The sequence below is a fragment of the Phacochoerus africanus genome, chromosome 9 (genome assembly GCF_016906955.1).
Source record: "Phacochoerus africanus isolate WHEZ1 chromosome 9, ROS_Pafr_v1, whole genome shotgun sequence".
NCBI lineage: Eukaryota > Metazoa > Chordata > Mammalia > Artiodactyla > Suidae > Phacochoerus > Phacochoerus africanus.
This window is the reverse complement of record NC_062552.1, coordinates 2221577-2291968: the sequence shown is the minus strand read 5'-3', so window position 1 is coordinate 2291968 and position 70392 is coordinate 2221577. Positions and strand designations below refer to the sequence as shown.

Below are 70392 nucleotides of genomic sequence, written 5' to 3'. Positions count from 1 at the left end.
GGGGTCAGGTGTGGACTTCACTGAGGGACAGGCCACAGCGCAGGACCAGTCCTTCCTGCAGAGCATCCTCCACCTGCCCCGACCATGGAGCCACCAAGGGGTGTCTGGAAACCCCACCCAGGCTACACCAGACCAGGCAGGTCAGGGTTCCCAGGGCTGGGACGTCCCCAGGGATTCCCGGGCGTGGCTGAGGGGGAGGCCAGGTCAGCCTTGCTTCCCGCTGCCCCCTGGGTGGTTGTGTGTAGGCCAGCAGCCCTGGATCCCCGATGGGAAAGTTCAGCCCCGACGTCTCAGTAGGAGCCTGTACTGCAGCCTGGCCCTGGGTGACTCCTTGGACCTTAAAGTCCTGAAGCCCAGCCTGGAGTTCCTGTTGTGGCTCCGAATTAACAAATCCGACTAGTAGTCATTAGGATTCGAGTTCAATCCCTGGCCCTGCTCAGTGGGTTAAGGATCCGGTGTTGCTGTGAGCTGTAGTGTAGGTCGCAGACATGGTTTGGATCTGGCGCTGCTGCGGCTGTGGTGTAGGCTTGGCAGCTGTAGCTCCAGTTCAACCCCTAGCCTGGGAACCTCCGTATGACTTGGGTGCGGCCCTAAAAAGGAAAAAAAAAAAAAAAAAAAAGAGCCGGCTGTACCCTCTCCGCACGCTGCTACTGGTGTGTGTTTCTCTGTGTCCCCATATTCTTTCGAAGCCCCCTTCTGTTCTATCATCGGCAGTGTAGCCATTCACGCTGTGTCCAGGACGTTGCAGAGACAGGGTTGCAGTCATTTCAGGAGGTTTTGAGTAATAAAGGTGAGGCTCTGAGGGAAGGCTCGTCCAAATGCCTCCCTGTGACACGGGTGACTTCTCTCGGCAAGCATTTAAGGAGCATCAGTGCGTTACCCCGGTTTCACGGGAGCCGGTGTTATTCCAAGGGAAGCAATGAATCACGCAAGCCGTGTGGTACCTTTTCTTTGCATCGGCTGCCTGCACTGCGGGTTTCGTTGGCGGCACAGGTATTCACAGAGGTAAGTGATCAATAGGCTCATTTGGACGAGCTGTTTCTCGTTGCCTCTGACAGCCCGCTTCGCCCCTTCCCTGAAGGAAAGCTGACCTGCCTTGAGCCCCGTCCATCGCTGTGATAAAGAGCTAGGCGTCTCATGCTGGGGAGATGCTACCAGTTGAAATGTGTCCCCTAAGATAGGCTGAAGTCTGGCCACATGGCAGGTTTGTTTTATTTCATTTGGGGGAATGTTTGTTTTAAACCGGACAACGTGCCTCTGTGGGGGTGTCATCCTGTGTGTGGTGGGATGCCTGGCACCAGCTCCGGCCTCTGCCCACGGGGTGCCTGGAGTACCACCCCAGTCCTGACATCCAAAGCGCCTCCAGATCTTCCCACTGAGGGGAACCAAGGATGTGTGCTGTCGGGCGGGAGGCTGACTGACGCGTGTGTATGTTTTGAGTTGTGGACTCTGAGTCGGAATTGTGAAATGTTGGCTTAACTGGGACAAAGAAAGCAGTCCTCGTGGGCTGAATCGTGTCCCCCAAAGGTGGGTGGAAGTCCTAATCTGGGTGCCTGTGAGCGTGAACTGACCTGGAAACAGGGGCTGCAGGTGTAGCCGTGATGAGGGCCCCTGAAGGGGCCCCCGTCCAGGGTGACGCAGGTCCTGACCAATGCGCAAGCGTAACCTCGCTCCTCTGTTGCTCACCCCGGGGGTGAGCCCCCAGGATTCACAGGCGTGGCGAGCAGTTCTGCAGGCGGGTTCCACGCCCTGGTGCTGAGCTGTGGTGAGAACGTGGCCATGAATCCTTCCCTGCCGCCCGAGGATGTGGTTAGAGCAGATGCCTGTAAAGAAAGAAACGTGTACATGCGTGTAAGGAGCTCTGCCTTTGTGATGAACAGAGACAGGTGTCCGGGTGTGAGTGTGAGCAGGTGAGCGGGGACAGGTGTCCGGGTGTGAGTGTGAGCAGGTGAGCGGGGACAGGTGTCCGGGTGTGAGTGTGAGGCTGCCATCCTGCCTCGTTAGCTGGGAGCCCTTGCGTGGGTTTCTCTAGCTGCATGAGAGCCACTCTTTGGGCTGAGCCTGGGCACCCAGGTCCCCTCCTTCGGAAACTACCTTTGGGAGTAGTTTAGGGAACTTTCTAGAAGTCTGGTGGTTTTACCCATGTGACATTCCACAGCTGGCCTGTCTCCTCATTTGTGACTTGAGGCTCCTCAGACATGACCTCTACCTGCCGGCGGAGATGACTTGGCATCCGTGGATGTGATCAAAAGAAGCCGCTCCTAGGTGAGTGCCATGGGGCTGAACGTGTTCCTGGCCTTTCGCCAAGTGCACCACTTAGTGAACAGTTTGTGGCAACATTGGAGCCTCAGCCCGCTGAGCAAGGGCAGGGATCAAACCTGCATCCTCACGGACACTAGGTCAGGTTCTTAACCCACTGAGCTACGGTGGGAACGCCTCCTTTTTTTTTTTTTAAAGTATAGTTGATTCACAATATTGTGCCAATGTCTGCCGTACAGAGTGGGTGACCCAGTCAGACGTAGATATACGTTCCCTTCCCTTTTTTCTTTTCTGTCTTTTTGTCTTTTCTAGGGCCTCACCCATGCCATATAGAGGTTCCCAGGCTAGGGGTCAAATTGGTGTAGCTGCCGGCCTACACCACAGCCACAGCAATTCGGGATCCGAGCCGCGTCTGTGACCTGCACCACAGCTCACGGCAACGCCGGATCCTTAACCCACAGAGCGAGGCCAGGGATGGAAGCTACAACCTCATGGTTTCTTGTCGGATTCGTTAACCACTGAGCCACAGTGGGAACGTGTACTATCTTCCAGCATGGTCTGTCCCAAGAGACTGGACAGAGCTCCCTGTGCCGCACAGCGGGACCTCACTGCTCACCCATTCTGAATGCCATCGTTTGGTAGCTGGCAGGCTTCTTAAAGCCAGGAGCCCCCGCACTTGGCCGCAGCGGGTCACTGTGCACGTGTCTTCTCTGCTCTGGTCCTTCTGCTCCTCACCGCCCTCCACACGCCGTGTTCACGCCCCCTCGTGTCCTCACGGCGCGTGGCGGGCTTTGGCGTTCTCAGGTCTCGCATGTCCGTGATGGGTCAGGATGCCAGGCGTCTGAGTCCAGGGTGGGCCTCTGCCCTGCATGTCGCAAGACAGCCTTGCTCACTGTGCGCTTCCTGGCAGAGGCGGCCCCTGTGAACGCTCACCTCTGCTGTGGCCTCACCAAGCGTTGCTGCAGGACTTCTCAGAGCCTTTGGAAACTGTGTGATCAGTAAGGATACAGGGCCCAGCCTCTCCCAAAGGTACTCGACCCCACACGCTGCCCTGTTTCAAAACCTTCGTTTTGAAGTGACTCCAATCTCTCAGGAAGTTGCAGAACCCGTCCACAGAGGTCCCGGGTTTGCTCCCTGTGTTTACTTTGTGGTCGCAGCCATTTGCAGGCTCGGATTCTTTGAGAAACTGCCTCGGACAGCTAGGCCCTGGTTTTTACCCACGGTCTCCTGCTTCTGCCAAGACAAAGAGGCTCAACGCCCGCACGAAAACGGAGGGGCCCTCACATTTAGCCAAGGACATCCATTCGTTTGCGAACAGCACGCACAACTGCTGAGTGCAGGCGCGGCTCCTGTGTGCCGAGGGCCAGACCCCTCGCGTGCATGTGTCAATTTTTAGCAGCAGTTCCAGGCAAATTAAATTAAATTAAATTAAATTAAAACCCAGCTGTCACAGATGTCCTGGCCCCGCCCTGCCTTTGAGTGGCTCTCCTTCCTCGGCCCCTGCAGCCCCGGCCCACTTCTCCCATCACGTGAGACATGGGCCCTGGGCCCCGGGCCGCCGCCGGCCGCACCTCTGCATGAGACGGGTCTGCTGTCTCGTGGGAGCTCCTGCCTCTGCCTGGAGAAACCGCGGTTGGGCTGCAGGCCTCGGCTGGAGGTTCTCGCCCACGAAGGCTGGTGCTCCGCTAAAACCATCCCCTTCCCTCCCCTGCTTTCAGGGCCACATGGCATCGGTCAGAATTTTTCTGCCTGGGCCAGAAACCCAGCTGAGACTGACTTCTGCAAAAGGGGGTCATTTACCGACCAAACTCGGGGAAAGACGGAGATGCCAGGAAGCAGAGCCTGGGCTGAGGGCAAAGCCATCCTGGCCTCGTTCCGAGCATCATCAGCCGGTGTTCCAAAGCCCGTCCGTGGGAGAGCCCACGGTGGCCACGATCCGACCACAGCCCACGGCCACCCCCGGGAGGAAGGGCTCTGTCCCCCCACCGCAGCACAGCAAGTCCGGGAAGGACGCTGGGGCCCTTGCGGGGCCGGGGGCCGCCGAGACGGGGCTGGGCCGGGATGTCTGTAGGCAGCTTCCCCTCGGAGCACAGGGTCAGGCTAGTGGGACACGAGCTGGGCCAGTGATGGAGGACGGAGCACGAGCTGCCACTTGCAGGACGGTCCCACTTCTACCAAGAGTGGAGCACCGCTGACACCCTGGACACACACGGACCTGCTGTGCCTGCCTTCTGGATGGACAGCTCAGTGGCGGAAAACGTAGTATCTTCCTGACCTTTCTGCCTCCGGAGAGCAGCGTGGGGGCCCAGGAATGTTTGCTGAGTCGAATAGTCATAACTAAGGTTATTTTTCAGGGATGAACTTAACGTAGCAGGATTCATGAAGTTGGTGAGATTTCGGATCTTTGCATATTTTCATTGAACTCTGGTAGTGGTGGGGGAGGGGTGTCAAGGAGGAGGCTGAGATTTCCTCAAGGTCACCTTTCCTCCATCGCAGACCTGTTTATCTGCCCTCACCTGTCATTAATTCTCCAATGGAGATTAAAAAAAATAATAAGAATAAAGCAAAGATTTACTGTCAAGTTGCTACCTTGTTAACTTGTTCTCTATTAAAGATGAAATTATCCAATAGGGCTTCCTTTTGGATTGGCGCAGTTATGATGAAGAGTCAGAAAAACACTTTCATGGATTTGAACTTGCCAAGTTCAGTATCGCTGTATTTTATGTACGTGGCTGACCCCCTTTGAGTCCTACGGGCAGCATTAGATAAAATAGTTAATATTCCAATAACTCGAAAAAGAGGTGTTCATTTTAGACACAGTGTCCCAGGCTTTCTGGAATAAAAGGTCCCTCGCATTCATATAGCGGTGCTTTGGAAAAACCTAGAGTTTGCCTCCTGCAGAGCTAGGCCTGGAGTGTGCACAGGGCCCCGGGGTGGAAAATGGTCTGCAGACCCCACCCCCTCAACTGCACTGGGCAGTGTTCTCACCTTCACTTCCAACGTCAGCGCCTTGGTCTAGGCCTGCACTGTCTCTCCCCGGACCAGGATGGGCACGCCTTTTACGCAAAGAGCCAGACAGTAAAGGCATCAGGCTTTTGGGCGTCCAGTTCTGGCCCAGCTGCTCGGCTCTGCCGTGACGGAAGTGGCCACGGACTGGCAGCGAGTGGATGTGACAGGATTCCAGTGCCCCCCAGGCTGCGGGCTGCATGGGCTATCCCCTGGGAAGTGTCCTTGGCCACCCCATCCAGGTCAGTGGCCTGTGTGCTTGGCTCCTCTCTGTCCCCAGGTTCTTACATGCTGTGTAACATCTAAGAGACGCGTCACGGAGGTAGTTGGAAGGCCGCTGAGGGCCCAGCCCACATGCCCACCAGGCCGCCAGCCTATTACTGAGCTGTCAGGTATTATTTCAACTTCATTAACTTAAAGGATTTGGAGCTCTTTTTAGATTTACTAAGAATTAAAAACGCACCCCCCTTCCAACAACACAATCTCCGCATTTGATTATTGTTTTATGAACAGTTGTTGCAGACACATGGAACCTGGCATCTCTGATTGGAAACCCTTGAAAACACATTCCTCTGGGTGGTAAAGTCCGAGCAAGGCCTAGACGAGAGGTGTTTTGTGTTTTGTTTAAACAAGAGGACCTCGGACACAGGCGAATATGATGCAACGGTCTGCTCGCTGGTAGCAAGAATATCGTTACCGCGAAACTCGGTGTCGGGTCCGACATGCTTTGCATATCTTTGGGGTTAATCATTCCTGAGGTGAATTCCACACTTGTTCCTCTGCATCGCAGCAAAAAGGCTTTGCTTTTTGTTCTGAGGGACAGGAGGTGCCATGGCTCTGCCAGCCTCCTCCTGCCTGGACATAACTCCATGCCCGGTGGGGACGTCCCTGGGGGCGGCACGAAGCTCATGTGTCCTGTGCTCGGGGCACAGCCACCCCCAGAATGAACCCCCATGTCAGAGTGAGATTCGGGTCAATTACCCACCAGCCCCACTGGCAGCCTCCTCTAAGTCACTGCGCTTTCGAGAAACGGTTGGAGGATCCCAGAGTCAGACTCCCTCCCAGACCAAGCAGCTGTGGGGCTGACGGCCTGTGCTCGGCCCAGGGGCCAGGGAGGTGCGACAGCCACTGCCCGCGTGTTCCCCCCTGTGCCGGGGTGGGGCGGGGAGCACCCACAGCGGGGACACAGACAAACACGACCAATGAGGTCCAGGGCACTGCCAGGTCCCTCGTCACGTCTTCCCACCCTCACACTGGCCTGTGTGAAACGAGAGCCGACTGACCCATCCAGTGCGTTATTTCTTTTTTGTTTTTCTCTTTAGGGCAGCACCTGCGGCATGTGGAGGTTCCCAGGCTAGGGGTCGAATTGGAGCTACAGCTGCTGGCCTACACCACAGCCACAGCAACACCAGATCCGAGCCGCGTCTGTGATCTGTGCCTCGGCTTGTGGCAACACCAGATCCTTAACCCAGGGATGGAACCTGCATCCTCATGGACACTATGTCCGGTTCTTAACCCACTGGGCCACAGCGGGAACGGCCCCAGTGCATTATTTCTAATGATTTGGTTCCTGCCTGCAAGGGGTCTGTCTGGCAGGTGAAACACATTCATGCGAAAAGATGACTCATACAGCCGACCTCTCAGGAGTGACCTCTGTGCGTTGCTTGACCGCCCTGTGCCTCGGTGTTCTCATCTGTAGCATGGGGATTAACACTACCTTGCAGAAGAGATAGGAAGTCAAATTACTGTCTGAAAAGCATCTTGCATGTACCAAGTCTGACCACAAGTGCTTAAAAAATGGCTATTATTATTATTGTTATTGTTTAACTAAGAAAGAAACAGGTTGGAGATGAGCGTGGCAGGAGATTAGGATTTGAAATAAGCGAGGCTGTGGTGGTGGCTGCTGTCTAGAGACTGCTAAGTAGGCACAGGATCAGCGTCGGGCACTGGTGGAGGCCCACGTGGCATTAGAACCAGGAAAGGGAAGGTTCCGGGCTCTCGTGCCAGCTCTGCACTTGGCTTCAGGCTTCTCTCAGAGCGTCATCTATCAAAGACCAGGACAGGAGCAGGTGTCACCCACGCCCTCTCAGCTGGCTCCACACCACAGCCTCAGGATCCCCCACAGCAACACGCGGAGCTCACGATGAAGCCTCATTCACAGAAGCAGGAAGGACTCACGCGAGTGTTGGAAGCCGTGCTGAACTGGCGTCTCCACTGTGGTAACTGGGTCAGCCTGGACTCTCTGAGTGGCCACAGAGGAGAGGAGAGCTGAGCTGGTGCTTCCTTGAGGGAGATATAAAGTATTATGTCATGCGTGTATTTGAAGGAATATTATTATTATTATTATTATTATTGTCTTTTTAGGGCCACACCCACAACATATGGAAGTTCCCAGGCTAGGGGTTGACTGGGAGCTGTGGCAGCTGGCCTACATCACAGCCACAGCAATGCAGGATCCGAGCTGTGTCTTTGACCTACACCAAACTCATGGCAACGCTGGATCCTTAACCCACTGAGCGAGGCCAGGGATCGAACCCACATCCTCATGGATACTAGTCAGGTTTGTTAAGTGCTGAGCCACAGTGGGAACTCTGAGAAGGATTATTTTAATGATTTAATTGAATTTTATCCCTCTCTCACCATGGAAATGCAAACGTATAAAAGGAAAACCTTTGGATTTTGTGCACACCAGGACCTAACAGGGGTGAGTGGGCAGTTTTCTATCAAAAGGTTTCTGCAGACAGTTTCACCCGTAGCTACCACTGGATGTGGGTCATTGCATTGGTCAGCCTTCTTAGGTGTAAGCAACAGAAACCAAGTTTGCTATTGGAAGCAAAATGGAGTTGATTAAAAAGGTATTGGGACGAGTTCCCTGGTGGCCTAGTGGTTAAAGAGCTAGAAGTGCTACTGCTGTGGCTCAGAGCACTGCTGTGGCGCAGGTTGGATGCCAGGCCTGGAAACCTCTGTATGCCACAGGCGTGCCCCCCACCCCCCGCCAAAGGGTATTGAGATGCTCAAAAAACTCTCTAAGAAGGGATGAAGATCCAGGCTCGGAAGCTATGCAGCCAGGAACAGCCTTCTCCACCCACATCAAGAAGTGCTGCGGGGAGTTCCCGTCGTGGCGCAGTGGTTAGCGAATCCGACTAGGAACCATGAGGTTGCGGGTTCGATCCCTGCCCTTGCTCAGTGGGTTAACGATCCGGCGTTGCCGTGAGCTGTGGTGTAGGTTGTAGACGCGGCTCGGATCCCGCGTTGCTGTGGCTCTGGCGTAGGCTGGTGGCTCCAGCTCCGATTCGACCCCTAGCCTGGGAACCTCCATATGCCGAGGGAGCGGCCCAAGAAATAGCAACAACAACAAAAATTACAAAAAAAAAAAAAAGTGCTGCTGCTGGGATCATGTGCAGGGGAGATAGATTAGGAATTCGGGATTAACATTTATACACTACTGAATATAAAATAGATAAACAACAAGGCCCTACTGCCTAGCGCAGGGAACTCTATATCGTATAATAACCTATAAAGGAAAAGAATCTGAAAAAAATGTGTGTGTGTGTGTGTGTGTATCTGAGTCACTTGGCTGTACACTTGAAACTAACACGACATTGTCAGTCAACTCTACCTTAATCTAAAAATGCCACTGCTGCTGCTCCAGAAGCACCTGATGTGGGCATCATCACTGCCGCCTGCGGATGCCAGGCAGAGCCCCTGCTTCCACCGTGGCGTGGATTCTGCACCATCTCGACTTCTTCACACCAGGGGCTTCTGACTCAAGGCTCGGCCTAGTTGACGGTTGGTGGAGCTCAGGGGATATGTCCATTCCCATCAACCCAGGACGCTGGCAAGGGGCGCCAGCGGCCTGGTCAGCGTCTGTACCGGGAGGCGTGCTCTGCCGTTTAAGGCAGGAGCTGCCGCGAACACGAGTTTCTTGTGAAATGTTTATTTCACCCGGAAGGGCTGCTCTGGGTGCATTTGCTTTTATCTCGGATGCTCCGTCCAGATTTCCAGTGATATTTTGTTCAAATCCCTGTAGCCACTCATTTGGCCTTTCTTGGAGCAGAACTAATTATAAGTACAAGCAGAAGAGGAATATCATTAGGAGGCATGCGCCGCGGCCGCAGCCATCACCACAGCAATGATACGTCACGCAGGGTAGACGGTACAGCTTACAAAGCACCGTGCTCTCTGTGTGACGGCTTTAACGTTCACGCGTCGCAAGCCTCGTGCGTGAGCCTGTAATAACAGTCACTAACTTAGTTCGCATGACCTGCTAATCACTGAGGCCTGCCTGGGCCCATTTGCTTGTCCAAGCCCTGCCACCTTTACCACGAAGGAGGTCCCGGTGTTTTTTCTCTTTGTCAGATGAGGACATGGACTAAAGAATTTAAGTCACATCCCCAAGGCACGCAGCTCATAAATGGTAGACCCTGGGTTCAAATATGTGTCCATCTCAGTCTAAAGTCTAAGAATTTGCTTCCCTTCTCATTCCCCTTATTGTCTAATTTGGGGGCAACTGAAGTCTAATTGCAATTGGGGGCAGTTCATTCAAGGCCACCCCACTTCTAACTCCGTTTCCCCAGGGACTGAGGACAGGTGGCAGCTGCTACGAGAAAGTGGGGTGACAACTTTGAGAGAGTTAGAGAGTGGGGTTCCACTACTTAATTGCCTGACTCCCCGACGTCACCACCTTATCCAGGTCCTGCACAGAATTCCACGTGGCCCAGCTGGAAGGCAGACACATGGGTTGGCAGCTTGGTCAATTCCTTAACCTCCCTGAGCCGCAGGCTCTCTTTATAGAGCAGTTAGAGTAAATGAGCTCTTTCCTGAACTATCTTCGTAGTGCCTGACACTCAAATATGCTGCAGCCCTTCCCGCCTCCACACACCTGTTCTCTTTTCCCTTGTATCCAGAAGGCTGCCCTTCCTCCGTCCTCATGGAATGCTTCAGGAGATGGTGTGCCCGGGTCATGGGTTTGCCCACTGAGGTTGACCAGACGTCCTGGCATTTTTCCTGTTTTGTGCCAGATGCATTCATGGAGCTTTGAACCTCATAAAACCAAGACATCTGGGGAGGGAGTGCGATGGACGAGGAGTTTGGGGTAGTGGATGAAAACGATTCCATGTAGGATGGACAAACAGTGAGGTCCTGCTGTTTAGCACAGGGAACTATATCCAGTCTCCTGGTAGAAAATAATATTTAAAAAAAAGGAGTTCCCGTGGTGGCTCAGCAGGTTAAGAACCCGGCTAGTATCCATGAGGAAACAGGTTCCATCCCTGGCCTTGCTCAGCGGGTTAAAGGATCCCGCGTTGCTACAAGCTGTGGTGTGGGTCATGGATGCGGCTTGGATCTAGCATGGCTGTGGTTGTGGTGTAAGCTGGCAGCTATGGCTCCAATTGCACCCCTAGCTTGGGAACCTCCATATGCCATGAATGAGGCCCTAAAAAAATAAACAAAAAGAATGTGTGTGTGTGGAGAGAGAGTCATATACATATAGATAAATGACTGAGTCTCTTTATTGTAACAGCAAATGGCACAACATTGTAACTCAACTATAATTTTAATTAAAAAAAATGAAACAAAGACGTCTCATATTAGATGTCCATGTCTTCCCATCGCACAGGAAATATCAAGTCTGAGCTAACAATTTCCCTCATGTCTGGAAGCAGAGACACCTTTTTTTTTTTTTTTTTGGTCTTTTTAGGGCTGCGACTGCGGCATATGGAGGTTCCCAGGCTAGGGGTCTAATTGGAGCTGTAGCCACTGGCCTACACCGCAGCCACAGCGACACCGGATCCTGAACCCACTGAGTGGGCCCAGGGATCGAACCTGCAGCCTCATGGTTCCTCGTTGGATTCATTTCCACTGAGCCACGACGGGAACTCCAGAGCCAGCTTCTTAAATATCAGAGAATCTCAAAACCAGACTTTGCCGGTGGATCAAGACCAGCGGTGAACGGGTTTATCCATCTCCTCTCCTGAAAGTGGATCCTGAAACGCTCTAGTGACAGCTGCAGGTTAGTCCGGCCCTGTGCCAGGTTGCTGCTGGGGGCCAAGGTCATTCACTTCTGGAACTAGGTTCCTCCAGGGCTGGGACCTTTGCATCTGGTACCCAGGGGGGTCCAGTAATTGTTGGTGGCTGGCTGGCTGGCTGGTCCCAGCTGCCTCAAAGTGGAGCTACGTAGAAAGGACACTTCCAGTTCTCGTGACACCGGGGGACAAAGCAAGGTGCCGCTTCCTCCGGGCTTTTGGCAGAAACTTCCCCTCTTGAGTGATTTAAGTTCATGTGTAAAACAGAAAACGGAAGAAAGGAAGCGAGCTTCGGGGATGACCTCAGCTCAGCCGGGGAGGGACCATCCCCAGGCTCGCGGGCCGGCTGTGGCCACCGTGACAGCAAGGCCACTTCGCCTGTCTGAGGGAGTCCCCCTCACGCCCACAGTCGTCTGTCCTGGGCTTGAGAAGGAAGTGGCACCAGAAGTCAAGAAATCTATTTTAAGTTTTTTCTTTTTTGACTGTACAGGATGAGTAAGTGTGAAAAAAATTTCCCTCGATGCTGGCACAGCCTTGGGCAGCTAGTTACAGCTTCATTTCAAAATGCTGTGGACTCTGTCGAAAGCTGCTAAGAGGCTTTATGGTCATGGTTTCTGGGGCAGACGGGAGCAGCCACTTACAAAGGACCAGCTGTCTGTCCAGTGTGTGCTCTTCCCTCGCCACTGCTCAGGAAGCTGGGTTTTATCTTCATGCTGGAGGAAGGTCTGTAAGCCTCAGGTTTAAAATATTAGCTTTAGGAGTTCCCGTCCTGGGGCAGAGGAAATGAATCTGACTCGTATCCATGAAGATGCAGGTTTGATCCTTGGCCTCGCTCAGTGTGTCAGGGATCCAGTGTTGCCGTGAGCTGTGGTGGCTCAGGTGGCACACAGGGCTCAGATCAGGTGTTGCTGTGGCTGTGCTGTAGGCCGGCAGCCGCAGTTCCAATTCGACGCCTAGCCTGGGAACCTCCATTTGTTGTGGGTGTGCCCCTAAAAAGCAAATACAATACAATAAAATAAATTAAATATTAGGTTTAAAAAAGAAATACTCAGGTAGTCCCCGTCATGTCTAAGGGCTTACATACGCTGAGCCCCCGCTGAGGTTCTTTATGAGGCCACAGCCCCAGACAAAATTTCATATGAAGAGATAAGATGGGACTATTCAGAAAAGAAAAAAAAAACCAAAGAAACTTCTGTAATCTAGTGTAATTTTGGAATAATACTTTCCCGTCGGGAAAACCTAGACTGCAGAGCATCTCTGAGGGCGTGGACCTTCTCCACGCTGATTGGCCGGGAGAGGAGAGAAGCACCCAATGGTCTTGGGGACCGGGGAAGGTGGCAGGAGCCATTGGAAAGTCCTACTTGGGGGAGACTCCTGAGAAAACTCAGAAGAGGGAACCGTGAGCCTGTTCAGAGATGGTTGGCAAAGCTCTGATTCGGGAGATTTAGCAATGATTTGGCTCTGGGCACACGGAGGTGCGGGAGTGGGCATGAAGTCACCGTCACGGGCTGGACCCGGTGCGGTGAGGGTCTCCGGACCCTCCTGATGGCAGAGGCGGCGGGCAGGAGCCCCTCGCCCAGCCACCTCGAGAAGCGATGTCGAGATGGGCCGGTGCGTGGCCCCATCCTCTTAGGAGGAGCAGCAAACACTGCAAGGAGGAGCGTGGATTCCAGGGCCAGGCTGCTGGAGCGGCATCCTGACTGGGCCACCGCCACCTGGGGGGTGAAGCCTTCCACCCAACCCGTGTGATTTGGGGGTGACACTGCACAGGGCCCTGTACAGCTCAGCACACAGCTGTTCACAGCTCGCCTCAGACCCTGGCAAGAGGCGCCTGCCTGGCCCCAGCTTTGTGGCCCTGGTCTAGCCCCACACCCGATGGGGCAAGCGTGTGAGCCCTGGAGCCCACGTCCTTCCCCTGGACCACGCAGGCCACGCGGAGCCCCAATTTCCCTCTGAGCTACCTGTTCCCACCTTCAGGGCCTGCCTGTCACCCCAGAGCGCCACTCCCAGGCCCCAGGGGTAAAGCCGGCAGCTGGTGTCGGGTGTGGCCGGGGATGGGAGGCCTCTCGGGTGCTGGGGGAGAAGAGGGAGCAGGTCGCAGGCTGAGAGCAGCCTTGTCCTCACGTTACTGACCTCGAAGAGCCAGAAATCCTACATTTGACCCTGGTCTTCAGGTCTTTATGAAGGTATATGCGCAAAGGCGGGACAACTTCTGACATTTGGGGCTGCGGTGCGGCGGCCTCTGCTCGAGCCTGGCTGGGGCCCCACAGGCATCCGGGCAGGACGATTCCCACAGTCTTCTGGGTTTCCATCACCAGCCGCTGTGCCAGAGGCCCTGACGCTCCCTGCTGGACACGAGAGTCCGTCACGACCCAGGACACATGGTTAGGGCTTCATTCTCACACGCTGCTTGGCGGGAAGTTTGAGCCAAACCTTGGAGGGACGACAGCAGGAACAGGCCACTGTCCTCGGAGGGGCCAATGCAGCCATCGGAGAGCGGCCATCTCACCCCCAGAAGCAGGAGTTGGTGGACCCCTCGCTCCTTCACAAGGCTCAGGTCCCCCTTGTCCCAGCTTCGCGCTCTCTGTCTTTGACTCAGCAGTTCCCCGTCTGGAAACCCAGGTGAAGGAAACACGCAGAGGAGTTCCCACCGTGGCCCAGTGGGGTAAGAATCCAACTGCAGCAACTCGGGTCGCTGCAGAGGTGTGGGCTCGATCTCCAGCCAGGTGCAGTGGGTTAAAGGAGCCAGTGCTGCACCTGTGGCGTAGGGCACAGGTGTGGCTCAGATTCGATTCCTGGCCCGGGAACTTCCATATGCCGAGGGTGAGGCCATTAAAGGAAACAAATGAGCAGGAGGAGACCGTGAGCCACAGGCCCAGGGGAGCAAGGACCCCTGCTTTCTCGCCGTGTGTTCTGAGCCCCAGCCCCACGCCTGGCAGGTGTGCAGCCTGCAGCTGTTGAACCTGAGAAGGAATATGGCCAAGGATCTGTGAACAAAGCTGCACACTAAGGCATTATTTGTAACAGGGAAAATGTGGGACACCATCTAAAGCCTAAAATTAGAAAAATGATTAAATCAAATATTGGACTCTAATTAAAAGACGTCTTAAATTCCAGTGGGATGGGAAAATCCTCACAATAGAGTTTTAAGTGAAAAAGCAAGATTTAAAATTGTTATTATTATTATTTTGTCTTTTTGCCTTTTCTAGGGCTGCACCCGCGGCATATGGAGGTTCCCAGGCTAGGGGTTGAATCGGAGCTGCAGTCACCGGCCTACACCAGAGCCGCACTGGTTTCCCAGCATCTTTGGGAGGAAGGCGTGGTCTTTTTTTTTTTTAAATAGGAGTTTCCTGGTGGCCTAGCAGTTAAGGATCTGGTGTGGTCACTGCTGCAGCATGCGTTTGATCCCTGGCTCGGGAACTTCTGCATTCTGCAGGTAGAGCCAAAAAAAACCTATTTTTTAAAATAGAAAACCCCATAAACACAGTTAAAAGTGAAAAAGATACCAAAGAAAAATTTTGCCATATCCGTGTGTCGTAAAACTCCTGTCATTAATTTATAAAGAGCTCTCACATGTCAAAGAGCAAAAGATGAACATTCTCACGGAAAAGTGGATAAAGGAGTTCCCGTGGTGGCTCAGCGGTAACGAACCCAACTAGTATCCTTGAGGATGTGGGTTTGATCCCTGGCCTCACTCAGTGGGTTAAGGATGCCACATTGCTGTGAGCTGCACATAGGTTGCAGATGTGGCTCGGATCTGGCATGGCTGTGGCTGTGGTGTAGGCTGGCAGCTGCAGGTCCGATGGGACCCCTAGCCTGGGAACTTCCATATGCTCAGGTGCGGCCCTAAAAAGACAAAAAAAAAAGGGGGGAGGTGAATCGTATTGTGGCAGAGATTAGCTTTCCACCCCCGTCCACCCCTAGCCCACACCCGCAGACCTGGCGTCCTGGCGTCATGCTGGCTGCCTGCCCAGCCGCACTGGTTTCCCAGCATCCTTGGGAGGAAGGCATGGTCTTTGGACCAAGATGTCTCCAGAGGAGAGTGACGGCAGCAGTATGGACCGAGTGTACACTGGCCCCCAAACCCTCGGGGTTGTTTCTGAAACAGTAGCATCCCATTTCCAAACTTAACATATATTGAGCTGTTAACATGAGCTCAGCACATTACATTACATGGCATCTCATTTCGCCCCACCAAGAACCCCATGGGACAGCTGTTATCATTCTCCCCGCTTTAGAGATGAGGGAACCGAAGCTGGAGTCGCAGTGGCATGGGCGCCATGTACGTGTAGAAACAGCTGGAGAGTTTACACTCAGATGTTGTAGTGGTTATTTCTGGTGTCCAGGTACCATGTGTCTGTATGCTTTCTCAACAAACATGCATTATTTGTATAATTTTTATTTATTTATTTGAAAATTTTTTTGTGTGTGTTTTTAGGGCCACACCTGTGGCATATGGAAGTTCCCAGGCTAGGGGTCGAATCAGAGCTGCAGCTGCCAGCCTACACCACAGCCACAGCAACGCCAGATCTGAGCCGCATTTACAGCCTACACCACAGCCCATTTACAACCTACACCACAGCGCATAGCAACTCCAGATCCTTAACCCATGAAGGGAGGCCAGGGACTGAACCTGCATCCTCATGGATATGAGTCAGATTTCATTCTCACTGAGCCATGACGGGAACCCCATTTTTTAAATAATAGAAAACTTTTTTTTGTTTTTTAGGGCTGCACCTGCGGCATGTGGACGTTCCCAGGCTAGGGGTTGAATCGGAGCTATAGCTGCCAGCCTACAACACAGCCACAGCAATGCGGGATCCAAACCACTTCTGCGACCTATACCATAGCTCATGGCAACACTGGCAACCCACTAAGCGAGGCCAGAGATCAAACCTGCATCCTCATGGATACTAGCTGGATTGGTTTCTGCTGCGCCACGACGGGGCCTCTGGTAGACAACTTTTAAATGGCAGTAATTCAGCTGGAACATTGTGGACAACAGATTGTACAGATTAAGACATTAGCCAAAGAACTTTCAGGGGAGCAGAAATTATCCTTCCCTTTTTTTTTTTTAAAAGTGCCTGCTATATGCACAAAAACTGAATTTCATGACCCAAATTGTAAACTAGATCTGAAAGCTTCAAAAGGAGGTCAGAAGGTCTAATAATTATTACTGGGACTTTAAAATGCACGCTGACCCGCATGTTCATTGCAGCTCTATTCACAATCGCCAAGACATGGAAACAACCCAAATGTCCATTGGCAGACGACTGGATTAGGAAGGTATGGTTTATGTACACCATGGAATACTACTCAGCCATAGAAAAGAACAACATAATGCCATTTGCAGCACTATGGATGGAACTAGAGACTCTCATACTGAGAGAAATAAGTCAGAAAGAGAAAGACAAAACCATATGATATCACTTATAACTGGAATCTAAGATACAGCACAAATGAATGTTTCCACAGGAAAGAAAATCATAGACTTGGAGAATAGACTTGTGGCTCTCCGGGGGGAGAGGGAAGGGAGCGTGGGGTTAATGGATGCAAACTATTGCTCTTGGAATGGCTTTGCAGTGAGATCTTGCTGTGTAGCATTGAGAACTATGTCTAGATACTTATATCGCAACATGACAATGGGAGGAATAAGTATGAATACATGTACGTGTGACTTGGTCCCCATGCTGTACAGTGGGAAAAAAATAAGTAAATGAAAAGAAAAAAGAAAAAGAAAATGCATGCTGCCCCTCCTGTGAGAGCCCCCCGAATCACCATCATCTTATAAGGATCTTGACCCACCAGCCTGGGTCCTCAAAGACCCAGATAAGCCAGCATTAATCGATAATAGATAAGCCGGCATTAATTAGCATGCTCCAAATCAGGGGATGGCATGTTTCTTTTTCTGTGGAGAGCCAGATAGTAAATATTTTAGGCTTTGGGGTCATACAGTCTGTTATAACTACCCAGCTGGGCTTGGCTGTGCCCCAGTGAAACTATTTATAAAAATAGGCATCTGGCCCAGGAGGTGCAGCTGGCTGAGCCCTGTTTCTGACTCCGGCTGCTCCAAGGTCCCCAGACCCGCAGCATTGCATCACTTGAGAGCAGGGAGAAGGGCAGCAGCACAGGCCCCTCACAGCCCTGCTGTTCAGAATCTGCATTTTAGCGGATGCCCTGTCGATGTGTATTTTCATTCAAGTCTGAGAAGCTGAGTCTCAAGCATGGGTGCTCGTGGGGAGTTTCTGTAAAAAGCACCGATGCCCAGAGACTCTGATTTCTCTGGCAGGCAGTGGAGTCCGGGCACAGGGATCCTTAAAAGCTCCCAGGTGACACTAATGAACGGCCACCGTTGCAAACCTATAGACCTTGTCACCTGAGCATCTCTGATCCTGACTCAACACCAAAGGACACTGCCCATGAGAAAGACAGTATGTCTGGCAGCCTGGGCTCAGTTCTGGAGAGCGAAATGCCCCTTTGTGTCCACCTTGGCAGGGAGCAGGCCTGCCCCCTAACCCTGAGGGTGATCCTGTGAGGGCCCCCACCCAAAAGTGGAGCTGCCACTGCTGGATCTCACAGCTCCAGCCACGGAGGACGAGGGCCCTGGGAACTGGGCCAGCCCCACCCCGTGAGAGTCCAGGCACTGTGATTCAGCTGCAGGAGAAAATGTCACTGATTCCGAAAGGATGGCGGAAGGCGGGAAGGATCACGTGATCAGAAAGCCTACCCTTAACATGTCAGAGCACATGGTTAGAAGAGCAAACACAAAGTTGCTGAGTACCAGATGGAATCCTTCGGCAGTTTCTGGGGGGGGGGACACATGACAGCGTGCACTGCATCATTCAGATCTGCCACCCCCCCCCAAAGGTGAGGCATCAGGGATTTACAGCTTATTGGGAAATAGGAAGCTGCTTGTGCAGATGCTCTGCCTGCACGGAGGACAGCAGCGCTACGGCTGTGACACTCACACCTGCTCCATGCGTCTGAGTCCCTGGGAAGCTTAGGGGGCTGGACTCAGGACCCCCTGCTGCTCCCCTCAGACCCACCATCCACACCTGCTCCCTAAGGAAGACCAGGAAAGGTGCAGACAGGAGGCAGTCTGCATGGGGCAGGGTCTGCCGAGGAGGGCTGGGATGCCAGGTGGCCGGAGGGTTCCCACCTGGTCGTTTCTGGCAGGGCAGCCGTGATCACGCCCTCAAAGGCCTTCAGGCTCCACCGTGGGGGTGGCAGGCAGCTGTGCACCTCAGGAGAGCCCTTCTCTGAGACTGCAAGGCACGCAAGGGGAACACGCAGGACCGTGGAGAAAGTTCCCTTGCAGGTAAGAGTAAGCAGAAGATGAGAAAATCATCACAGCAGAACCCACAGGCCCCAGCCTCTCAGGGCCCTTTCACCACGACTCAGGGGAGCCCTGGGCCTGCAGGGGACTTTCAGAGGCTCAGAGGCTCCTGCAGGAGTGAGGCCGCCCTGGCAGCGACAGACAGGGGCATGGCCACCTGGCAGGAGGATGCCCGTGGCTCTGTGACAGTGTGGTGGTCACACATGGCTTTGGACACTTTCTGCCAGACATCGCCCCTGGACGGACGCTCTGATGGGTCATCTGGAACCAGAGTAACCAAACGTGGGAGGGAGCTGGGCGCTGGCCCAGGGCAGGCCTGTCAGGCCCCTCAGTGGGCCCTGCAGAGAAGCCGGCCCAGCGCCCGGTAACAGCCAAGGGTACTAGCCGAGGGGCGGGCCTTCCAGCAGCACAGATGGGCCGCACACCCCACGTTTTAGGAGGGAGAGCGTGGCTGTTAACCTTCCAGCGCAGACACCCCAGGACGTGCAGGATGGGGGGCAGAGAATGTTCGAGGGGGTTTACAGATTAATCAGGACACAGAGCAGCGCCGTTCGTCAGATGCTGCGGTGCTGCCTTTCATGACAACTTTTACAGAGCAGAGGCACCTGGGGGCTGGGAACCGCTGCTGAGAGGGGGACATTGTGCCAGGATCCTGCCACGCCCACAGGGGGACACCTTCCTGGGCCTTGACTGGTGCCTGAAGCTCAGCTCCTTCAGCAGGATGGGACTGCTGGGGTCTGGAGGTGGGGGATGTGGGGCCAGTACACACACTCACACACACTCACCTGCATGCACACTCACCTGCACACACCTGCGCGCACACACTCACCTGCGTGCATACACTCACCTGTGCACACTCATCTGTGCACACACTCATCCGCACACACTCACCTGTACACATACACACTAGCGCACACTCACCCGCACACACACTCACCTGCACACACACTCACCTGTACACATACTCACTTGTACACACACACACACACTGAGGCCATGAGAGGTTCACGGCTGGGTGTTGTGCAGAAATAATAAATTAATGTGAATTTGGCTTCGAAGGTAGAGGCGGCGTCAGCTCTGACAAAGGGACCGGCGGGCCGCATTCCTGGGGAAGAAGGGCCTCGAGGGGCGGAGCTTAGCGCGGCGGGCGGCCGTCGGGCAGCACTGAGCATGCGTGGTTACAGGCCCGGCGGCCTCAGCTCTGCCTGTTTTCTGAGCAGAACTTTGAGCTGCTGCATGAAATGACCTGTGGGTGGAGGGGAAAGAAGCAAAGGCCCACAGCCGCTCTCCTGACCGGCTTCCCTGGTGGGAGCGTCCTGGGGACGCCTGGAGGTTGGGAAGCTTTCTTCCCGCTTGGCTGGCAGTTGTCCCCTACTGATCCCTTTACCTGGAGGAGGAGGGAGCTGGCAGAGAGGCGACGTGCTGGAAAGGCGAGAAGCTGCCCGCCTGCCTGCCTGTCCCTGGCTCTGGGCAGCCCCCCAGCCTACCTCCTGCTCCCCCCGCCCCCGTTCTGCTCCATCCTTCCTACCGCCTAGACTGCCTGGTGTCTCCAGCGCCCATCACCCTTGGGCATCCCCAGGCCTGAGCTCAGGGCTCCCCCGTCCCCCCTCCCGCCCACCTCCATCTGAGGGCCTCAGCCCTGCTCCCCTCTCCCCAGACCTTTCCTCCTGTTTCCATAGGAATTTTCTGACCCAAAGGCTGCCTGCTGTCCCCGCCCCCTCCCCGGTTGCAGGCTGCCCCCTGGGAGGCCTACAAAGGGCCATTGGTTACATCAACGAAGATTTTGGAATACTGACTGTGTCTTTCTTTTTTTCTCTTTTCTTTTTCTTTTTTAGGGCTGCACCCATGGCATATGGAGGTTCCCAGGCTAGCGGTCGAATCGGATCTGTTGCCCCTGACCTACACCACAGCCACAGCAACACAGGATCCGGGCTGCGCCTGCGACCTACACCATAGCTCATGGCAACCCACTGAGGGAAGCCGGGGATTGAACCGGAAGCCTCATGGTTCCTAGTGGGATTCACTGCCACTGCGCCATGGCAGGAACTCCCTTTTTTCGCTTTGTAAACGTTTTGGTGAAGTATAGCTGATTTACGATGGTGCGATAATTTCTGCTGTATAACAAAGTGCTCCCATTATACAGGTGCACGCATTCATTCTTTTTCAGTGATTTAAATACAAGTTTGTGAAGAAAATAACATTCATTTCTCACACAAAGCTTCAAAAATTTTACCAGTTACTTTCAATGAATTGAAATTCTTAAGAATATCAGTCTCTGGTCTCTCCAAAGCATTGTCTAAAAGAGAAAATACAGTAACTATTTCATCCAATTTTGCATTTATTGAAAGGTAAATTTTAGCAAAAGTAATGCTCTCGCTCCCTTATTTTTTAAAAAGTTTTTATTAATGTGTAGTTGATTTACAATGTTGTGAAAGTAATTTTACCTATTTTTATTTCGATTTTTTAAATTTAAATTTAAATTTTTGGCTATACCTGCAGCACGTGGAAGTTCCCAGGCCAGAGATCAAACTTGTGCCACATCAGGATCCTCAACCCACTGAGCCACCAGGGAACTCCCTCCCTTAATTCTCATTTTGAAACAAAAGATGAAAATTTTTTAAAAAAATTAAGTTTATGGTCCACTTCTGATACCCTTAACATGGTTAAATTTCAAGCTGCTTTGTGGTATTTGTTGTTTGTCCAAACGAAACACAATATAAAATCACTTTAAAATGGTTTGTCAACAAATTGTGGGTTTTTTTGTGTATGAACTTAAGGTTAAGTAGCACAAGCCACTCACTGAGTGAGAAAAGGTAAAAATGCATCTTGCAAATTATGGCCATCATGAAGATGACTTCGGAAATAGCTTATGACATCCTTCGATGTTGTATTGATCTGAAATAAGATACTAAAATTAAGAGAACTTTTGGCTCACATCCTGTAAAAATATGTTTTTTTAATTTTGAAGGAGGTTCTCAGATTATAAGGCACATGAAAGGGGTGCATGGGCCAAAACCTTTGGGGAAAAGGCATCTCTTCCCCACGGGATTATTTCTCAGACTCACGTGAAGAGCACCCTGGTCCCCTGCCCACCCCCAGGCGCAGGAATTAGCGTCTCCAAGAGATGCTGGCAAAACCAAACAAAGCCATAAAAGCCTGGGTCAGTTGGCCAAGCACAGAGTTCCCATCATGGCACAGTGGAAACGAATCCGACCAGGAACCATGAGGTTGCGGGTTCGATCCCTGGCCTCCCTCAGTAGGTTAAGGATCCAGTGTTGCCGTGAGCTGTGGTGCAGGTTGCAGATAGGCTCGGATCTGGTGTTGCTGTGGCTGTGGCATAGGTCGGTGGCTACAGCTTCGATTAGACCCCTAGCCTGGGAACCTCTATATGCTGTGGGTGCAGCCCTAAAAAGACCAAAAAAAAAAAAAAAAAAGAAGCTCAACTTCTGAGGATTGTGACAAATGAAGAAATCATCTGGTCAAAGCATTTGGCCCCAAAGCAGCTAAACCTAAGTGAGAGTCCAAAGAAACGGAAATGACTTTGAAGAGTGATTTTGACTCTGCCTTTGTCCTGCCTCATGAAATTACTATTATGCTTTCTACGCCTGTAACTTGTCTGTTGGCCTTTTCTCTTAGGGATGAGTGGTTCATTCATCAACGCCAGCCCTCCGGGACCCCACACCTTTCACTCAGCTGGCATCTCGGTCACGGAACTCTGTCTCCAAGCCTGGGAAATTCTTATTTTCTGGGGTGGTCGGTTTAGAGCATCTTGGTGAAGGGGCTAAACAGGGCTGGGTTTGGATGTAGTTCCTGCAGGGTTCTCCGGGCGAAGATGAATGTTCTAGAGGAAGGGATTGATCTGGCCAACCTCCCCTGAGCAAGCCCAGAAATCGGACGAGGGTGAGGGGCCGCTTCTGCTGACGTCTTTGACCCCCCCCCCCCCCCCACAGCACATTCTTTCACCCAACGTCTTTCAGAGATGGAGATGTAATTGCTAGCTAGGCTTACAAATCGGAGGTGCGGTCCCAAAGCCCAGAGAACAGGTCACTGGAAGCTCGCAGGCTGGTAATGAGATTAAAGGCTCAACATTCAGAAATCACACAGAATAAAATGCATATTCAGGAAGCCGGAGATGGGACCCATGCGACCAAAAATATGGTATGCAAATACGTGTGTCTCTATTAGTCAGGGAAGGGGTGGAGAACAGAAAGAAAGCAATTCCGTGGTCTCTCTGTTCCTTAAAGAAAAATGTGGAGGGTTTGAACCCGCTCTCCCCCCGCCCCCCCGCAAGAAGATGCCACCTCTCCGGGTCCCTGGCTGGCTCTGCGGAGTGTGGACCGGTGGCTCTGGGGAGGTACGTGGGAAAGCACCCCCCTGCCAAGCCTGGCTCTGAAGATGCCAGCGAACCACACGCCGGGAGAAAAGGAGGCAAAAGAAGAACATGATTTATTTTCATCTTTATCCTCTTGGTTCCCGTGGTTACTCTTCATCTGTTGGGAGCGCTGCCCGTGTCTTCCTAGCTCCTCTTTTCAGACACAATGCTCGTTAACTGCTGAAGTCATTAGCACACTTCAGCGAGAATTCCTACAGCAAACGTTTACCACGCGGTGACCATTCCTGTCATCAGAAGGATGGAACTGGAAGTTGGGGGCGTTCGGGTTCATAAAGGAGCACGTCCATGGCTTCTCTCCTTGCAGCATTTTTCCCGCTAAGTAGACAGGCTAACCGAATACAGGACGAGACATGCATATGTGAGTTGTACAAAGAGAACAGGAGAGGTTTGCTATGATCTAATGGGCTGTTGAAATTTTATTAGAGCGGTTCAAAACATGGGCCTCTCAAAGGGTCTCTCTGTAAGTGAGCACATCACCATGGAGAAAGGTCCCTTAGCCTGGGGAGAAAGCTCGTTCAGAAATGAATGGTCTAGGAGTTTCCGTCGGGGCTCATCTGTAATGAAATTGACTAGGATCCATGTGGATGCGGGTTCGATCTCTGGCTCCGTGGGTTAAGGATCCAGCATTGCTGTGAGCTGTGGTATAGGTCGTAGACATGGCTCAGATCCAGCGTGGCTGTGGCTGTGGCGTTGGCCAGCAGCTGCAGCTCCGATTCAACCCCTAGCCTCAGAGCCTCCACATGCCATGGGTGTGGCCCTAAAAAGACCAAAACCAACCAACCAAACAAAAAAAAGAAAAGAAAAGAATAGTCTGCTGTCTGTGAAGAAAATACCCCAAGCCTTGCCTCCAGGGAGCTTTTTAGAAAAGGTATGGACAGCGCAACCACCCACGAAATACAGTCAGGGCTGCTCCCGCTTACAGGTGCTACAGATTTCTCCTACTTTGAAATTAAGCCGTGGTGGCATTAAAAATTGATAGATGAACTTATCAGAGGTACCAGATGGTCAACTTCTAGAATGTCCTTTTTCCTCTCTCCCCGTCCTCAAGATTGATAATTCCTGATGTTGTGGGCTGACTAAATCTAAGTTAAAAAAACTCAAACAAAAACCCTAACTAGCTGGTTCCATCCCAAGATCCAGAGGGATGGTTTATCTTTCCTAAGGAAGCCCCGCATGTCCAGAAGAAGCCTGATCACATGGAGGCGCCTCTCCCTCGACGGACAACCTAGCATTAAAAATCTCCTGAATGATGGCGTTCCCTTTGTGGCTCAGTGGTTAACGAACCCGACTGGGATCCATGAGGATTCGGGTTCGATCCCTCAGTGGGTTAAGGACCTGGCGTTGCCATGAGCTGTGGTGTAGGTCGTAGATGTGGCTCAGATCCTGCGTTACTGTGGCTGTGGTGTAGGCCAGTGGCTGCAACTCTGATTCAACCCCTGGCCTGGCAACCTCCATATGCCGTGGGTGCGGCCCTGAAAAGCACAAAAATAAATAATAAATAAAATACAAATAAAAATCTATTCAATGAGCGGTGGAAACGGATGGACCTGTGATGAAGAGGGACTTTTACAGGGAGAGAGAGATCGTGTTGGGGAAATATTTTTAAAAAATTGAAGAGGAGGAGTGAAAAAAATAACACATGTAAAAAAATAACTGGTTAACTGGGTAAAGAGTCATAGCTTTTGCACCTGGATTTATAATCACGAATTGAAAAAGAAATAAAAAAGCCAAACCAAAAAACTCTTCTCTTGAGATCACCAGCCAGGTCCTGGAGGCTTTTAGGAGTTTCATTTCCTTAGGAAGCGGGCTCATTCTTACCACGTTGTCATAGAAACGTTTTTTTTTTTAATGTTTTCCGGCCATTTTGCTGTTCCACGGAAGAACCTAGAGACCCACCAAGTTACTGGTTCAGAAGAGACAGAAAAGTCCCTTCCTGCTCCCTCGACCAACGCATTCGGATCAGTTCTTTGACTTGAGCGTTCCTGGAAGTGCCTTTTGTTTGAAAACCCTGAGCTGGTCCTCCCAGCCGGGAGCCAAGGTGAGGAAAGGCTCAGCTATTAGGGAGCAAGCCTTGCAGGCAGCAGGAGGTGGCTGAGGCCAAGCTTCCTGTGTGACGAAGCATCTAATGGGATGTGTGTAACTATTTTTACTCACCTTATTAAAATGCTTCCGATTCTCTATGTGTATGGAGCAGTTAGTTACACAGTGTCTAAACAACACACGGAGGTGTATCCCTTTGCCTCTGAACCTGTGACTTCAGCAGAGTTTCCCCAACCATCCTTTGCTGGTTTCCTAATCCCCCTGGGGTGGAATGAGCCATCAGAGTGACAGAAAAGGAAGGAGTCTGCTTCCGCCCGGTGTCTGCCCCGTGTCCTTCGCTGTCAGTTTCTTTCTTTCATGCATTGTTTTGGAAGTCACATCAAGCCCTTTTCGGAATGGAGCAGTTATACTCAGGAATTGAATGGTCTGTGTGTTTCTGTTCTAGGAAGGGCTGCATTTCTTCTCACATGGGACTAAAATTGTGGGGATTAATTGGAAAACGATCTCAATTCCATTTTCTCTCCACATGAAAGATACCTACATGCCAAAGCCTGTTTCCCCGAAAGCGGCCAAAAGCAGCAAAATTAATCAGCAAGAGCTGTCATCACCGGAGACTAGACAGTGTCTAACTCCAGGAGGGCGCGGTTCTGGGTGTGAGGTTTGTGGAAATCACCTTGGCCCTTTGCCCTGAGCTGGCCCTTCCACGTGGCCACCGGCCACCACTGCAGGTAGACCAGTTCTCTCCAGGAGGAGGCGTTTAACAGAACCATCCTGGGAGGGGCTCTGTCGGTTCCGAGGGGGCAGCTACTTTGCGGGGGGGGGGGGGGCTGTCTTTCAAATGCAGCCCCCCTGCAGACCAAGAAAGCAGTCTCGCCTACTGTTGGACCGGGATCTGCTGACGGTGGATTTGGAGGCATCAAGAGTATAATCAGAATCAAAGGAGATGCCAGGCTGCCGAACTTTCAGTAGGTCATTAACCAGACGCGAAGCCTGGCAGAGCCGTCTGCAATGGCTTAGCTTCCTCACTGCAGCTCAGCCCCGAGCCGGTCCTCAGACTAGCACCGGTTTTCTAGAATCTGTGTATTTGGGGAGGTGGTGGGGGAAGATGTGTCTGCTGTGCGTGAACTTTCCACGCACACACTCGCGCCTCGCTCAGACAGTCCATAGAAGCAACGTAAACAACTTCAAGGAAGGAGGAAGCCCACGTGCCACGTGTCCTGAGCGCCTCCTCAATCCCGGACCCCATCAGATGTTTTCAGAAAGCAGAGCTCTCTGTGTCTCTTTAAATATGTATTTGCTTCCCCCCCCCCCAGTCTTATGACTTCTGCTCTGGGCCAGCTGAGGCCAGGTTGTCTTGAATGTTTGCGTTAAGGCGCCCTCAGGAAAGGAAACTTCCATTAGTTTCCTGTCTGGGTGAGTGTCAGAACAATTCATCATAACAACAAATACAAATGTACCCACGTCTATAAAAGTCAACCCCGTGGATCAGACGTGGCATTGGCTCCGTCGCCCTGGGCTTTTCTCTGGTTTCAGTTCACTGAACGCTTTGTTCCCAGACAGAGCTTCAGCCGCCTGGGTGAGGTGCTCGGAGTCTGCACACAACCGGAGAGCAGACCTTGGACAATTAGCTCAAATCTGCGGGATGTGCAGGCAACGGACGAAGTCCTCTGGCACCCCTTGGAAGCCAATATCTGGGCCAACTGGAGAGAAGAGACGAGAATCAGAGGCTTTATTGGCAAAACCGTGCTGGCACCGTGTGCACATCTGGGAGAGAAAATAGAAATACTCGCAAAAGCCCAAAGGAAATGAGAATGCGATGCTTTTTGCTTCAGGAAGGACGGGCACCTGGGACTCTTGGGCAAGACACCTGCAAGCACTATCTTGATGTACCTTGTCCCCCATTTCCTTAGACGGAGAAAACCCAGAATTGTGTCAAGAAGGCAAAGAGAGGGAGCTGTGGCTCAGCGGTAACAAATCCGACTTGTATCCATGAGGACGCGGGTTCGATCCCTGGTCTCGCTCAGCGGGTTAAGGATCCGTCGCTGCCGTGAGCTGCCGTGTAGTCCAAGGACATGGCTCAGATCTGGCGTGGCTGTGGCTGTGGTGTAGGGCGGCAGCTGCAGCTCTGATTCGACCCCTAGCCCAGGAACTTCCATGTGCTGGAGGTGCGGCCTTAAAAAGAGAAAAAGACGAAGAAGGTGACAGAGAGAAATCCACCCTAGAAGGATGCTCTTGAGGTTCTGAAAGCAAGGCCACAGCAGGGCCGGAAAGAGTTGATGCCTTGGAAAAGGGCAAAGGAAGAGCCTGGCACTGGGATGTGTGGGGGGAGCGTGGCGGGATGCTCATGGAGGTGGGTGGGGAGGAAGGAGGGAGTGGGGCGCTGCCCCGTGGGAACCAAGGCACACCTGCAGACCATGATTTGCAGGTGGTGAGGGCTGCTCAGTGCTCACTGGCCCGGAGACTCGCAGACACGTGCCTGCCCTCTGCCCACACGGCCACCTCTCCAGACACCTGCTGAGCCCTGGAACTGCCTCATAGTTCCTTTCTTTTTTTTTTTTTCTTTTTCTTTTTGGTGCTACATGTGCTACACTCATGGCACAGAGAAGTTCCTAGGCCAGCGATAAAACTTGCACCATGGTAGTGGCCTGAGCTGCAGCAGTGACAATACCAGGTCCTTCACCTGCTGTGTCACCAGGGAACTCCATATTTCCTCTCTTGAATGACCCAAATCATGAAACTTCCCCCGAGAGTGGGTCCTCGCTACTCAGCAAAGCAGCTGGGGACAAATCGAGCTCCTGTAGGCGGGGGAGCCTGAGTGGCCAAATACCTGCCCGCGTTACAGAGTTCTGCTCATTTTAATCAAATTTATGGAACCGAATCCATCCCCACCTTTTCAGGAACATCTACCCCATAAAGTGAGGGGCAGTAGAATTCGGCCTCGGTCTCAACCAGGAGCTCTTGCTCACCTCGTGCCAAGCGGGCGGCCGGCGAGGTGAGTGGACGGACCCCGCACTAGTGGGTCTCGGCCACCCGTATGAGCAGGCTTCAGGGGAGCGAAGGGCAGTAGCTGCAAAGCCCCAGGAGGGAGAGACCCGCCGAGCATGTCTGAGAGGGCTGGACCGAGGCGGGGGTGGAGGATGGGGTTTGGGGCCGGGGGATGGGATGACGGTAGCTGTCCCAGAGGCCACGCTATGGTTCTGGAGTTGAACTCTGAGCCGGAAAGCCGTTGGAGGTAAACCACTTCAACCCACAGTTAGTAACTGAGTGTGGATCCAGGGCCTGCATGCCTGGGTCCCAGCTTTCCTGCTTTTTCTTTTCTTCTGCTCTAGTTCCCTAGGCCTCCAATTGTAATTTATGCATTTGTATTGTACGTATATATATTTGTCAGATCAGCTTGAGTTTTTGGTGGCATCAGCTATGTCTTTCTATCTATCTAAGTACACAGTAAAGTTCTTAAAAGTATTGCTTGTTTGGGGGCTAACGTTGCTGGTTAATAGGAGCAGCTATGTCAGCCCAGAACAGGTAGGAGCAAAATTCAGGCATGGAGGTTTTATTTCGATTCGGAATATAAGCAAGTGGAGAGCCCTCACAGTAGCCACGATCCCTCATTTAATCTATAACCAGAGGGCCTGAAGTTTGTCCTGATGGAATTGTTCTTCTAGAAACACCATAGTCCGGCTCCATGTCTCACACTGCAGCGGTGATGCCTAAATATTTCAATTTTGATCTTTCAGCTTTCCTTATTTTTCCCCGGTCGTTTTCACAACCTTGCTCACTGACTCTGCTCATGGCAGCTTACGGAAGCAGCTTGAGGCGTTCTCGTCGTGCGTGGTGCAGTGGAAACGAATCCGACTAGGAACCACGAGGCTGCGGGTTTGATCCCTGGCTTCCGCTCAGTGGGTTTAGGATCTGGTGTTGCCGTGAGCCATGGTGTAGGTCGAAGACGAGACTCGGATCCCAAGTTGCCGTGGCTGTAGCTTCGATTAGACCCCTAGCCTAGGAGCCTCTGTGTGCCTCAGGTGCAGCCCTAAAAAGCAAAAAAAAAAAAAAAAGAAGCAGCAGCAGCTTGAGTGAAACTTTCTGTGAGCTAACAATGCAGAAATAATGCTTAACTTCAAGCCAAAAAATCATGTTAAATCATAATAGTTGTGCATTTGAACCACTGGGACCTTGGAGGGGTGTGTGGAAGAGGTGGGTTGCGTTTGTCCGTGGGCTGTTTGCTCAATGACCACACACAGGTTATATACGTATTTTAAGACCAGGTAATGAATGCCAATAACTGAAAAGGGTAAAACTCCAGAAGCCCTTCCCAATGGGATTATTTAATGCTGTGAAGATGCTGATGCTCTCCAGCCATTTGGGGCTTTCACTGCTGTGTTTTGTTTTTTTTTTTCAATGTCACATTAAAAATGTCGTCGTAAGTCTACGCAGATGCGTTCGGGGAAAGTCTGCTACTCAGGCCTTGAGCAGCCAAATCCCATCCTCAGAAAAGGGGCATTGTGGAACGGCACTCAGGTTGGCAAGAACCGCAGAGACGAGGTCATCAGGAACGGGGCTGGGATTCCGTGGGGGTAACGGGGAGGGGGGCAGACGTGAAGGAAAAGACGGAGTCAGAGAGAACTCCTGCCCGAGTGGGCGTGGCGCTTTGGTGGCTCGACCTTACTTTACAGTCTGGAGACGGAGGTACTGAACGTGGTGGGGGCTGCACAGCCCGCCCAGCATCTGTGGTGACACAGGAGCAGCCACCATGTGGACAGGGCAAGTGGGAACCTGCTTAGATCAACCTTGGACTTGCCTTCGAAGGACTGCGGCAGTGATGCTTGCTGAAGGCATGACATCTGGAAAATGTCAAAAGCGCAGAGAGGAAACGTTAGCCTGGGATCCTGTGTCTGAAAAACGGTCACCACGAACCCCTTGGAAGATGGTTTGCTCCCCGGGGTCTGGGTCTCTGGGAAAATCTGGACTCACCCTCCCTGGTGTCCACTGTTGGAAGTCGAGGGGTGGCGTCTTTGTGGTGGAAGGACAGTGGCCGATCGTCGGCTCCATCCCTCCTTTCCTTAATTCATTCAGCAGATATTTAGAGACTCTTTGCCCCCCGTGCCAGGCACAGTGGCAGGCGGTGGGTTCACACATGTGAAGGAGCAGGTGCAGCCCCGATCCTCATGGAGATGCCGTTCTAGCCAGGAAAACACCATCAGCTCGTCGTTGCCGTCAGGAACCGATGCAGACACCAGGGATGGTCCCGCGGTGTCTGCTGACACCATCCAGCCCCGCTTCGTCCGGCTGAGGCTGGAATCAGCCGTGCTACTCAGAGCGGCCAGCAGAAAATGCACTCAGGGACCTCCTGGGAACTCGGCAGATACGCAGATTCTCAAGCCCCGCCCAGACCTCCTGAATCCAGATCTGCTTTTTCACAGGCTCCCAGGGGAGTCACGGGCCCATGAGGGCTTGAGATGCTCTGGCCCAAAAGATCTGAGAATCAGCCGAAGGGAGGGGGCGGAGGGGGCAGGCCTGTCCACCTGTGAGCCTGACGTCCACCACCGGCGTGGGAGATGCCAGGAGCACGAAGGAGGTGGGCGTGCCTGGACCACGCCCGGGGCCCGGGTTCGGGAGCACTTCGGCCCCTCTTGGACCCCAGTTTCCTGGCCTGCAGGGGCAGCTATCCTGCCCTCCTTGTCCCTAAGGGCTGTGGTGAGGCTCAGACCAGTCAAGGGGTCTAGAATGTTCTGGGCCCTGAGGCCCCACTACGACTATTCATTTGCAGAGAAAGAGGAAGAGCTATGTTTGCAGGATGCTCACTGAACCACCTTCCTTGTTCAGAACCACCCAAGAGGTGGTTTCTCAATGCAAATCATGGTGCTTCTGTAACGAGTAACAGACTCATTGCAAGCACAGGCAGTCATGGAAAAAACTTTTTTTTTTTGGATGAACAGCTCAAACTATTTATGTCAATTAGCGTTTTCATAGATTATCCTGGGTTATACTGATAATTCACTTTCAGGCATGAGTACGTTCAAGACCATAATAAGCCCAGGCATATACTGCAAGTCCTGTAACCACCTGCTCCTGTGCTGCTCACCTGTTTCCTGCTCAGGAACCATTTAGGCATGAATTGGGCAAAAAATAGCTCCCGGCGGGTGGGGCGGGGAGACTCTTTAGCCTCAACTTTGCATGTGGTGGAGATAGAGTGGGGGGAGGGTTACAAAGTGTTGAGCCTGTGGGGTCAGGGCTGTGCTGGACCTGCTCCAGCCTAATCTCACCTCCTGGCTTGAGCCCCCAGCTGCCTACTGTGTGGTCCGATGCAGCAGGGGTGGGACACAGAGGGTGACCTAGAGTGACAACCAACCTTTGCCCCTTACTCTTCTGGACCGTAAGGGTTAGCAAGAAATCACAGGGCTTAACGTCACCGAAGCCAAAACAAACAACCACAGAAGAAAAATAAACATCCCGTCAAAAGCAAGGGCCCTGCATTTCATGAAGTCTTTGATTCCCATTTTTTATTCTTAAGAATCAGATGGATGTGTCTGGTTTCCCAGGTGCTGCCCACTCCCAGGCTGCCTCCTAGACACACCTGTGTAACCGGACCCAGGCTTGGGAGATGGGCAGGTGACCCCAAGCGCTCCTCTTTGTTCCCAGCGACAACAGGTATTATGTGGCCTCGGGCACGGAGCTGCCTGATCAGCTTGATTTACAACCCGAAACCACCCCACCTCCTCCCGGTCTGTTCCTGAGGTTTACATAACACAGGTCCTGGGGGACCTGTTCTCGCTGCCCAGAGTCAAGGCTGGGGACATTCTGGCTCTGTACCTCCAGGTTCTCCAGGCGCCTAGATATCCCTTTAAAAAATTCTACAAGTTGGAGTTCCTGTTGCGGCTCAGCAGGTTGAGAACCTGACTGGTACCCATGAAGATGCAGGTTCTATCCCTGGCCTTGCTCCGTGGGTTAAGGGTCTGGTGATGCTGTGAGCTGTGGCATCGGTCACAGATGCAGCTCAGATCCTGAGTTGCTGTGGCTGTGCCATAGGTCGGCAGCCATAGCTCCGGTTCGACCCCTCGCCTGGAAACTTCCATATGCCACAGCCATTAAAAAAAAAAATTCCACAAGTAATATGTGCATTCATGCAATTCAGAAATGTCTACAAGAACTACCGATAAGGCAAAAATCCCTGTGGACACTCTTCCATCTCGACTTTGTTCTCACCACCTCAAAGGCATCCTTAGGGATTTGGCAGGCCTCTTTCCTAATTTAGCATTTTTTTTTTCTTTTCATGTCTATCTGTATCCCTATGCTGAACCCAGCAGCCATTTTCATGAACAGTTTTTTCCACTGACATTTTATCTTATTTTAGTCTTTTTTGTCTTTTTAGGGCCACACCCGTGGCATATGAAGGTTCCCAAGCTAGGGGTCCAATCGGAGCTTAGCCGCCAGCCTACGCCACAGCCACAGCAATTTAGGATCCGAACCGCATCTGCGATCTACACCACAGCTCACAGCAATGCCGGATCCTTAACCCACTGAGCGAGGCCAGGGATCAAACCCGCAACCCCATGGCTCCTAGTCGGATTCGTTTCTGCTGCACCACGATGGGAGCTCCATGGATAATTTTTAATAGATTTTTTAAAAGTCTGTATCAGGGAGTTCCTGTTGTGACTCAGCAGTAATGAACCCAACTAGGATCCATGAGGATGTGGGTTCGATCCCTGGCCTTGCTCAGTGAGTTAAGGATTCCTTGCTGCTGTGAGCTGTGGTGTAGGTCAAAGATGCAGCCTGGATCCTGCATCACTGTGGCTGTGGCTCGCAGCTGCAGCTCGGATTTGACCCCTAGCCTGGGAACTTCCACATGCTGCAGGTACAGCCCTAAAAAGCAAAAAAAAAAAAAAAAAAAAAAAAGTAAAAAGTCTGTATCAATGCAATGGATAAAAAGTGGCAGGTCATTGCATTTCACTCTGAATTTCTGTAATGATTAGTGACTTCTGAGTTGTTATTTTTAACTCTCTAGTTTCAGGTGTCTTTAAACAAACAAACATCCTGATAGGAAAATGCTTCCTTCTCTTCAGTGACCAGAAGCGCCGGGTGCAACTGAAGGGCAGCCTCACAAAGTCAGGTCTCCTGGGCAACAGGGAACGAAGCCCGGATTGTTCCTAGAAAAGACTGTACAGGAGGCATAAAAGCACCATAATTCTGGCTTTTAAAGTCGAAGAGCCACTGCTCAGCCCAGGGGCAGTGAGAGAAGGCGACGTGCCCACAGAGGTTGAGGATGGGGCTTTGTGGGAAGAGGTGAAACTCTGCCCTGCCTGGCTCCCCGCCCCCCCCCCCCCCCGCAGCCTCCCTCCGCCCCTCCTGCAACTAGGTGGCCAGTCTCTCAGTCACCAGCACTTAGTGACCGCTGCCGCATGGCGGGGTCCCCAGGCGGTGGAAAACACCCTCTCTTTCCAGTTTACATGGAAAATGGGAGGTAAAGATAAACTTGGATGATGAACTTTGAAGACAGGATAAGGGCAAATCACTGAGTAAAACGTGTGTGTGTGTGTCTGTGTGTGTGTCTGTGTGTGTGTGTCTGTCTCTCGGGAAACGGGAAGCAGGGGTGCGCACCTCTCGGTCTGGATTGAATCAAGTCACCAGCAACCTGCCCCGGCCCCAGTCCTTTCTGCGCCCAGGCTCTTTCTCCACCGCCTGGGGCGGGGTGAGGTCCCTGCAGCCTCTGGAACCAACTTCCAGTTCTTGAACTAACTTCCGATTCTGGACCTATCGTTCGAAATTTCTTCCCAATTAGGAACAGCGTAAGGAGCAGGCCGCTGTGAACCCGAGTTCTGCAGGCAGGCGGCTTCCCCGGGTCCGCTTCCGAAATCCCCCAGCTCACCTAGGGCCCCCGCTCCCGCGGGGATGCTCTTTCCCACCGCGGGTCGGTCCCACTTCTCAGCAGGGAGGTCGCCTCTCCTTTTGGAGGGCGGCCCCTCGGCTGGCTGGCGCGGGCTTGTCTGTCCCGCCGCGTCCCCGTCTGTCTCCAGCCGCGTCCGGGCCAAGGCCAGGCAGCGGCGCGACTGGAATGCGCGGGGGCCGCGGGGCGGGGGCGGCCCCAGCCCGGCCCGGCCCGGCCCATGGTGGATGGGGGGGCGGCGCGAGGTCGAGAACCTGGCAGACGGTCCCGGCGCCAAGTCCCCGGAGCCCGTGCGTCCCGCCCTCGCCCCCCGCCCGCACACGTGCCGCTGCCACCCCCTCGCGGGCCGGGTGGGGCGCGCAGGATCGAGAAACGGAAAGACAAGCGTCTCCCCAGGAACCCGGCGGGCACAGGCCGGCCGGCCCTCCCACCCCCAGTCTCGTCCAGTCCGGGCCGGCGGCTCAGGACCCGGAGCGGAGGGGGTGGCGGGGGGCGGGGGGCGGGGCCGGCGCTGGGGTTTCCGCCCCGCCCGGCGGCCGGGGGTCCCCGCGGCCCCAGCAGCGCGGGCTCGGGAGGCGGCGCGGGGCGCGGCGGCCAGGCCACCCCTCCGCGCGCGGCGTGTCCTCTCGCCTGGAGGCGGGGAAGGCGGAGGCGGCCGCGGCCTCGACGTCGGCGACCGCGCCGCCCGCGATGGGAAGTGCCTTATAAGCCTCGGCTCGGCCGGCCCCGCCGCTCGTAGCCTCGCCCTCCGGGAGAGCGCGCGGAGGCCCGGCCGACATCCGCAGACCCGCTCCGCCGCGACCCCGGGCCGGGACGGACCCGGACTCGAGCAGGCCTCCTACCGACCCGGTCTCCGGACGGAGCCCAAACGGACCCCGGCCCCAAATAGACCTCGGAGGGGCGCCAGCCCGGGACTGAGCCCGGGCAGACCCTGACCGACTCCGGCTCCGGACAGATCCCAGGTCTCTTCGACTCTGGACAGACCTCGGACGGACCTCGGCGCCGGACCGACCCCAGGCCGGGCAGATCCCGGCTCCGCGCAGATCCCGGGCCGATCCCGGCGCCGGACGGACCTCGGGCGGACCCCGGCCCTGGATTGACCCCGGCTCCGCGCAGATCCCGGGCAGATACAGGCCCCCGACGGACTCTGGGCGGACCCCGGCCCCGGGCTGCCCCCGGCCCGGGCGGGCGCGCCCCCTGCCGGCCGGGGCATGCGCGGGGCGCGGCATGGCCTCGGCCGTGTTTGAGGGCACGTCGCTCGTGAACATGTTCGTGCGCGGCTGCTGGGTGAACGGCATCCGCAGGCTCATCGTCAGCCGGCGCGGCGACGAGGAGGAGTTCTTCGAGATCCGCACCGAGTGGTCGGACCGCAGCGTGCTGTACCTGCACCGCAGCCTGGCCGACCTGGGCCGCCTGTGGCAGCGCCTCCGCGACGCCTTCCCCGAGGACCGGCCGGAGCTGGCGCGCGCGCCGCTGCGCCAAGGTGGGCGCGGGCCCGGCCTCGGGGGCTGGGCTCTCGGGGCACTGGGTGGGAGTCGGGGACCGGGGGGAGGGTGCGGGCTCCTTCGACGTGCAGGGAGAGGGGCTCCGCCTTCCCCCAGGCGAGGGGCGCCCGGGCCGCAGTGGCAGCGGCAGGAATCCGCACATCGGCACCGTGGCCCCTGGCCGAGGCTGGTTGCCTTGACCATCACCAAGGTCAACCACCGTCCAGCGCTGGCCGCGGCAGGAGGGGCGGGGGGACGTTTGGGAGAGTTCAGCGCAGCGTCCGGCTGGGGTCGCGCCGTGTCTGGCAGCCCCTTCGCGGTCCTAGCCGGGCAGGGCCGCGCCCCTTGTCCCTGCTGACCGATGGCCTGAGTGCGAGGTGCCACGCGGCCTCTGTCATTCCAGGAGGGGCCCCGCGGGGTGCGTCCGCATTCGGGTTTGATTAACCCTGGCCGCCTCCTCCTGAGCCTTGTGACTTTCCTGGCTCTTGGGGACTCGAGTTTCAGAGAACTGGGTGGCTTCCCACTTCCTACTCGCGGGCTGGCGTTTGGAGGCCGCGGAGAGGAGGCTGGAGGGGAGGAAGCCAGACCCGAGGTTGAGAAGGAGGGACTGGGTCAGCCCCCCACCACACCTGTGCGGCCACCTGCAGCTCTGAGACTCTGTGACGCCTCCCAGAGCCGTCCTTTAAGCAGGGCCTGGGCACTTTTGGGGGCACTTCCTGAAGAGCCATAGTTTACTGAGGGTCCCCATTTACCGAGGGTCTCCGAAGCTGCCTGTCTGCCTGAGGTCTTGCGGTCTCCAGCCCCCCTGGTGACAGCCTCACCCCAGCCTGTGAATTCTGTGGATAATTAGCTCATTCTCATGACACATCCTCTGGCAGATGCGTCACTTGGACAGGTTCCCGAAGCCAGAGGGTTTGCGGGCCCTGAGTGAGACCGCCTGCTCCCGGCCTGGCACTTGTGGCTGCTCTGGGGGTGGTTCAGTAGCGTTTCAAGCAGGGCAGCAGTTTACCTAGATTTACTCCTTGGCTGTGTGAGTTATTATATTTTTAATTTAGCAAATGAAGGTCCAAGCCCAGAAAACTTAGACTGAAGGAACAATGGTTTGCTCAGTGACTTGTGTCCTTTCTGGAACAAGGTGGGGTGAACAAGCAGGAGCCCCAGAGCCTGGGCAGAAAGCCTGCCGTCCCTGCCCTCCCCTCTGCCCTCCCCCCCCCCGTCCCTCTCCTGCTCCATATCCACCCCCCCCAGCCTTACTCTGTCGGGGACGCAGCTCGGCTGTGACCTGGGGCGGGCTCCGGAAACCCGCTCCCGTCTGGCCCCTCCCCCGCAGCACAGTCCCCGATGCCCACTTTTCTTGTGAGAACAGAGGTTCGTGCCCCGTGTCCCATGTAGTGAGCCCTCTGCGACTGTGGCCTTCGTTGTCCCCCTTAATGGCTGCTGGCCGCCGGGGCTGTAGATGGTACGGAGGAGGTGTAGCTTTGGTCGCCTTGGGGCCTGGTGGGGACACCGCCTCACCCAGAGCAGAAGGCAGGTGTGCGTGAGGCACGCGACTGCCCTGCACACGCGCCTGGCTCTGTCCCTCTGTGCGAGTTGCGCCGGGTCCGTTCTGGGTTTGGGAGGCCTCAGCGCACAGTCCCCCACAGAGGGGGCCCTCCAAGGAGACAGGGCCAGGAAGAGGGGACCCGCAGGGAGAAACCAGACGCTAGGGGATACGAGAGCTGTTTCCAAGTGTCTGAAAAGGAAAATGAGAAGTGAGTGTTAGAGGAGGTGGGGGCGTAGGGGGGGGTCGAGGCTGTTAGACGCAGGTCTGGGTTGCGTGTAAAGCCTGTGCTGACAGCCCTGGTGGGACGGGGAATCGTTGTCCTGGCTGGAGGCCTGACCGGAGGGGCCCTCCCCCAGGGCCAGCTCAGCTCAGCACCCGGGAGAGGCGAGGGCGGCTGCGGGGCCCCAGGAGGGGGCATCCGTCCTCTGCTCTGGTCCTTGGGTCTCCGCTGGGTGGCACGCTGGCCCTCCCCCGGCACCACCCGAGTTCCCAGCCTCCTCCTTCTCCTTTCTCAGCTCCCTTTAAGTCGGGGAAAGTTGTTTTCTAAGTAGAATGTGTCTCCGTTATGTAAAGGAAGATCCCACCTTTTTCCAGGCTGATTAATGATTTGCATGAAAAGATTGGATGCACAAGCCGTACCTGCCAAAGGCATCAGATGCATGTGGTGCTGGAGAGGCCGTGTTCTCAGTGCGACTCGGCGTCGGATCCCTTCCGTTAAAACTCACCGAGTAGTTCTGGCCTGGCTTAGACTGGCAGGCTCGTCTCATCAGAAGCTCTGTGGACACTTCCGGGTTCCACAGCCTGAGCGGGCAGCAGGCCGGTCACTCTCATAAATGTAGGACCGAAGCCTCGGCCCCCACCTGCATCTTCAATTCGCTGTGCAGTCAGGCAGGTGCACAGCCTGTGTCTGGGGCCCCGGAGCACTGCCATGGGAGCAGGCGTGGCGGGGGCACGTTCCCTCCGATCTATGCACGCGTGGGTGTGGCCTTGGCCACACATAGTTTCCAGGTGGCACATGGGCAGAGGTCTTTAACCCCTGTGTGGCCTGGCGGCGCAGGGCCCTCTGTCTGGGCGGAACGCGGGGCCCGTCTGGCTTCTGTCCTTCTCCTCGGTGCCTTGGCCTCTCACCTCTGCACCCGGCTCTGACACACCCACCCTCCATCTCTCGTCCCCCTGCCTGAGGGGACAGAGGTGCCCTTTCTGCTTTTTCCACACAATGACACAGGCTGGGCCGAGTCTGACTTAAATCCGCTCTACGTAATATTTAACCTGGTTCAGGGTTTCCTGACCAGACGTGGCGAGCTCTCTTGCCCTCCACGGATCTCACAACTGGGAAGGTTTACTTTAAGACAGACGTGCAGGAGTTCCCGTCATGGCTCAGCGGTAACAAACTGACTAGTATCCATGAGGACACAGGTGGGATCCCTAGCCTTGCCCAGTGGGTTAAGGATCCCGTGTTGCTGTGGTGTAGGCAGGCAGCTGTGGCTCTGATTTGGCCTCTGGCCCGGGAACCTCCTTATGCCACAGGTGCGGCCCTAAAAAGACTAAATAAATGAATGAATAAATAAATAAATAAATAAAAGACAAATGTGCAGAATTTCCCCAATGACTGTTTGGGGCTCTTGCACTATTTCGATTTTTTAAAAAATAATGCCCATTCCAGCACTGCAGCCCAGATTCTATTTCCAAAGTAGTCGGGTGATCTTTGATTCCTGATGACTGAAAAACCAACGTTTTGGTTTTTTATTCGCTCACCAAGTGCCCAGTGGGTGCCTCCCCTGTGCTGAGTGTCGTCTAGGTTCTGGGGACACAGCAGCAACCAGAACAGACACAAAACCTCTGCCCTTGTGAGTCTCTCTTCTGGGCGAGAGACATCCAGTGATAAACAAGATAAGTTACAAAATTACCTGAGTTGGGTGTACATGTTCAGAAGAGAAGAAAAGTAGGAAAAAGAGTTGCTATGATTTGTAGGGGTCGGGGCAGGGGACCTCACTTTCAGATGGGCTGGTCCAGGAGGGCTCAGAGGAAGTGACCTGGGAGTCAAGACTGGAGGAAGCAGGGCGTGAACTCTGTGGATACTTGGAGAATAGCTTCCAGGCAGCGGCCAGAGCAAGTGCAAAGGCCCTGAGGCCAGCGTGTGCCCAGTGGCTCTAAGTAGTGAAGAGTCCATCGTTGCTGGAGGGGAGAGAGGGGGGTAGAGGAAGTGGGAGGTTGGGGGTGGGGAGTGGACAGTCTGCTCAGCGTGGGGCTCTTGTTCAGAGGTGGGCAGCTTCCATCAGAGAGCTCCCAGCAGGGTGTGGCTTGATGTGCCTGCTGGGCACTCTGGCTGCTGTGCTGAGCAAGGCTGGGCGGAGGATGGGGGGAGGCAGGGAGGCAGGGAAGGTGTGAGAAGGGGTCAGGCTGCCTGACCTTTCCCTGGAGAGAGAGCGTGCGGGCTTTCCTGAGAGACCAGACGTGGCTGTAGGCGTGTCGGGGCCAACACAGAAGGCCTGCAGGAGGAGCTGGTGGAGGGCCCAGCTTCCAACGTGGTACGTTGGCCTCTTCTCCAAATAAGGCCCCTCCCGGAGAGCCCTGTGGGGGTGCCAGGGTAACGTCTGTTCCCCTTCAGCACCGATGATGGTCTGCCTGCATCCTGTAGACCGGCTAGTAGATTTGAGATGGAGGACCAGGAAGGGAGGTGTCCAGAACCTACCAGAGGGGCCTGGGCACAGGCCGCCAGCCGGACTCCACCCGTCAGCTCTAGGGGACCAGCACTCTGCTCTCAAAACAAAGGGGGGGGGGCGGTGGCGATCGCCACCTGATGTGGGGGCAACTGCAGAGCCCCCCAGTTTACGTGGTGCAAGTGGCTGAAAATAGAGCAGAGGCTGCACCCGGGTCAGGAGCAGATCAGAGGTCACCTCTGACCAGCCTGCTGGGCTCTGGGGCAGGGGGGGCCAGAGCGGGGCCTGGGGTCCTGCCTCTCACAGCCCCGCCCCAGGCCCGCCTCCCTGCCGGGGCTCCTGCCCCTTCCAGTGGGGACCAGGGTTCGCTCTCTGGGGGTTTGGGTGCTCGCTCGATTCAGGGACCTGGTTTTGAGTCTCTTCCGTGTGCAGGCTCCCGGCTGGGGCTGCCCTGCCCACGTCCCAGGTCTGTTGCGCACCCGCCGCCTCCTGGGAGCCCGCCGCTCCCTCTCGCCCTGATGTTTTCTGCTCTAAGCTTGTGCTCTGCAGCTGCTCAGGCTTCGCTCGGGGCTCCCTGCCCGGTGCTCCAGGCCTCTCCTCCCTCCAGTGTGCCGTAGCCCCGTGGCCTCACCCGTCGGGGCTCAGGCTGTGCTGTGAGCCCTGTGACCCGGGCTGACACTCAGCTAGGGGAGGAGTGGCCTGAAAACCTAGGGACAGGCTTGCGGAGCCTCCAGGCCCCTTCCCGCCAAGTGTCCAAGGAGAGAGAGGCTTGGTTCAGCCTCTACCTTGGGACCTGCTGGCACACCTGGTTGCCCTCGGGCTGGCCCCCTGGGACGTGGTCCTTCTCTCTTTTTAAAATAAGTCTGGGCCTGGTGGGCTCCACTGTCTGGTCTTATAACCATTTTCCCAAAAGGCAGAAAGTGTTTCAAAGTGAGGGAGATGGGGCGTGGTGACAGTGACCCCAAGCCAGTGAGACATGAGGAGCAGGTGGCCTCCTGGGGGAGGCTCGGCCTGGAGCCGCAGGGTGACCACAGGCCCGGCCCCTCTGAGCAGGGCGCCCCTCAGGGCGCTGCCCCGGGGCTGCAGCTGTCACAGCAGGGTTGCTGGGGGACCATGAGCATGGGCACGGTGTCACCAGCGGTTGACACTGTCATCCCACTGAAATCATGTTTATGGACGTCTTTGTTCACGTTGACTTCCTTGGGTGATAGGAGGCGTCCAGTAGCCACTTTTTCTTTTCTTTTCTTTTTTTTTTTTGGTCTTTTTGCCATTTCTTGGGCTGCTCCTGCGGAATATGGAGGTTCCCAGGCTAGGGGTCGAATTGGAGCTGTAGCCACCGGCCTACACCAGAGCCACAGCAACACGGGACCCGAGCCAGGTCTGCAACCTGCACCACAGCTCACGGCAACGCCGGATCTTTAACCCACTGAGCAAGGGCAGGGACCGAACCCGCAACCTCATGGTTCCTAGTCGGATTCGTTAACCACTGCGCCACGACGGGAACTCCCAGTAGCCACTTTTGCTCGCCGCCCCTCAAGAGATGGTCCCTGTGTCCCCAGGGCCTTGACCAGAATCCTCCTGGTGATGGCAGAGGTGACCGGGCCAGGCTGCGTGTGACTGAGGAAGAGCTGCCGTGGGGCGGAGCCTGCAAGGGCCGCCGGGCTCCTTGCTGCGCTGGCGTGAGGTCTGTCTCCCCGCCTGCCCCGCGCTCGGCGGGCTTCCTGCTGTGTCTTCCTGGCCTCCCAGGGGACAGCTGTCTGTGTCAGCGTCAGCTTCGTGTCCATCGTCCTGGCTAGGGTGGGGGGCAGGGCTTGTCCACCACCTGACAGGTGCCTGGCACAGCCGAGTGCAGACAGGGGCTGAACGCCGCCGTCCCGGGGCTTGATGGCAAAGGATAACCTGCCCGTCAGGCTCTCAAGCTAATCAGAGTCCCCGCTTCTGGAACAGCGGCTGCCTGTTCAGGAAACAGATGCTTAGGAAGGAGGAATTGTTGACAGTTCTTCTGGAAAATTTAAAATATCTTATTCCCCAGGAGTTCCTGTCATGGCTCAGCAGTTAATGAACCTGACTAGTATCCATGAGGACACAGGTTCGATCCCTGGCCTCGCTCAGTGGGTCAAGGATACAGTGTTGCCATGAGCTATGGTATAGGTCACAGACACGGCTCGGATCACGCATTGCTGTGGCTGTGGTGTAGTCGGCGGCTTCAGCTCCAATTTGACCCCTCACCTGGGAACCTCCACATGCCATGGGTGCAGCCCTAAAAAGACAAAAAAACTTGTTCCCCACATTTGTATCACGCTCAGCCTTTAGGAATATGTATTCCTTGTGCAGGCAGGATACCCGCCTTCCTCCCCTCGCCCCAGCGCCCGCTCCTCTGGACTGTGTGTGGATGGACCCTTGGAGTGTAATTTCTTATTTGACTCAATTTGAAAGTTCAAGTTCATGTCTCAGAGTTTCCCTGGGGCTGTCATGGGTCTCCTCTTAAGAGATTCGTGTTCTTTGGGTAACAGGCACACCTTGCCCATTGACCCGAGAGGCATCTGTCTTCACGTCCAGAATTACGGGGGTAGAAGGCACTGGGGCAGCTTCAGCCCCACGTCCGTCTGTCCCTGGAGGCTGGGACGGTCACCAGACATGGTCATTTGGAAGCAGGATGTGGGACCCTGGTGTCTGTGCTGAGGACTCTGTCTCGTGCTCTCGTGGACTGATCACGTGTTCAGTTTGGGTTTCTAGATCGGGTGTCCGTGTTTGGATAAAGGCACTAACCCTGGGACAGATGGAAGCTCTTTGTGTTCTGAGTTTTCAAGGGCACCCTGGCTGCGCTAGGCTGAATTAATTACTTAATGTTTGTTTTTTCATTTTTAAAAATTTTGTTGTAGTTGATTTACAGTGTTGTAATAATCACTGCTCTACAACAGAGTGATTCAGTTACGCATGTACACAGTCCATTCTCTTTCTCTAGGCTGAATTTAACCCAAAAGAGGTGTGAAATTGACACACTGAAATTTTAAGTCCTCTTGTCAATCTTTTGGCTTCAAATTTTTAATCATTGTGGTGCGTACCAGGATACGTTTCTCACGTCATAAACTGTGGAGTGAAATTTTAAAAATCAGGTTATGGGCGCCCCCTGGTGGCTCAGTGGGTTAAGGATCCAGCATTATTGCTGCTGTGGCACGGGTTCCATCCCTGGTCCTGGAGCTGCTACATGCTGTGGGTGTGGCCAGAAAACTGAGATTATGCAGGTGATTATGATTTATCAGAAATTAGAGAACGTCCTGGGGCTGTGAAGTCTTCCGAGTTAAGTTTTCTGAGAGGAGAGAGAACGTGGATGTGGCACGGCCCCTTTCGCGAGCTCCTGGCGCCCTCTTATGGCCAGTCCTGGAACTACAGTCGTAACCAAGAGGGGTTTGAACTTTTCTGTTCAGGGGTGCAAATTCACAACTTTTGCCTGCCTGTAGATTTTAGAATTGATAGAATTTGCACCAGAATGATAGAATTGCATTGTTTCCTCGGTCCTCACCGCACCCCAGCAAAGCATTGAAGCAGCAGGCGCGTTACACATTTATTAAGGCGGAAGTACATCTTGAGGGATGGCGAGAGAGAGACTGCACGTGTTCCAGTGGCTTTTGTAGCCCCAGGCCGCGGACCTGAGGGGGACCTGATTCTTCCCACCCGGGCCCACTCTGCATGCATAAGGGCTGCATCTTGACTCTTCTTGGTCTGGGGGCAAGTTTTGCTCTTCCGCCTGGTCTTTGGGGAACCAGGTGACACAGAGACAGGGGGAGGAGTCAGGTACCTTTCCTAGCAGGGGTAGGAGGCAGGCCAGGGTGTGCTCAAGGTGGGCCAGGGGACGTGACAATGAGACATGATAAGGGTCTGATCATTCTTGTCCTGGCTTTGGGCTTAATCTCCTTGAAGGGGCTTTGAAGCCTGTAGCAGAATTACGATCTCAGATAGTAAGACGGAGTCACACGAGATCCCCACACAGCTTTTGTTCCACCCACATCAGGAATGCAAATGTTGAAAGTTCTAGATAATCCTAAATTATTGCACTTAAGCACGTCTTTGAAAATAAAGTTTCAAATTGTTCCCGTAAACAACTGACATTTGGGAAAGGTCTGCCAGTCGTTAGGAGCCATCAGGGGAGTTCCCATCATGGCTCAACAGTAGCGAACCTCACTGGATGCTGGCCCTGCCCAGCGGGTTAAAGATCCAGCACGGCCGTGAGCTTTGGTGTAGGTTGCAGGTGTGGCTCGATCTGGCGTTGCTGTGGCTGTGGTGTAGGCCAGCAGCTGTAGCTCCAAGTCAACCCCTAGCCTGGGAACCTCCATATGCCCAAGGGTGCATCCCTAAAAAGACAGAGAGACACACACACACACACAAATAGCTAAAGCCCTTCAGTCACAAAGGAAGGACACAGCAGGTAGAAGAGAAAGTCGCCAACTGCAGGCTGCTAGCCTAGGGCATCCATCCGCCATCTGTCCTTGGTGACAACGCGGGGCCCCAAGGCAGAGTTCTGCTCTGGAGTTCTGCTCACACTCCACCCCTGGTGCTGTCATTTGGAGAATGTGTCCTGATTTGGGTGTTACCAGCAGGTGTTTTGGCTCCGATCTGTCATGAACTTGAGAAACCTGATGGGAGGGACCTCAGTGAGCTTTGAGACAGTAAAAAATTTTAAAGGAAGATTTATTTCATTTCTGTGCTGTGGCCCCAGAGGAAAGTTTCGAGTCGGTTGGTTGGTTTGGTTAAATGTTTTCCTTCCACATTTAACATCCCGTCTGTACGATGGGAAACACTTTTAAAAAACCGAAGGAGGGTGCTTTCCAGCCCAGGAGAGGCGTAGGACGTGGGCGTTGGAGTCGGAGAGGGCCAGGACGGTGGGCTGGGCTCGGACCCCGAGGGTCTGTGGTCCAAGCCTACAGAGTAATGTCTCCAGAGACCCGACCAGGTCCTTCTTGCCTTTCTCTCCTTCATTCTGGAAAGCAGGTCACCAGGAGGATAAGGTTGCCAGATAAAACACAAGACACCGAGTGTGTCTGAATTTCAGGTAAACAGTGAATCATTTTTAGTTTGTCTGTCTGATCGATTGCATTATTCATTGTTTATCTGAAATGCACATCAAATTAGATGTCCTTTGTCTTTTTAGCTAATTCTGACAACCCTAAGAGAATCAGTGCAGAGCAGAGTGCATTTATCAGAATGAAGGATACCCTGGTGCTTAGAAAGCTAAGCCTGGGCTAGCGTGCTTTACATCCTGTAAAATGGGTACAACTATTCTGTTTGCATTGACAGACAAGAGACTAATCTCCATGTAAATTGTACCTACAAAACATAAAAACGCATCGTCTGTGTCATAAAGTCAGTTGATTTAAGACCAGTATTCTAGATGCCATAAAGGTTGAGACATGCCGGTGCTTCCACTTGTCTTAGAATATTCTAAGAAGCACTTTGTGGGCTGATTTATAGACTCGTCCTCTCCCTAGAAACCCTTCAGAGGATTTTTGCATCTTCTCTCCTTCCCTCTGTTCCTTGTCCACAGCAAGCAGGCAGTCACAGAGCCGTGTGTGCGTGGGAGTGGGAGTGTGTGAATCTGAAACGCGCATCCTGAGACCTGCACCTGCTCTCTCTCTCTTCCCTCTTGCTGCCCCAGCCTGCAGGGTGGTGGGAGGGCTGGACAGCCCGGACGAGATGGGGAGCAGGTGGCCTGGTGCCCCTGTCTGGTGACGTCTGGGATCCTGCTGGAGTGCCAGCTCGGGCAGTGTGGGCAGGGGCCCTGCGCCCCTGTGGCTGAGGAGGTGGGCAGGATCATACAGTCCACTGACGAGCAGGGCCCCCAGTGACCGGGTCACGGGCGTCCGGCCTGTGCTCCCGGAGGTTGAGGGGTGGATTCTTGGCCTTGACCGACTCCGGCTGGCACAGTGAAGAACCCCGGCACAGCCCAGGCCTTCAGAACCCCTCCTGCCCCGTGTCTGGGGCGCCCCTGGTTCCCAGGGCCCACGAGGTCTGGGCCTCTTAATTTCAGCCCTGTAGTTTGGGCAGCTAATTTTCTCACTACGTGGACTTCAGCGAGTTGCCTGCAGCGTGAACAACGCTTTGCCCTGTAAAATAAAACCAGCCCTTCTGAAACCTGAGATTCAGGGCCTGAAAATAGTTCAGGATCCGCCTCTGTGGTTTGGTCGTCGTCACGGGGACGGGTGACACGTCCCGGGGAGTCTGAGTTGCCTGGCAGCGCTCTGAAGGGTACGCGCTGCACCCTCCGGGGGAACAGAAACCCACCCCGGGTCTCGGGCTGTTAGTGCTCTCACTTCAAGGACAAAACACTGCACTTCTAGTAGCCAGTGAGGCTTCTGGTCACTGAACAAAGGGGGAAGCTCAGATTCCTGGAAGGAATCTGTGAGTCGTGTCTATGTTGCTTTTCTCTGCTAAAGACATGACTTTTCTCTTCCAAACCCAGCATTTAAATGATGTCTATCTATGGGCCCTGCTCACATGGCCCTGTGGTCATTGCAGCTGTGTCATTGGGGGTGGGTGGGTCCTGGGCCACTTCCCGGGGCTGCAGCCGCCACGCTGGCAGGGGACGGAGCTGGCCAGGCTGTTCCGCCCGGAGGAGTGTCTGATGGGCTCCCTGTGGCTTTCCGTGGACAGCATGAGGCCAGGGCTGTCTTCCCAGATGGCTTTTTCTTTTCTTTCCTTTTCTTTTCAAGGCCACACCTGCGGCATATGGAAGTTCCCGGGCAAAGGGTCAAATCAGAGCTGCAGCTGCAGGTCTACACCACAGCCACAGCAATACAGGATCCGAGCTGCATTTGCAACCTACAGTGCAGCTCCCGGCAATGCGGGATCCTTAACCCCCCGAGCAAGGCCAGGGATCAAACCCCCATCCTCATGGATATTAGTCAGGTTCTTAACCCGCTGAGCCACAATGGGAACTCCTTCCTGGAGGGCTTTTGTGGAGGGTGACGGGGGCGGCGGGTGCCCGCTGCGGGATGCGGGGGCTGCTGGTGGTTCCGTGTGACGTCGGGAGCGCACTTCCTGGTCCGGTTGTCTGACCGAGGCCTCTCTGTCTCCATCCAGGTCTGGTTGCCATAAAGGATGCTCACGACATAGAGACCAGGCTTAATGAGGTGGAGAAGCTGCTCAAGACCGTCATCGGCATGCCCCGGAAGGTGGGTGCGGCCGGGCTGGGGCGCCTCCCGGAGTCGGGCACGGGGGCGGGTGTCCCCCGGAGGCCTCGGGGCTCCAGGGGCTCGGGGTCCCGCCCGGGGAAGAGGAAGCGGAGGGCGCGGTTTACGGTAGCGTGCGGGGGAGGGGTGTGACGCGCTGGCACAGCCCGGGCCCCTCGTGGTTCCCACTGTCCCCATCCTGCCTGTGCCCGGGCCTTGCATGGAGCCTGACAGAGGTGCGGTCAGTCCGTGGCCGCGGGCGCAGGCGTCCCACGGGCCACCTCGAGGGGGCGCGTGTGGGACCACGGCCGTCTCTCCCCAGTACTCCAGGTCGGAAGTCGTGCTCACCTTCTTCGAACGCTCTCCCCTGGATCAGGTGTTAAAAAATGACAACGTCCACAAAATTCAGCCCAGCTTCCAAAGTCCGGTGAAAATATCGGGTAAGAGCCCCGGGGAGGCTGTGCGGGGTGGGGGGGCAGCGACGCTGTGGAAGCCGCAGGTTTCCCGAACCCGTCCCAGCCCAGCACTGACGCGTGGGCTCCGGAGAGATGGCCCCACAGAGGATGGGGGTTGCAGGGCAGGGGCTGTCCCTGGTTTTTATGAAGCAACCTGTTTCTACCCACTGACCTTCCTACTTCCAAAGCGAGTTATTTCTCATATAAACTGGACTTTACCTAAATAGTCTCCGAAAGCGTGAATGAGACATTTTGAAGTGAACAGGAATCCGTCGTCCAGCCTGCTGACCTGAAAGAGGTCCCGTCGAGGGGCCTTGGCTTTGTTCTTGGCTTTAGGGCGGCCGGGACAGAAGGGGACACGCAGCACAGGTCTGGCAAAGGGTGACAGCAGTAAGAGGATGGTCAGCTGTCCGGTGGCTCAGAGGGGGCGTGTGGCTTCGGCCCATTGGCAGCATTCTCAGATCTGGCTGCCCTGTCCTTACAGCCTGGACTGTTTCTGCAGTGCAGTTGGTGGAGCCTGTGAGGGGCAGCGTGACTCACATTCAGGCCTCAGGTGGCCTCCAGGTTGACCAGCCGGGGGTCGGGGCTCCCCTAGATGGTGCTCGTGGTGGGTGAACTGGCCACCTGCCTGGCCCCCGTTCTGGAAGGGCTGTAGCCTCTGTGGGGATGCTTTGGCCGATGTAGCCTTGAGCATCCTTCATTCCATGTTAATCTAAAAGCATATTACCAACTGTAAGAAATCTTAATTTTGCTTTTCTACACCATGGCTGCATCTCTGCTGCTTAAAAGGAAGCGTCAACCCCAGCCTGGGTTTGGCTACTTGGATTAACTCATCAACCACACAATCAGATTATTCAGGTTTGGGAAGCCTGGAAATATAATTTCATTTTTCAGTAACCAGCAATCTGTACAGGCTCCACTCAGGAGACTCTTATTCACCAGTCTGTGAAAAGGCACTGCTTTGGGTTTTGTTCTGTGGCTGGAAACACTGGGCATGTATTAGGAGAGGGGGTTGGAACGCGTGCGAGTGTGCTCTCAAGGCCGACTCTGTCTTCAGGGAAAAGGGAAAAAGAAGAATGAATGAACTGAGGGATGATGGCACATGGACCTGGGAAAACACGGCTGCAGGGAAAATACAAAATCAGCGCCAGGCAGACGGTAGTCGCTCTTGGGGAAAAGATCCGTGGGCAGGTGCTGAGAGGAGAGGGCCAGAGCTTGAGGTCAACCAGCGTTTGCTGCATCTCGGTGCTTCTCCACCGAGATGCTTCTTGACTACAAAGAGAATGATGGAGACGGGGGAGGGAGAGGGAGGGGCGGGGAGTTGGGGGTTGGTAGAGGCAAACGAGTACATTTAGGAAGGATGAGCAATGAGGTCCCGCTGTGCAGCACGCAGGCCTCTGTCCAGCCTCTCGGGACAGACCACGGTGGAAGAGCGTATGGGAAAAAGGATGTGCGTGTGTGTACGACTGGGCCGCTTTGCTGTAAGGCAGAGTGGCACCGCTTTGTAACTCAATTATACTTTAATTAAACAAATGTAAGAATTAAAAGAAGAGAAGGGCAGTGCCCTCGCTTTGGAGAAACCTCCGAACCCTGGAGACCCAGACGACGCCCCGGGAGTAAGTCCTGCCGGCGGCACCCCCTGCTCCGATGGCCCGAGGGAAGCAGCAACCCCTCTGGTTCCTGCTGGACGGCACTACCTCTGTCCAAGCTCGTACACCCTGCAAATTGAGGCACAGTCGATAAAAGACCCCCCCTAGTTGCAGCCGGGAGAGACGAGGCAGGGCTGAGGTCACAGAGGTTGTCAGGGGCCGAGCGAGCTGCCTGCAGCAAAGGTCCGGGGCCGGGTCCAGAACGGGCGAGGGGGCATCGGGGAAACTCAGGTGGGGAGGGGTTTTCTTTGGGGGTTTGGGGGACTTTTTTTCTGCCTTTTTAGGGCCACACTCTCAGCATATGGAGGCTCCCAGGCTAGGGGTCGAATTGCAGCTGCAGCTGCTGGTCTACACCACAGCCACAGCAAGGCGGGATCTGAACTGCCTTTGCTACTGACGTTCACGGCAACGCCAGATCCTCAATTCACTGAACAAGGCTGGGGAATCAAACCTGCGTCCTCATGAATACAAGTTAGGTTCATAACCAGCTGAGCCACAGTGGGAGCTCCAAGTGGGGGGTTTTCGTTGAGAGCATTGTCCCAATGCTAATTTCCTGGATTGGCTCATTAAAGCTTAGTGATGTATACAGGTCACCCCAGGGCACCTCCTACCACCATCCACCTTCACCAACTTCACCCTGGGGAAGTTTCTCGTGGGGCTTTTAAAATTGTTCCAAATCATGCTTGTTGGAAAGAAGTCAATTTATATCTAGAATTATATAAAGTAAAAGGTGGGTGTCACCCATTTGGGTGGAAAAACCCACTGATCTCACTGGATCCTCCCGGCAAGCGGGGCGGTACAAAGTCTGACCCAGGTGAGAGCTTAGAGAGATGGGTTACCTGCTGAGCCCCACGGTGTGTGCCACGGACCCAGACTCCTTCCTTCCCACAGCATTAAGCCCACGGGAGGGCGTGTGGCCAGGGCCCCGGACAAACAGAGCCTCCTTCTGGGGGGGAAGAGAGGCACCTCCAAGCCGCCGCGGGCTTGGCAGGTGTGGCTCCTGCGGAGGCTGCATCAGTCCCGAAGCTGTGAGGTGTGGGCCGAAGGGGCGGTCGGTGGCGGCAGGGTAAGGACGTCGGGGTCCAACTCTGACCCCTTCCGACTCCGTCCCGTCCCGCTTTCATTTTCAGAAATCATGCGGTCCAATGGATTTTGTCTAGCGAATACGGAAACGATTGTTATCGACCACGGGATCCCGAGCGGCAAAGACCAGCCCCTGGCCGTGGACCCCACGGAGCACCTGTAAGTGCACCGACCCACTGCCCTTCCACACACGGGATCCTGAGCCTCTGGCTGGTGCCCGGGCTGGGCTCCTGGCCCACGTGGGGCTCCGTAGGAAGAAAGCGGATGCGGCCAGGATGGGGGGGCTTCCTGAAGTGCTCGCCCCTCCTGCAGGACAGGGAGACCTTGGCTCATAAACCCGTGGGGACAGAGTTCCTTTGACCGAGTGGCCGGCTGGGGAACATTCAGGAGAAATTGCCAAGCTGGGCTGTGCTGGGTTCTGAGGGGTCCAGGGGCCACACACCTGCTCTCAGGGGCCTGGTCTCCTGTGTGGGGGGTTGGGGTTGGGGGCCACACCACTTGCATGGTGGCCTCTAGTCACCCCCAGGTGGCCTCTGTGGGGGGGGGGAGCGTCACCTGCATGGTGGCCTCTAGTCACCCCCAGGTGGACTCTATGTGGCCCTGAGCAGAGGGAGGATGCCTCGTATTAGAGACGGTGGGCAGCCAAAGACACCCTGCCCTCCGACCTTCCTGCCTTGGACAACAGAACTTGGAACCACACTGGGGACCCTAGGAAAGCCACCTCGGGGGCTTCCAGGCGTCTCCTTGGGATTATAGAGCAGGACTTGGCCTTGGTGACTGTCTTCCTGAGCTCAGGAAGTTAGTTAACCTCTCCTGGCTCCTCTTATCCCCAAGTGGGACCTCCACTCAAGGTCTTGCGAAGGCCCAGATGTGCGTGGGCCCCTGACTCTGGGGCCCACAGGCAGCTCTGGATGCAGTGAGTCTCCTATAGGCACTTGAGCAGCACAAGCCAGGGACCTGGGGGCCTCCCAGGATGGATAGATGGTGGATGGAAGGAAGGAAGGATGGATGGGTGGGTGGAGGGGTGGGGGGGGTGGATGGATAGTAGGTGGGTGGGTAGAAGGATGGACGGGTGGGTGGATGGACAGAGGGATGGGGGGACAGCTGGGTGATGGACAGACAGGTAGGCGCCTCAATGAGTGCTGGTCAGTTGAGAGAACAGTCTCTAAGGTAGTGGAAACCGGAGCCCAAACCTCTCTGGAGTCAGGCCGTGTGTCGGATCCGTTTGTATCACGGTTCCTAACACGCTCGCTCCACACACAGCAGTAAGGTGGTGCCTGACAGTGGACGGGCCCACGTCTTGGAGAGCCCTCCGTGCTGTCTGACCTGAAGCCCCTCCTGCCAGTGACCTCTGCCCTCTGTCCCCTTCAGTGGTGCCGGGGGTCAGTGAGCCAGCCCCGGCCTCACGTCTGTGCTTTCCCATTCAGGTTTGAGAATGGTGCCGAGTTTGCCCCCGAGCTGGAGGACGGCGATGACCCAGCAGCTTATGTCACCAACCTGTCCTACTACCACCTGGTGCCCTTCGAGACGGACATCCTGGACTGAGTCCCCCTGGGCCCCTCCTCCCCCAGCCGTGGCCACTGCTGTCCACTGTGCCGGGGACCTGGGCCGTCCCCCCACCCCCGACGCGTGGAGGAGCCACAAGTGCCTGCAGGACGCCCAGGCCGGGGCTGGACACCCACTGCCCCGCCTTCTCCTGGTGGCCCCCGGCCGCCCTGCCCACCACCTTCCCACCCTCGACAAGTGCCCAGGGCATTTCGTGTGAGATCTTGGTGGGGCGCCAAGTTCTGGACCACAGAGGCGGTGTGTCCTGCCCCGGCTTTTCCCAGGAAACCGGGACGTGTGGCTCTCATTGTGCTTTTCATCTTCTATCCGGAAGCTGGGGCCTTTGTGTTGGGTAGGGTGTGTTTACGGGAGGGGAGCTGGCGGCCACGGGCACGGGGAACCGGGCGCCCGTGTGACCGGCCCTGAGCGGGGATGAGGATGGCTCTCGGGAGAGGAAGGAGCGCCCACCTGGCCTCCTGCGAGGGGTGACAGCGCGGTGTCCCTGGGTGGCGGAGGGTCCCTCTCCTCCGGTCACCAACGCTGTCATCTCTGCAGTAACCGCCGAGAGGACGGGAATCAAGCAAAAGGTCCCCGAGTGTCCCCAGGAGCCTCCCTGCCCTCAGGGAGGATGTGGGTTTGTGTCTTTATCCCCCACGGAGTCTACTAACGACCAGAATTTGCTCATGTAAATAATAGTAAATTATTGAGAATCCTAATTCTTTTACACAGTCTGTTTTTTAATCTATTTTAATTAAATAAAGCACATTACTTTTATCGATTTCCGGTGTTCCTGTGTGCCGGTGTGGCTCTTGTTATCCCTGCCGGGGGAGGGGCGGCCCCGCGCCTCCTCGTCGTTTAGGAGACGTTGCTCCCCGGGGAAGGACCTGTCCGTCGGGAAGTAGACAAACTGCTTGGGTTTTGACGCAGGGTCCCCCCCCCCCGCCCCCGCCGCCTCTGTGTTCCCTGTTGGCGGCCACAGGAAATCTCTTCTGTGACCCAGCTGTGCACTGTGCAGGCCTCCTGTGACTTTGCATGTCCCTCTGCCTTCCAGCCACAGTCCTCTTGGAGCAGCCTGCTTCCAAATAGGCTGGCAGGGGGTGATGGGGTCGACCAGCTGCCTCTTCTCTTGGGGGCCAAAACTGAGCTCCTTGTGGGCGGGCTTCTTATCTGGCAGCACTTGACTCTGTCCGGCTCCGCGAAGAACCATCAAATTTAATTGCCGATTCATAGGTTTTCCTGGGCATCCACATCCCGCTGGGCATGTCTCCCCAACCGTCAGGGCCTCAGACCCCAGCCTGGCGCCCCCACCCCCCTCGCTTTCACTCGAGAGGCGTCTGGGCTTCCAGTCTGTGCACAGGGAGCGCCCTGCCAGAGGGGTCAGGGGTTGGGATGTTTTCCTGCAAAACACATCAGAGCGTCCTCTGGCTTCCACCCTTTCTTCTGGAACAACGTGACCTTCTGGCTCCACCTGTTGTGTGCACACATTTGAAAGGACCAGACGCACGGATCACTGTTCCTTCACGGTGACTCGTGCCCAGCCTCCCGGTGGGCAGGGCTGTGCGGGTCAAACTGGCAGACGGAGCCCAGCTTGGCGTGAAGGGGCCAGTCACTGCTCAGCTGAGCTGGCGGTGGTGCCCCGTGTGGGGGCCCAGTGTGGCCTGTTCTCCCAGTCTTTCAGTAGAAGCTGGAAGTCTGACTTTGCGTGTGAATTACCCCAATGTTGATGTGTTGCCACAAACAGCAGTGAGAAACTTGACCAAGGGAAAGAGACTCAGGAATTGTCAGCTTAGAGAATCAACACTCGAGGGTTCGAACCACAGCAGTGACAATGCTGAGTCCTTAAATCACTGAGTCACCAGGGACCTCTAAACCTACTGTTTTTATCCACGTGTTCAACGCGTGTGTCCTCTAAACCTCTCCGTGTGATCATCTGATCTCAAAGGGGGGACTGGATGTTTGCCTTTACACCACTAGAGGGTGCCACTTGCAGGAAACCAGAGAGGCTCTCAGCATTTCTCTCTGTGCAGGCCATCCCGTGCGTTTTGATAGCCTTCGTTCTTATTTATTTTATTTTATTTCATTTCATTTATTTTATTTTATTATTCTTATTTTTTGTTTTTCTGCCTTTTCTAGGGCTGCTCCTGTGGCATATGGAGGTTCCCAGGCTAGGGGTCTAATCGGAGCTGCAGCCTCCGGCCTACACCAGAGCCACAGCAACGCGGGATCCGAGCTGCGTCTGCAACCCACACCACAGCTCACGGCAATGCCGGATCCTTAACCCACTGAGCAAGGCCAGGGATCGAACCTGCACCCTCATGGTTCCTAGTCAGATTCGTTAACCACTGCACCACAACGGGAACTCTATTTTATTTTATTTGCATTTCAGGGCCACACTCACCGCTTATGGAAGTTCCCAGGCTAGGGGTCGAATCAGAGCTACAACCACCGGCCTGCACCACAGCCACAGCAACGTCAGATCCCCGACCCACTGAGCGAGGCCAGGGGTTGAACCCACATCCTCATGGATATTAGTCGGATTCGTTTCCACTGTGCCACAATGGCAACTCCCTGAGTTATTTTAAAGGTAAACAATTTTTATTGACGTGGAAACACAGAAGAGTGCACAGAGGCTGGACGTTTGGCTCCACAAATGTCTGCGAAGTGAAGGGGAAGGCAGCGATACAGCCCCGCCCAGATCAGAGAAAGCACCCGGCAGCTCCGCAAGTGCCCCCCCCCAGCCCCCAACCTCCTTCCCCCAAAGATGACGGGGCGTCGGGCCCCTCCGCCTCGGACCGTCTTGTCTGAGTTTGAGTGTTGTGCAAGCAGAATCATACGGACTGCTGTTCGCTGTCTGGCTTCTTTGCTCAAACTTGGTTTTCTTCCCCGCACATTAAAAACCATTCAGTGGCATGAATGAACCAAAGCTAAGTTCACATGTGTGAGCCTCCATCAAAATACAAATAACAGGAAGAGAGAAGCCCCTCCTGAGACAGTGATCTGAGAACCTTCATGTCTATGGCCTGCAAAGCGGAGGCAAATTATTAGTGACAGTCAACTATTTTGTGCTTGTAGGAGTCACGCATTTTTATTGCTGCAGAGGATTCCATGGTGCGTATTCTCTAATTTACTTAATGCGTAAACGATTCAAAGAGCTCACTAATATAATGTATGTGAATGAACATATTAAATAATACATTTATAATTTGTTTGTGCTTTTTTGGGGTCACACCCATAGCATACAGTAGTTCCCAGGCCGGGGACTGAATCTGAGCCACAGCTTCAAACTACATAACAGGACTCTTTTTTTTTTTTTTTGTCCTTTTGCCTTTTTCTAGAACTGCTTCCATGGTACATGGAGGTTCCCAGACTAGGGGTCTAATCAGAGCTGTAGCCACTGGCCTACGCCAGAGCCGAGCTGTGTCTGCGACCTACACCACAGCTCATGGCAATGCCGGATCCTTAACCCACTGAGCAAGGGCAGGGATCGAACCCGCAACCTCATGGTACCTAGTCGGATTCGTTCACCACTGTGCCACGACGGGAACTCTGAAACGCTGGATTCTTAACCCACTGTGCTGGGTGGGGGATCGAACCTGCACCTCCACAGCGACCCAAACTGCTTCAGTTGGCTCCTTAACCCACTGTGCCAGAGTGGGAACTCCTGCGCATTTTATTTCTAGTGAACATTTGGCGTTGTCTCCAGTTTGGGGCTGTTAAAAGCAGTGCAACTGTAACCCTTTTTGCACATGTCTCTTGGTGCACATGTGTAAGCATTTTTAAAAAATATATACTTAGAATATTCAGTTTCAGTGGATAATGCACAGAATTTTCCGAAACAGTTGACAGAATTATATTCCCAGCAACCGTATTTGAGCACTGGTGTTTGTGGCTGCCATACTTGGTATCATCAATTTCTGTTGTTTGAAATCCTTCTGACAGGTATGTGAATGTACTAATATTTACTGATTTTTTTTTTCTTTCTTTTTAGGGCTGCACCCACGGCATATGGAGGTTCCCAGGCTAGGGGTTGAATCAGAGCTACAGCTGCTGGCCTACACCACAGCCACACAGCCACAGCCAAGCCAGATCTGAGCCGCATCTGCGACCTACACCACAGCTCACGGCAACACCAGATCCTTAACCCACTGAGCGAGCCTAGGGATTGAACTTGAGTCCTCATGGGTACTAGTTGGATTCTTTACTAAGCCACAATGGGAACTCCTAATTATGGGTTTGATTTACATTTTACCTTTTCATACGTTTATGGGCCACGTGGATATCTTCTTTTGTGAAGTACAAGTTCGAATCTCTTGTCCATTTCTTAAAACGGTGAGTTTTCTTTTTCTTGCCTATCTGTAGGTGGGTCGTATGCTGCTTGTAGGTCACCCGCGCGGGTCACCTGTTTGCAAGATGCCCTCCCAGTCTACACCTTGGCTTTTCGGTCTCCTGGATGGTGTCTTTTGCCGAATGAAAGGGGATTTCCATGTGCTTCTAGTGACCTTTCCCTTTATATGGACTTAGAATATATTCTTATTCCAAGATCAGCTCTCCCCTACGCTACCTTCAGAACTTCTATTTTTTTCTTTGCTGTTACCCAAGCCTTTGATCCATCTGGAATTGGGGTGCGTGGGGTGGCAGGGAGGGTCAGGTCTCAGTTTTTCTCCATGTCTTTATCCAGCTGACCGTCACGCCTTCCCCACAGCCCTGTGGCACCGCCTCCGTCCGAACCCTGCGGACACGAGAATTGCTGCTGTCACATTGGTTTGTCTGTCCCGCGCTGGGTGGCACCAACTTCATTTCCCTCCCGTGGTTTCCAGCGCTATAAACCCTCCGTCCTTTTTCTTTCTGGGGAGCAGTGGAGAGTCTTGAGTTCACCTCCGAGCACTTACCTCCCCCCGGGATCTTGGCCTTTCCGCCCCGCCTGCCCTGGTTTCTCTTTTGATGCCTTCAAACAGTTGTTTCCTAAAAGCCCTGTATCCAGCTTTTCTCATTTTTCTCGGTACAAGAGTTAGTCTGATCTGAGCTGCTCAGACATAGATGGAAGCAGAAGTTCAACCAATTATTCTTTTTCTTTTTAAAATCCTTTTTATTATGGTAAAATACCAATAACACAAAAAAAATTTGCCATTTTCACCATTTTAAGTGTACCGTTGAGTGGCGTTTGGCAGCTTCGGGATGCTGTGCGACCCTCTACTGCCTCGTTCCGGAGCTGCCCTCTCTCCCCAAGAGGCAAACAGCCATCACTCCTCGTCCTCCTACCCCCAGACTAGCCACTTATCCCTAAAATACTTTACGAGCCAACCTAAGCAAAGTGTTTTAAATTTCTGACGCTCTTTGTGGACACACCGCCCTTTGTTCTCACACCAGCTCTTGTGGTTGGTTGCAGTTGTCCGAGGCAGCGGACGAGGGAATTGGAACCCAGAGAGACGGGTGGTTTCACAGCCGGGAGCCCCTTCCTGGAGGTTCCGAGCCAGCTGCCTGGTCAGGAGCTTTGCAACCTCAGCGGTTCCTTGGCGAAGAGCCATTTCCTGTGACGGAGGCTCTCGAAGGCAGATTTACAAGTAACAATAATAAAAATATTGATCTTACATCTGATTGCCTTTAAGAAAGGGCTCTTGTGGTGCAGCGGGTGAAGGATCTAGGGTTGTCCTTGTAGGGACTCAGGTGGCTGCTGTGGCACAGGTTCGATCCCTGGCCCGGGAACTTCCACATGCCATAGGTTCAGCCAAAAAAGAAAGAAAAAGAAAAAAAGAAATGGCTGAGCATATGCCATATAACTCCCTAAACAGAAGGAACAGACTTCACCATATGGGGGTTAATGGCACTTGTTCCTTTGGGTCTATAAGCTGCCTTTGAGATTCATTATCAAGGACTCTTGTATTCAAGTAATTGTCGGACTTGCAAGCATCCAGCTCCATTTCTGGAACATTGTCCAAGGTCAGGATTCCTTCCACAAGTCACTGTTTTAAATTCCCACCCTCACCTAGGTGGACGCTCCCAAGAGTACATGCTTTATTAATGTGAGATCAATAAACACCTAAGAGGAGACAAGATTGCGAGCTGTAAAATTGGTGCTTGGCCAACCTGCTTCATTAACTGCTTTGCGGGACCAGAACTGCAGGCACCGTGCTGGCCTGGGCTGCTGGAAGGAGGAGATGACCCCCTGCCTGTGGAAGGGACTGGATTCGCCTCTACCACCTGCCTGCAGACCCCGGGTTCTGCGGGGCTGCGTGACCTCAGCCACATGCGTAGGGGGAGCTCTGTGACCCTGGGTTTCTCCTGGAGCAGCGAGCCTTGCAGGCCTTGCTCCCTGAGTGACAGGCTGTGGGAGTGAGCCTCTGCCTTGCCACCTTCCTGACTTTGTGTTTGGAAGGCTCTGGAGCAGAGCTGCCCAAGGAAAAGGCTTGGGCCCCAGGTCAGACCAGCTCAGGACGAGGGGCGTGGGGTTCTCATGAGGCCTCGGCTGTTGGCTCCGTGTGGCCCTAACTTATAGGGGCCTAGAACGGCCTTTCCTGAGAAGGATGGTGCCTGCGGCTCGGATGGGGCGCACGTCCAGGGAAGGGGCGGGGGACTCAGGACAGGCTGGGGATGCTCTTGAGTGACCCCTGCCGACAGCAGCCCCCCCCCCACCAGGAATTAGCCCAGGACCATTTTCCTCCTTCCACCCCAGACTTGTGGGGGCCGGTGGGGGGGCATGTTCGCCCCGCCCTCAGCCTCACGTTTAAGGCGCCCCCCGAAAAGGGCTGATGAAGCTGGCTCCTGGAACACGGGGGAAGTGATTTCGAGAGGCCCGCTTGGGGCCAGTCTGGGGCAAAATTAGAACTAGACAGACAATGAGCAGCTATAATGCCGGTGACCTTGTCTTTGCCCAAACACACTCACAGCCAACGTCTCATTGGACCCCTCGGCTGGGCTGTGAATGGGGACGTGTCACAGCATTTCACTGGTGTGAGGACGAAGCTTGGGGAAGCCTCGTTCCAGAGTTGACGGTGGCAGGGGACGGGGTGGAGGGGGGGAGCTGTGCTGAGGTGGGCTGAGGTCTCGAGGGTGAGTCCAGGCCTCCCGGCATCACGAGAAGATGTGGCCTTGGTCCCCTGGCTTCTCCTGACGCCTGGGCCCCACCCTTCCAACCTGGGATCTGCTGGTGTCCCCAAGACCCTGACTGATAATTGACACCTGCCGCAAGGCCACCCTGGAAGCCGGAAAATTCCATGCGGCTGAAAAAGAGGCCGTGTATCGCCTTTCCCCTGAGGGAGAGTGAATAATTGACGGTCTGCCCGCCCCCTGAACCCCTGTGCCGCATCATGGAACGCGTGGCCACCGAGTCCCTCTCAGGTGTCAGAAGTTCCAACACAGTGCAAAGGGCGCTGTTTGCTCCAGGACCATCTCCAGCCCCTCGCACGGCTCGCACAGAGCAGCCGCCGGAGTGACCTTGGTGCTGTCACCCCACTGTCCTCTACCCTGGGTGGCCGTGACTGAAGTGGGGACATGTCCTCACCCCAGGCAGCCTGTCTGTGGCCATGGCCTTGCGAGAGCCCAGCAGAGACCAGGCAGACCAGCCCAGCGCCCAGGAGCCCAGGGAGGCAGGGAGGCAGAGAGGTGGGGGTGGGGGCACACGAGGAGCCAGCCTCGGAGCCCAGAGGCAGGCCCTGGAGGTGTCGGGAGCCCTGCTGTGTCCCAGAGCTGCCGGAAGTCCCCAGGCTCCCTGCCTCATGCGCTCAGAGAGGGTCCGCCGCAGCCACCACCGCTGCTGTGAGCTGCAGACACGTGAGGTGCAGGCATCCAGCTGGTGGCCACCGTGCATCCCAGCGTGTCCCCCTCTGCCGGCCAGGCTGCAGCAGGATCTCCCTGCCCATCTTCAAGCTAAGACCAGGCAGGAGCATCTGGGGCTGGGAGCCCGCAGTGGGAGCCGGCATCTGTGGTCAGACGAGGCTGGCTGGAGGCCCAGGAACTGGGAACCAGGAGCAGCCAAATTCTTTATCTCACACATCCTCCACCACTGAGCCTCCCCGGCAGCTGGGGGTGAACTTGCAGCTCCAGCCATAAGGGCTGCGTGGAGGTTGCTGGGGTTTATAGGAAGCTCTGTCTGGTTGGTTTCCCAAGCCAACTTCTCTTCTTCGTGTTGAACCTGGTTGTACTATTTGGAGCCATATTACAGTTTGTGACAACTAAAGGGAAGACAAATACACAGAGAGAAGGTCTCTGTTTGTGGCGTTTTTAGTGCTGAACCAGTGCCGGCAAGGGCCCCTGCCCGCCTGCTTGCAGGGGTTTCAGTGTGTGAGAAATGCCAGCCCCAGCTGTGGCTCTAACCATCATCGAGTGTGAGCGTTTACTTGCAGCCGGGAGCACTCCCGGCTCAGCCTCTCATGGTGTTTCCTGGCTGCTTGGGTTCTTTTTTGCAGAGAACCATCTGCTCATGTTCTTAGTCCATTTCTCTCGGGTGGTTTCCTTTGTTCTTCACGACTTGTTAGTTTTGCAGAGTAGAGAAATTAGCCCTTTATCTGAAATACATGTCACCGGTTTGTTTGGTTTTTTTCCTTTAGTACATTGTTGCTTGTCTTTTAACTTTCTTTTTAGTGGTTTTACTCTAGAGGTTTTTTGTTTGTTTGTTTGTTCGTTTGTTTGTTTCCATTTTAATGTGGTCACATTTATCCATCTCTCATTTTGCTTTTGGGTTATGTGTCACCCTTATCTACGTCAAAGGAATGAAAATACTAATCTGTGGAGGTGGAAATATTGTTTTATGATTTAACACACTCAGCCTTGTTTTGTCATAAGAGCAAAGTTAGAAGTAATAGCAGAGAGCATTAAATATTTACAGGATGTTACATTTAGATTGGAGGAGCAGTGAGGTCCTGCTGTCCAGAACAGCAACCTCTATCCAGTCTCTTGGGACAGAACATGATGGAAGAGAGCGTGAGGAAAAGAATGTGTGTGTGTGTGTATGACTGGGTTACTATGATCCACAGCAGAAACTGGCACATCGTAAATCCATTATACTTTTTAAAAATATTTTAAAAATACACACGGGGTTATTCCTTTTCTTTACAAGGATTGTTTCATTTAAACTTCACACCAGAAGCAGAAACTATTCCTATCGTCATTTCAGAGATGAAGGCCTAGGCTCAGAGGCTAATATGCCTCCCTCAGGGTCATGGAGCTGCAGAGGGAACTGCCAAGCCTTGAACCCAGGCGAGCTGAGGGCATTCCATGCTCTTAGCTGCTGTGCTTAGCGGTAAGGTGATGGGTCCCATTTATTTCCATTTATGTTTCTCCCAAGCTACCTCTCAATTGTCATCACGCGATGATGTTTCTGGCTTTCAGAAATGATTCATTAGATCTGTTCTGATTCCACCAGCCTCTGCCTGTGATCCCCATTTAATGGCTTATCTCCAACCTTCCTTTAGGTTTGGGACCTAGGATGACAAACCAAGGCAACTTCATGAATGTGGAGGTTCCACTTGCTGCTTCTGGTTTGGGCTGTTTGTTGCGGCAGACTGTTTTAAGGACACCCCTAAACAGGATGTGTTTGCATCAGGTACAGTAAGACACGCAGATGCAGAAATCAGTGTCATGAAGAGAGGACGTTGCTCTGCTCACAGATCCCGGGAACAAGCAGCACGGCACAGCACAGGGCCACGTGGGGAAGCACCGGGGTGGTCAGGAGGCAAACGGAGGGAGGGAAAACGTGGGCTGGAGCCTTCACTGTGGTTTCTCTGGGGAGGAAGGATGAGGATGGGCTGCCTTCAACAAGTCACTGGGCACTGGGGCACAGCAGCTGCCCTGCTGGTCTGGTACCTGGACTGGGTGATGAAGGCAGCAGGGTAGTGGCTTGAACGTGAGACCCTGTGATTGGAGGTGGCCGGTTGGCAGTGAGCTCTGTTTGGGTTGATCTGCACGTGAAAGACTCACCAGCAGTTAAGTCGTTGGCCCTGGCCGACCCTGGGAGGAGCTGTCCCTTCAGGGTCCTCAGGGTCCTAGAAATCAAAGCGTCAAATATAGAATAAAAACCCATGATTCATAAGAGACAGTTGTCACTTTGTCTGCCCAGAACTTTCTTTGCTTGAGGAAGGTCTCCCCTTCTCTGTCTTATGATGTGTCTTCTCATATAACCGTCTCCACGGTTTGAGCACCTGACCTTAGACAGCCGAGAGCCATTTCCAGGCTTTTCTAGTAGATGTAGGGGCTCACTCTTAGGGAGCTATAGGAGAACGGGGATCTGCCTGTGGAGAGAAGGGAGTTCCGACGTAGACTGAAGCATAGAGGGGGAAAGAGGGAAGCCTGGGACATCGGAGTCTTGGATCGAGCCATTCCTGATGCCGACTCCATCTCCATCCTCTACCACAAGAGCCAATAACTTGCTCTTTCACTTGAATTGGTTTGAATTGGGTTCTTTCCTTTGCATTTTATCTTTATGGAAGAGAAAGCGTATGTCTTTTAATTTATTCTTGGAAAGTTCCATGCTGCCTTTCTAAGGGGGCTTGAAGCCCTAAGCAGCTCCTCTTGGGAGGTGGCATTTCAATGACCAAATAGCTAACAGATTACATTTCTCCGGAGGAGCCCAGACAACAATTAAGAGTGAATTTTCAAGGCAAATTATAAAAATTGGCAGATTCAGTTGGATTTAAACATCCCTATTTTAAGAGTTTGAGTTTGAACTTAATGGTGGGGCAAGGCAGACACTAATACACACCTGACAAGACTTCCGAGTCAGAGGACACCGTTTGTTGAGGTCCTTGGCAGTCAAGATAGGTTTCAAGAGGGTGACATCAGCAGGAGTCAGGCAAATCCTTCTCCAGCAAACACTGCGCCCCCCTGACCTCTCCCTCGGAGGAAGGAGCAGTGGTGGAAGATGATCTGTACTGGCTGCGGTGAACTTGGTAAGGAGACGGGGGCGGTTCGGGGAACCGTGCTGCCCTTGAACAGGACGACACCGTGGCTTGGCTGTCAGCCATCGAAGATGCCATGTGAGGCTCCAGTAAATAGTCGGATGCTGGGGGCTGGCCCTTCCTCGCGCTTCCAAGCCCACGGTGACTCCATGCCTCTCACCTGCATGGGCTTATCTTGCTTCTCATCTCGTTGACTTAACATTTGATTCCTCCTTTGCGTGCAATGTGACGCGTTCCAGGTTTTTTCAGGTTGGACCTAGAGATGACCACACTCAGAGAAGAAGGTCGGAAAGAGAGAGACCAATATCCTGGGATATCACATATTTGTGGAATTTTTACAAAATCGTACAAATGAGCTTATTTACAAACCAAATAGACTCGTAGACATAAGAAAACAAATGTATGGTTATTAAAGCGGGAGGGAGAATTAGGAGTTTGGGTTTAACATATACATACACGACTTTTTTTTTTTTAATTTAAGTAGAATTTAAATCGTTTTTCTTAAATGGATAAACAAATCCTTTTCAATTTCCTATCCAGTAGGGGTCAGCTTCTTATGGTCATATATACCTTAAAAGTTTTTTTCTCTTGAAAAAGGAAGAGAAGGGGGTAAGAAAACAAAGTTAAAGAAGAATTTTGGTTGTTGTTCTTTCCCCCCCCCCCCGTCTTCCAACCTGAAGAACAACTTGCACCAAGAAACAGCATTAAAGGAAATTCCAGGTGGGAGGTCCAAGAATCACAGGCCATCTGGAAAGGCTTGGCTTTCTCTGGACCTCATTTTCAGCCCCATAGCAGTGACTCAGCAGCAGGAACACCACAAGACCCAGGATGTGACAGCACTGTCATTCCAGGGTCAGAAACTAGCAGCAGCTATACTCTGAAACTAGCAAAAAACTCACAAAATTTGAGACTGCCTGGTGGCAGAGTCAAACCATGATCCTTGTGTAGTCAAAACCCCCAGCTCTTAATTATTATCTAAATATTTATATACAAATGTATCTTGGATTCTTCTGGACCTTAATTCTCCTAATGTACTATACTAGGGAGAAGGATCCCTTCCTCCTACCAGAGGGAAAGAAACGGAAAAAGGAGTTACATCCAGCTTGGTTGTTGCTTGGATTAACAACAACAAAAATAAATAATTACAATATGATTAGAAATAAACTTAAAATGTCAACAATGAGATGTGGATTATCTCTTTTTTTATCCCCCCATCTCCCACTCTTTTTTTTTTTATAGAATAAAATACATACATTTACACACAATTACATTCACACAGATTATTATAACATGGATCTTAAGAAACAGATTAAGTGACTCCCACTGGAGAAGTGGAATGGAAAATATGCTGAGACAAATAGGAAATTTATTCTATACTTTATCCCAATTTTATGGCTTTCATCTTTACTACTTAGTTTTATCTATTATGTTTCAATTTTTCTTTAAAAATTAGCATTATATTAAATTGTTATATTATGCAACTAAAATTTATAAAGAAGGAAGCCTTATATACCATTAAATATTTTATACAGCATAGTAAAAAGAATAACAACTGGTAAGCATAACAAAAATAATACACCCTCTGAAAATAAGTAAAATATAAAATGCATAAGTTGGTTAAAAAACAGTGTATCTATATAAATATATCCTCACAATTTGTTACATCTTATCGATTCTTCAGTATAGGCATTACACCATTCTAGGTGATGTGATAAACAAGACATTATAGACTTTACATTGCACCATGGAGAGAAATGGTTATTAATAATACAATTGTAGTACTGTATTATTTAATTGTACAGTGGCATTATTTAATTATAATTATCATAAGTTCTTTGATGGAGAGGAAATCAGAATCAGATCTAAGAAGACTTCAGCATTCCAAGAATGATGTCAAATGACCCCCTTCATGGTGGATTATGCACTTATTTACTATGAGATATATTTCTTCTCCAGAGATTCCTTGTTTGTGTATCAATTGTAGATTTTTGGTTTGCAGTTATTCTGAAGTTTTGATGTAAGAGTCTATATGTATATGAGATTGTTTTAAGTTGTTGTTCTCTTAATTGCAAGTTCATCTCCAGTGTCCCGCATTTGTACCCACCTCTTCTCATGATTTCTGATTTTGGTGGTATAATTGTGCATGGATGATTTCGTATCTTCACTGTATATATACCTTTACTGGCGAGCCTAGTCATTTGTGGTATTTCTGTTTCCTGTTGCTATCTTTTCTTTTCTGCCTAGACAAGTTTCTTTAGTATTTGTTGTAAGGTTGGTTTAGTGTTGCTGAATTCTCTCAGCTTTTGTTTATCTGAGAAGGTTTTTATTTCTCCTTCAAATCTGAATGAGAGCCTTGCTGGGTAGAGTATTCTTGGTTGGAGGTTTTTTCCTTTCATCATGTTAAGTATATCATGCCACTCCCTTCTGGACTGCAGAGTTTCTACTGAAAAATCTGCCGATAACCTTATTGGGGTTCCCTTGTATGTTACTTGTTTCTTTTCCCTAGCTGCTTTCAAGATTTTCTCTTTGTCTTTAATTTTGGTCAGTTTGATTATTATGTGTCTCGGTGTGTTCCTCCTTGGGTTTATTTTATATGGTACTCGTTGTGCCTCCTGGATTTGAGTGAGTGGTTCCTTTCCCATGTTGGGGATGTTTTGGGCTGTTATCTCTTGGAATATTTTTTCTGTCCCCTTCTCTCTCTCTTCTCCTTCTGGCACCTCTATAATACGGATGTTGGTGCGTTTAACATTGTCCCAGAGTTCTCTGAGATTCTCTTCATTTCTTTTCAATCTTTTTTCTTTTCTGTTCTGCATCTGTAATTTCTTCTAATCTGTCCTCCACCTCACTTATTCGTTCTTCTGCCTCCTGTATTCTGCTGTTAGCTGCTTCTAGTGAATTTTTTATTTCAGTTCTTGTATTTTACCTCTCTTCTTGTTTAAGTTTTATATCTTGTATCTCTTTGCTCAGTGTTTCCTATAAGTTATCCATCTTTGCCTCCAGTTTATTTCCAATGTCTTGCATCATCTTCAGCATCAACAGTCTAAAGTCTTTTTCCTGGAGGCTGAGAATCTCCTCATGGCTTAGCTGATTTTCTGGGGTTTTTCCTTTCTCCCTCATCTGAGTTATAGTTCTCTGTCTTTTCATTTTTATAGGTTTTTGGTGTGGTGACCTTTTTATAGATAATAGAACTGTAGCCTCTCTTACTTCAGGTGTCTGCCCCCCTTGTGGCTGAAGTCGGTATGGGGGGCTTGCTGTAGGCTTCCTGATGGGAGGGGCTGATGCCTGCCCCCTGGCAGGTGGAGCCAATTCTAATCCCTCTGGTGGGTGGGACTTAGTGTCTGGATGGAATTAGGGGCTGCTGTGTGCCTTAGGCTCTTTAGGTAGCCTGTTTACTGAGGGGCGGGGCTGTGATCCTACCTGGGTTGTTGTTTGCTCTGGGGCTTCTCAGCAGCTGACTGATGGGTGGGGCCAGATTTTCCCAAAATGGCCCCCTCCAGAGAAAGGCAGCTGCTGAATATTCCCCAGAGCTTTGCCTTCAATGTCCTTCCCTCACAACAAGCCACGTTCACCCCTGTTTTCCCAGGATGTCCTCCAAGAACTGCAGTCAGGTTTGACCTAGGTTCCTGTGGAGACCTCGCTCTGCCCTGGGACCTAGTGCACGTGAAAGTCTGTGTGTGCCTTTTAAGAATGGGGTCTCTGATTCCCCCAGTCCTGCGGAGCTCCTGTGCACAAGCCCCACTGGCCTTCAATGCCAGATGCTCCGGGGCTCTTTCTCCCAGTGACAGATCCCAGAATGTGAGGGTTTGATGTGGGGCTCAGAACTCTCTCCTATAGGTGAGTCTCTGTGAGCCAGTTAGTTTTCAGTCTGTGGAGCTTCCCACCCGGGAGGTATGGGGTTGTTTATATCACGAAATCACCCCTCCTACCTGTGGATGTGGCCTCCTCTTTTTCTTCTGGAGTAGGGTATGGGTTTCCGGTCCATTTGGGTGGAGATCGCTCAGTCTTTAGTTGTGGATTTTGTTGTTTTTAGGAGAGAAGTTGAGCGCCAGTCCTTCTATTCTGCCATCCTAATCCCGTCTCCCCTACACGACTATTTAAAGGACCTACTGTGCAGCACAGGTGACTCCACTCACTATTTCATAATTCTATATATATATAATTATATATAAAACTGAAGTATATTATATGTATAATATATTCATGTAGTATATAAAACCAAATCCCTTTGCTGGACCCCAGAAGCTCACACAACATTGTTAATTAACTATAATTTTTTTAAAAGATTTTTAAAAATATATACACATCGTAGGCATGCTTGGCCTCCGTGCCTCTTTCATAGAGGAAATTAAACTCCAAATAAAAGACAGACACCCCAGTGCCCTCCGCAAAAAAGAGAACTTGCAATGTTTCCTGTGCAAGGGGGTCGGGTGTGTGTGGGTTACAGCCTCTCACACAAACCGTGCTCGCACCCGCTTGTGTGTTCTACGTCTGTGTTTACAAACTACAATTGACTTTTCAAATTTTTTAGACAACAATCGACTGTTTTTTTTTTTTTTTTGGTCTTTTTAGGGCCGCACTCACAGCACATGGACGTTCCCAGGCTAGGGGTCGAATCAGAGCTGCAGCTGCCAGCCTACCCCACCAGCCACAGCAACCCGGGATCCGAGCCAGTCTGCGACCTACACCACAGCTCACATCAATGCCGGATCCTTAACCCCCTGAGCGAGGCCAAAGATCAAACCTGCATCTTCACGCACACCTGTTAGGTTTGTTCCTGCTGAGCCATGACGGGAACTCCAACCACAATTGACTTTAAAAGCACCAAGTCGGACCCCTTCTCTAAGCATTTCTGGGTTGAGAACATATCAGCCTCGCTGTGCCCTCTGCCTTCTTTCGAAAGCCCGACCTCGTCCGTGGCTCTTTTCCTAACACCTGACCACACCTGTCCTTGGAATACAGGTGCGGTATTATTTCTACTGCCCTTTTCAACCTGCTTGCTGGAACCCTCCGGGGGTGGGGAGACAAATATTTAGACATCATCAAGCAAATAAAGATGTCTTTTGATTTCCCTGTGAACAGAACTCTGCTGCTCGGGGCCACAGCCCCTGCTATTCTTTATTCATTCCGTCCTCTGTCCAGCTACGCGGTCAGGGAACACTTAACAGGTGCCAGGTGTCTATGAGCAGAGCCTTGCCTTTGCCCCCGGTGCTCTTGCCTCTTGCTCCTGAAGCATGTTCTTTTTTTTTTTTTTTTTTGTCTTTTTAGGGTCTCACCTGCGGCATATGGATATTCCCAGGATAGGGGTTGAATCTGAGCTACAACAGTCAGCCTATACCACAGCTCACAGCCACGGTGGATCCTTAACCCACTGAGCGAGGCCAGGGATCAAACTTGTGTCCTCATGGGCGCTAGTCAGCTTTGTCTCCCCTGAGCCACGTCAAGAATTCCTGAAGCTGTGTTCTAATTACGAAGGCAGGCTTGTGAACCCAGAGTGAGGTGGCGTCCCGTGGAGCCTGGAGGCCGTCATCTCCAGGAGGAGTGGCGTCCAGGAGCCCCACCGTGCGGGCACGGAGCGGTCACACCCTCCGCTCACGCAGCCTCTCAGCAACTTCCCCGAGAAGAACCGGGACTGATGGGGACAAAGGGACCTGTGTAAGACTTCCCTGGGTGGGGGGATCAGACCCCCAAATCCATGCTCACAGGCTGCCAGGTTCAATCCGAATTTTAGGTAAATAGCAAAAACATTTTCATATGAGAATGTCCCCCCTACTGCCTGCCTTCTTAACGGCTGAGCCTGGCAACGCTCTGGTCCCCCTAAGCTTCCTGCACCTGCTACGGAGATGGCCTGTCCCCTGCGCACAGCTTCCAGCAGAGACTCCCCACCCTTGGAGCTTGGGGTCCGCCGTCAGCTTAGCTGGCACTGCGTTCCCACCACACCTTAAGCAAACCCGCGCCGGCTCTGCCAGGGCAGCCCGGGCTGGCTGGCTTCCCTGGGAGTGGTTGCAGTGCTGCTTTGCCCACTTGCAGTTGTGAAATTCCTGCCAGCTCCCCTGGGAGAGGTGTCTAAATCAGGGTTTCTTGAATTTTAATTGCGTCTGAGTCACCTGGGCCTCTGTTCAAATGCAGATTGTCACTCAGCTGGTCTTGGCTGGGGCCTGGGGGGTTCTGCTTCTCTGACCAGCTCCCAGGGGGCATCCGGCGGTTACTTAGAAACGGAGATGCAGGCTCACCTGAAGCAGGACAGTGACTCTGGCCCCTTCTCAGCTTACGTGCGGGGAGGACTGTGTCTCCTGAGAGTCACACGTTGAAGTCCCGACAGACCCTGAGACACACGCAGGGACGACCCTGTGGGGATGCAGGGGGCAGGTGGCCTCCACGCCAAGAATGAGGCCTCGGGGGAATCAACCCTGTTAACATCTGGATCTCAGGCGACCAGCCTCCAGAAGCAGAGGAGTCAGTGTCTGCTGTTAAGCCTGGGGCACAGCGCAGGGCGCCCGTGCAACTAATACATGCTCCTTCCTCAGTGGCAGTCATGGGGCAGGGTCACCCAGTGGGACACACAGCACCTGGAAAATAAGGAAGAAAGAGCCCTTCAGGGAGTCAGAGCTTGTAACTAATGGCCAAGCGGAACAGCCGTTCTCAGGAAGGTTTAGTAACCTGGATTCCAGAATTCAAATCACTCCAGCGTTGTGTACAGTAGGATAAAGGATCCCCAGTTCACAGCTGAGGCTCGGATTCTATTCCTGGCCTGGGAACTTCCATATGATGCAGGAGCAGCCATATAATTTTTAAAAAAGTTAAAACGCAGAGTTCCCCAGTGGCTCCATGGGTTAAGGATCCAGGGTTGTCACTGCTGTGGCTCAGGTCACTGCTGTGGCTTAATCCTTGGCCTGGGAACTTCTGTACACCATGGATGTGGCCAAAAAAATAGATAAAGGCATACATGTTTACACAGCTACTAGTTTAACTACTGATGTCTTTTTTAAGTTAAAAAAATTTAAAATGGTAAATTTCATGTCATGCCTATTTATCACAATTTTTAAAATTAAAAATTAATAGAAGAACTTTATCAAAAGCTTTTTCTTCATCTATTGAGATGATCATATGGTTTCTATTCTTTCATTTGTCAATGCGGCGTATCACACTGATTGATTTGACGGATATTGGAAAATCCTGGCATCCCTGGGATAAGTCCTACTTAATCGTGGTGTATGATCTGTTAATATATTGTAGCATTTTGTTTGCTAGCCTTTTGTGGAAGATTTTTTGACATGTACATACTACTATGTATAAAATAGCCAACAAGGACCTACTGTATAGAACAGGGAACTATATTCAATAGTTTATGATAAGCTACAAGGGAAAAGAACCTGAAAAAGAATACACACAAATTTTTCAGTTATACTTATTATATATACTTATTATATTATATATCACATATTACATACTTATTATATTATATGTTATATATATAATAAGTGTAACTGAACCACTTTGCGATACACCTGAAACTAACACAACATTGTGGGTCCACTATCCTTCAATAAAAAATAAAATAAAACAATAATGCAAGAATCTTAATAATTAAAAAAAACCAAAAAATGTAAATTCCGGTTTAAAGCGAGGCTCCCTGCATTTGCTGAGGAGGCCAAAGGCTTTTAGCCTCATTATGTCCCCAGGGGACTTGGGGCCCCAATTTTTTATTAAAAACCTGTGTGGCATGTTGTGGAGGGAGGTGAAGGACAGGGACGGAGGACAGAGGTGGGTCTGGGGGTGGTCAGGACGGGCGCCCCCAGGCGGGCAGCACTGCCCGCAGCTGGCGGAACCAGGCCAGCCGAGGGGTGTGCGAGTTCCCTTCAGGATGCTTGCACTGCTTGGCTCTGCTCCTGTGCTGAAAACAGGCAACCATCAAACAGCAAGACCAGTGCGTGTGGATGGAGCCCAAATGGGGGCGCGGGACGCCTGGTCCCTCTGGGTCCCCTC

General features: G+C 53.2%; 1 protein-coding gene across 1 annotated transcript; it reads left to right on the top strand.

Moving 5' to 3' along the window:
• The first annotated feature begins 35147 nt into the window (after positions 1 to 35147).
• PXDC1 (PX domain containing 1) lies at positions 35148 to 52298 on the top strand. Its single transcript, XM_047794882.1, has 5 exons — positions 35148 to 35418; positions 46700 to 46791; positions 47111 to 47228; positions 50023 to 50134; positions 51403 to 52298. The coding sequence occupies exons 1-5, from the start codon at positions 35163 to 35165 to the stop codon at positions 51518 to 51520; spliced, it is 696 nt and encodes a 231-aa protein (XP_047650838.1). The 5' UTR covers positions 35148 to 35162; the 3' UTR covers positions 51521 to 52298.
• The last annotated feature ends 18094 nt before the right edge of the window (positions 52299 to 70392 follow it).

Excerpts from the sequence above, each read along its gene's own strand:
- PXDC1 (XM_047794882.1), top strand. The coding sequence starts at position 35,163 with ATGGCCTCGGCCGTGTTTGAGGGCACGTCGCTCGTGAACATGTTCGTG. Across the intron at positions 46,792-47,110 it reads TCATCGGCATGCCCCGGAAG|TACTCCAGGTCGGAAGTCGT; the intron begins GTGGGTGCGGCC and ends GTCTCTCCCCAG. Across the intron at positions 47,229-50,022 it reads AAGTCCGGTGAAAATATCGG|AAATCATGCGGTCCAATGGA; the intron begins GTAAGAGCCCCG and ends TTTCATTTTCAG.